The sequence below is a fragment of the Salvelinus sp. IW2-2015 genome, linkage group LG4q.1:29 (assembly GCF_002910315.2).
Source record: "Salvelinus sp. IW2-2015 linkage group LG4q.1:29, ASM291031v2, whole genome shotgun sequence".
Lineage (NCBI taxonomy): Eukaryota > Metazoa > Chordata > Actinopteri > Salmoniformes > Salmonidae > Salvelinus > Salvelinus sp. IW2-2015.
The window spans coordinates 25,374,476-25,438,796 of NC_036842.1; the positions used below are offsets into that span (position 1 = coordinate 25,374,476).

Sequence of the window (64,321 nt, forward strand, 5' to 3'; positions counted from 1 at the left end):
CTGGTCTGAACTAATAATTAAAGGTGAAATTGAGGAAAGGGGGCAATGCAATTAGCTGGCATTCAGGCATTGTATTTAGTAAATATTGTCATCCAGGGTCTGTATTCAAAATGCGCCTCAGAGTAGAAGTGCTGATGTTGGATCAGGTCCCCTCTGTTCATGTAATCTTATTCATTATGATCTAAAAGGCAACATGGATTCTATATCAGCACTCCTACCCTGAGACTCTTTGTGAATACTGGCACAGAGCTAGATTAGGTCTATAGTTTATTTCATGTATTGATCTCACTCGCTCTCTCTCCCCCCTTCTCTCTCTCCCCCCTTCTCTCTCTCCCCCCTTCTCTTTCTCTCCCTCTAGGAGTTCTCGTTCTCTCAGGTGTGGGCTAGTAACCAGCGGCCCTTGCAGTGTGCCTTCTCATTGGAGCGTTACAGCCCCGCCTCCTCCCAGCTGTCCTGTAAGATCAGTGTGCGTCAGGTCAAAGGTCAGGAGCAGATCCTCCAGGTCTACACCTCTGTGGTCGAGGTAAGGGGAGGAGTGTGTGTGGGAGGAAGAGTGTGTGTGTGGAATTGTGTGTATACAGTATATGGCAGGAAGTGTGTTTGTTGGGGGGGGGGTTGTTTGTGTGTGTGCAAGTGCGTCCATGTGCGTGTCCGTCTGCAAAATTGCGCGTGCATGTGGTGTGTGTACGTGTGTGTGCGTGTGTGTGTGTGTGTGTGTGTGTGTGGTGTGTGTGTGTGTGTGTGTGTTGTTGTTGTGTGTGGTGTGTGTGTGTGTGTGTGCTGTGTTGTGTGTGTTGGTTGTGTGTGGTGTGTGTGTGTTGGTGTGTGTGTGTGTGAATCCTGTATGGAGCTGATGCTTGTGATACTAATTAGGCTCTCTCATTAGAATGAATGTCTCCTGATTTTACTGAAGGGCTTTTCTTAATGAAGCTCGCAGGGCCTCTTGACATATAGATTGCATTGAGTTAATTCTTTGAAGCCATATAATCTTATGTTATCTGTAGAAAGAGAAATGGTCACTCTAACACCTCAAAATTTTATGTTGCCAATGGTTCTTCCTCCAGAGTGAAAAGGAGGTAGTCCCCTTCTTCACTCAGTCGAACTGTACCACCACGTCGCTGACGGGGTCCAGGGCCTCAGATCCCCCTGTCCATCCGCCAGAGGATTTGTGCCACCTTCGACACAGCCAACGCCAAGGGAAAGGACTGGCAGCTGCTTGCACAGAAACTCACCATAGACAGGTGAGATACCATACGCAACTTGCACGCACACACACACACACACACATACACCACATGCTGTACTATACACCCAGAAACCCTGGGTCCCCATCCTTGATTTGTAGTCCGAACTGTTGTATTGGCCCCTCCAATGTTCATCATGTTTGACTAGCAGCCACCATTTCAGTCCATTTAATTCAGGGATTCTAATAAGTTTTTATTGAGCTGATTTAATAATGATACTGCAAGGTCCAGCAATGTGTCTCAAGTCTATTTGTTGCTCTATTGCCTTGGTCAATGTATTTGTAAATGACTCATATTTTGAAAAAATACAAAATTAGAGAAAAGATCAACCTTTGACTGCATCAACTCTACCAGTCTCCCTATGGATATGCCTAGTCATTTGGCATAATGTTGGCTTTTTATCTGGGCCTTTCACCACTGTGCCAGTCTTTGTCTGCTAACACCAAGCAACCCTTACCAGTGACCAGATCAACAGACACACTCTGCTGCATCTCATTATTAGATCTGTACACACACACACACACACACACACACACACACACCACACACCACACACACACACACACACACACACACACACACACCACACACACACACACACACACACACACACAGGTCTTGTATAACTAACCTTGTAGGGACACAACCAATTCAGTTCCATTCAAATCCTATTTTCCCTAACCCCCAACCCTCCATCCTTCCCTCTGTTATTTGTCACGGATGTTGGAGATTTTATGCTTAATGGCGTGATCTCTATTCCCTCAGCAGAAGAAGAACAGTCAATAAGGAGTGTGGAAAAGGGGAACAAAGTTTTACTGATTAAAAATGTGACATAAGCCATGTGACCAGGAATGTCCATGTGCATCAAATCATTGTCCAGCAAACTGTCGGAAAACAACGTGAGGCGTTTTGGAATGGGAGAAGAATTTATGGTGCATTTTCAACCCATGGAAGCCACCAGCAGCATGTAATGAAAACGTCTGTACCTTGTTAAGTGGATTTTTGCAATTATTTTATCTTGGTATGTGGAGCATCATCACCACACCTGAGACAACAAAGGGAGGAGAGAGATCGAGCTCTACTGTCATGAAACAGTGCCCTCTGGTGGATGTGAGCTGTAACAACATCTGGTGGCGATATAGCAGGAAGTTTAAGCTGAATTTGAATTCAGCATAATGATTCTCAACCATATGCAATATGCATGTATTTTCTTTCCTTCTTCCTTTTCATCATCCTCTTATTTGGCCAGTGTCTCCCAAACCTCTTCCTGAATAACCCCAGCCAGGTGCCTTTTATTGGATCTATTCCAGAACAAGTACCTGAATCATATGGTTAACTACTCATTCAAGCTGCATTCTACATTAACACTCTCTCTCTTTCTCTCTCCTCTCTCTTTCTTTCTCTCGCTCTCTCTCTCTCTCACCTCGCTCCCCCCCTCCCTCCCTCCCCCCCTCCCTCCCCAGCGAACTGTGTTTACTTTGCACGTCAGGAGAGCCCATCAGCGGTGATCCTCAGCCTGTGGGAGGCCCAGCACCAGGACACAGGGGACCTGGACTCTCTGGCCAGCGCTCTGGAGGAGATCGGCAAAGTCCACTCCACCCACTCCACCTCCAGTAGGACCAGCACGCAGAACACCACAGGGACCACCACAAGGACCACCACTACCCTGGGCTGCAGCACTGAGGAGCTGGACACTGAGTTCACCTAACAAGGGGAGGAACGGACGAACTGGAGCCCCAGTAGAGGACCACAAGACTTGGGATGAATGGATGGACCCTAACAAGGAGGAGTACATACAGAGAACTCCAGTGGACTAATCCAGCCAGTGGAGGATTGGGCCTGAGATCAGAGAGGACTAAGGACTGAAGGGGAAATAACTAACTACTGTAACTAAAGTCAGACCACCAGGCTGAATGGAGGGGGAATAGGGACAAGATGACAGGGGAACAAGGGGTGCTACAGAAGAAGGGTACAAGGGAGAGAGGAAAGGGGCTGAGGGGGCCCAGGGACAAGGGACAGGGGTTTGAGAGGAGAGGAACACAGGCCAATGGCGAGGGGTGGAAAAGGAGACGGTGGTAAGGGAGTGTTCAAGAGATAGGGGTTCTAGAGGTCCTGGTCAAGAGGGAAGCTATTGTTGTTTAGGTAGACACAGAGGAACTAACTAACCAAGGGACTAAACCACAAACTAGTCAAAAAGTAAACCTCAACTGAACCACAAACCAACAAGAAACACTCTTCCTAACCTGGACTATTAGGTCCTGTCCCTCTAGCCATTCCCCTGGGAAGCCAGAATGCTTCGTGTTACGTGAAGTTGTTGTCGTTTATTTTATATTTATAATATATTTTCTTTCTTTTCTTGTTTTTTTCCCTGCACAGTGATGGTGTGTTCAGTGCATAGGCCTACTGTGGAACCAGAGAGAAACAAGGAACTCTTTCAAAGTATTCAGATGTTGACATCTGTCATATGATGTCACAAACATTTGGTTTACCCACACCTAGGCTCTGTTCCAATACCCACACGAGCATGCATTCTACTTTGAATGAAGCATTGTATTGGGGCATGCATTCAGTGTGGTATGCTGGTGTGGATATTGGAACGTAGCCAATATGTCATATTACTGAAAGTCACTGTAAAACTTCTGGTGACACACTAGAGCAGTGAGAGTAAATAAGAAATGCATATCTGCAGATGAATGAAAGAGAATGTGTTAGGGATGGGCTAAACTTTTCCCTCGCTGTCACATGGGTAAGATCAACACACAAGCAGAATGGCAATTTGGCATGTTTTTTTACCTACATGTATTGGTCCGAAAATTAATTAAAGTGATTAGAGTATTTATGTGTGCTGCTAACTCTTAAAGGGATAGTTCGGGATTTTGGCAATGAAGCCGTTAATCTACTTCCCCAGATTTAGATGAACTCGTGGATACCATTTTTACATATCTATGTCCAGTATGAAGGGAGGTAGTTTCGCGAGCTAATGCTAACTAGTGTTAGCGCAATGACTAGAAGTCTACAGGAACCGATAGCATGCTAGCTGTTCCCATAAACTTCTAGCCGTTGCGCTAACGCTTGTTAGCAATTGCACTAATGCTAGTTAGCAACTTTCTTCAAACTGAACGCAGATACATAAAAGTGGTATCCACGAGTTCATTTGACTCTGTGGAAGTAGATAAAGGGCATTGCCAAAATCCGACCTATCACTTTAAACTCTGTAGGCCAAATCAGATAAACTAACTAACTAACCCTTAGCCTACTAACAGAAAATGCAAACCCAATATTTTTCAATCCCTCAACCCCCCCCCCCCCCCCCCCCCCCACGTACGCACACACACACAGCAAATAATACAACAATTAATTGAGGAACAGTGTGCAAAACTGCCATACAGTTGTTTCATGGAATTGACAGTGTTTTTACATGCCAGTACCGATTAATAGTAAACTCTCCAGTCTCCACTACCTAAAGTGTGGTCACACCAGGCATGTGACAGAGGTGACCCGCACTTTGTTATAGCATTTAAACCCATCACACAATCGGAGGAGCTGCAGCTAGGAGATGATGAACTGACACACACTCTGGGCAAACATGCATACACAACAACACATACACTATGTGTGCACACACACACACACAACCACACACACACAGTTCCCCAATGTGCTGAGGTGTATGCCTAATTAAACATGCAGACGGATGTCACTACAGTGATCATCTTAAAGAGCTATCTATCACACAGGGCGAGTGGTGTGTGTGAGCGTATGTGTGGATGGATGTGTGCACACCTGCAGGTGAGAGTGGTGTGTGTGTGTGCGTGCGTGCGTGCGTGCGTGCGTGCGTGCGTGCCGTGCGTGCGTGTGTGTGTGTGTGTTGGTTGGTGGGTGTGTGTGTGTGTGTGTGTGTGTGTGTGTGTGTGTGTGTGTGTGACATGACTTTGAAGATCTGTCTTTGTCCCTTTGGAGAATCCAGCCTAGTGCTAGTATTTGAGTTTATCCTGGTGTGTAATGTATGTATCTCGCAAGCTACTGTCTTTAGAGCTGTATTCATTTGGAGAAAATAAAGAAACAGTACTGAGTAAAACCATATCCATTTGTCAGAGATATACTGAGATTTTCATCCGAAAATGTATCGCTTTTATTCTGAGCTGCTTTTACATAATCCGCCTTTCCTTACTAGGAAGAAACATACCTTTGAAATCTTAGAGATCCTACTTAGTTCTCATACTACAATTATTATATTTTTGTTTAGAGTAAAGAGTAACGACTGAAAGTAGTTGAATAATGATTTTATCCCTAAAATATTATTATGTATACAGTGAGGGGCATTTATCATTAATTTAATGAATTAAGCCATGAAAGTTCTGTATACATTGTCTATAATCACATCTTATTTACTTAGCTTTGTTTTACGACGCTCTACATTTGGAATGTTTATGTTAATCAGGTGAATAGTACGATGATTATTATTCTGCTTATCACTATTTGATGTATATTTTAGCAGATTTTTGTTCTATTTTTTCCTCAACATGATTTGCAAATGTATATACTCTATCATGTTTTGAAATAAATATGCAGTGAAATTCCCTTGTTTTCTTTGGTCTGAAAATGTGATTTTATTATAGGCTGGGATTTGATCAACAATCTAAACACATTTTTGGCTTGAGCCAACATTTGCAGTGTTTACCGTGAACGCCATCTCCACGAACATCTTTAAAGATATGCTACGGAACTTTGGCGACTAATATGTATTTTTTAAACCTCCCACTTTGGGCTGGATGTGTCAATGTGTAGTTCATACAGCGCATTCAGAAATTATTCAGACCCCTTGACTTTTTCCACATTTTGTTATGTTACAGCCTTCTTCTAAAATTGAATAAATAGTTTTTTCCCCTCATCAATCCAGACATAATACACCATAATAACAAAGCAAAAACAGGTTTTAGAAAAAACTGAAATATCACATTTACATAAGTATTCAGACCCTTTACTTAGTACTTTGTTGAAGCACCTTTGGCACCGATTACAGCCTCGAGTCTTCTTGGGTATTTTCAGGTCCGGGCTTTGGCTGGGCCACTCAAGGATATTCAGAGACTTGTCCCGAAGTCACTCCTGCGTTGTCTTGGCTGTGGGCTTAGGGACGTTGTCCTGTTGGAAGGTGAACCTTTGCCCCAGTTTGAGGTCCTGAGCGCTCTGGAGCAGGTTTTCATCAAGGATCTCTCTGTACTTTCCCTCGATCCTGACTAGGCTCCCAGTCCCTGCTGCTGAAATATATCCCGACAGTATGATGCTGCCATCACAACGCTTCACCATAGGAATGGTGCCAGGTTTCCTCCAGATGTGACGCTTGGCATTCAGGCCAAAGAGTTCAATATTGGTTTCATCAGACCAGAGAATCTTGTTTCTCATGGTCAGAGTCTTTTAGGTGCCTTTTGACAAACTCCAAGCGGGCTGTCATGTGCCTTTTACTGAGGAGTGGATTCCGTCTGGCCACTCTACCATAAAGGCCTGATTGGTGGAGTGCTGCAGAGATAGTTGTCCTTCTGGAAGGTTCTTCCATCACCTCAGAGGATCTCTGGAGCTCTGTCAGAGTGACCATCAGGTTCTTGGTCACCTCCCTGACCAAGGCCCTTGCCCCCGATTGTTTAGTTTGGCTGGGCGGCCAGCTCTCGGGGTCTTGGTGGTTCGAAACTTCTTCCATTTAAGAATGATTGAGTCCACTGTGTTCTTGGGGACCTTCAATGCTGCAGAAGTGTTTTGGTACCCTTCCCCAGATCTGTGCCTCGACACATCCCTGTCTCGGAGCTCTACGGACATTTCCTTCGACCTCATGGCTTGCTTTTTGCTCTAACATGCACTGTCAACTGTGGGATATTATATAGACAGGTATGTGCCTTTCCAAATCATGTCCAATTGAATCAATTTACCACAGGTGGACTCAAATTAAATTGTAAGAACATCTCAAGGAAATGATCAATGAAAACAGGATGCACCTGAGCTCAATTTCGAGTCTCATAGCAAAGGATCTGAATACTTATGTTTTTTATTTTTAATACATTTGCTAACATTTCGAAAAAACAGTTTTTGCTTTGTCATTATGAGGTATTGTGTGTAGATTGATGAGGATTTTTTTTACTTAATCCATTTTAAAATAAGGCTGTAACGTAACTAAATGTGGAAAAAGGGAAGGGGTCTGAAGACATTCCGAATGCACTGTACATGCATAATCAATGAGCAGAATTACTGTTTTACCTCAGTTAGCCACGAAATCCCTAGTTTAAAAGTGACTGTTTTCTGGGAGCTGTGCTGCGCCATTTTCCCTAAATTCTTCTCCATGTGGACCAGCCCCCTAGCAATTTGTGTTTCAGCCTATGACCTTCACCCTCTTGCCATTCGAGTGACAGCTAGCAAAATGCACACACAGCAAAACGAGAGAGAGCGCACTGACGTGGTGCACATATCTGCACATACAGTCTGTGATGTAGTATGCAATTTTCCGGGACCAATTTTTGGCACGTGAGTGCTACTTTCAGAATTACTGGCTAAAAGTATACAAGTACAAGTACCGGAGGTGCATCGTCGGCTGTCCTGTGCACTGTTCTATAACAGGCCTTGGATTCCTATATCAGGCCTTGGATTCAATCCATAATGCCAAAGTTCAGTACTTTAATTTCAAGCACGCTATAGCGCTGAACTTCGGCGATGCTGATTGAATCGAGTCCTAAATTGATGGCACAGGAGGTTGGTGGCATCTTAATTGGGGAGAATGGGCACGTGGTAATGGCTGGAGCGGAATAGGTGGAATGGTATCAAATACATCAAACACATGGTTTCCATTATTATGAGCCGTTGTCCCCTCAGAAGCCTCCTGTGGTTGATGGTAAGTCTGTGTATCATTATCAAACCAATATTGTTATCTCCTTATTCCTCAATATGTGCCATAGAGTGCAGTATGTATAATCGACCACTAGTTGGCGGTATATGCTTTTCCTATATTTTTGTCCGGCCATTTTTACTAATTCGAAACCACTGAATTGGCACATACAGACATCTTCATGTTGTTAATGTATGCATGCCAGCGGTAAGAAGTTTCATGACAAATTTCATGACAAATTCTGCAGCCTCACATGCTAGCATGTGTAGCCATTTAATTGTGTGTGTAGGGTCTCAGTCTACCATGGCACTGTGTGCACAGCCAGCTAGCTACACCCTGTCTGATCATGCCAGAAGCCTCAGCACTCGGACAGGGACAACCCACACAGCTCATAAAAGCGGAATTAGTAGAACAACAAACATCCCCAACAGTTCATAGAATAAGTAGAATGAACATTCCCATTCAAACTAATGTTCTATGCACAGAATTATATTTCATTTGAGAACTTTCCCAGGTTTATTAACTACAGATATATTTGATTTATCCTTTTTGCTAAAGATTTAGATTAAGATGAATTAGATTGAGATTAGAGAAGCCCTTTCCTGCAGTCAAATTACATTGTTGCCTCATGGGTGGAATGTTATTACTTTAATAACTTCACAATTAATACATTTTATTTAAACAAACAAAAAAATAACAGTATATAAAGTGTAATATTGGGATGCAAACTCAAATTGAATACATTTTAACTCTGACATGGTACAGTTGTCCTTTTTTTGTAAGCCCATAACCATGTGTGTGAGGTGTATACTTTTGTTTCAAAGAATATTTGTTTAAGACTACCAAGAAACACTCTATATTTATCATGGCATCTCTCAGAATTGAATGCCTTTCTCAGACAGATGCAGCAATGGCAAAGTCTACATGCCAGCCACCACAGTTCATGATGGAAAATGTGAAATATTCACTTGATTCTAACACCATATCTGTTCTACTCATTCTAAGACTTTGGTACAGCTAGCATTAGCTCAGTACCCTAGCCATGCAAAGTGTCTCTCTCTCTTCCAGAAGTCATGTGTCGCAGGGCTGGCTACAGCAAGGCCGGCAAGACCAGGCCTCCATCCCCACCAGACACTACACATCCCTGGCTAAACCCAGACCTTCACCCACTCCCTCCCCCTCCAACACACCCTAATACCCCCCCCCCCCCCCCCCCCCCCCCCCCCCCCCCCCCCCCCCCCCCCCCCCCCCCCCCCACCCCCCACCCACCCCCCCCCCCACCCCCCCCCCCCCCCCCCCCCCCCCCCCCCCCCCCCCCCCCCCCCCCCCCCCCCCGCCCCCCTGCCTGCCCCTGGACAACTGCGCTGCCATCGGATTAAAGATGATTCTCAACTCTCTCTTTCTCTTTTCTTCGTTCCCTCTCTTGACTTTTCTTTTCTTTCCAGGCCGGATGAAAGGCCTCCCAGACACCCACTCCCTATGCATACCATTCAGGCCGGGGCACACAGGAAGTCTGTGTGCTCGCTGCTGCACAAAGAGGAGGGGAGGGGAGGGGGCAGGAGGGGAGAGAAGGGAGAGAACAGAGTACAGAGGGAGAAAGGAGAAGAGCAAAGAGAGAGAGCGAGAATAAAGAGAGGGGTAAATGCAAGTCATGTGAAGCTCATGAGAGCGAATCTTTACAAAAGTCTTGTTTTCTCGCTCACCAACTGGCCATGTTTTAAAGTGCACTCTTTCATCTATGACCCTTCTTGTCTTACAGTCTTTTACTCTCTCCCTTTCCTGCTGTTAGAGAGGTAGGATCTTAATTTGATCACCCTGTTGTTGCAGGAAATGCAAGCTTGTAGGATTTACATTTTTAAAAAGGCAAGTTTGATTGTTTGTAATTTCCATATGAACATTTTAGACTTTATTTTCCTATTTAAAAATGTATCAACCCCTACAAAAAATGTCCATTAATTAAAGCCTGTTGCTGCAGGATTATTTTCCTGCTGTGAGAAACTGGTAAAATGAACATCTGTATTACTTGTTGTTTGGACATCACTCATTTGTGTTTGTTGAGTTGATCTATATTAATATGTTCCTACGTAAAATCAGATATGTACCTGTAATTGAGTTGGAATTTGGAACAAAACAGTTCGCTCTTTGCTGGGTGCATTGGAACAGAGGTATTGTTGTGTTGTTTTTCAAACACTAATTGAAACGTTAGATCTGATTTTACTGACCTCTGATTTTACTGGTTTTGTAATGCTATTTGGATGCAGCATATAAATACATTTCTCTATAAAAGGACAGGGAAGTCATTTGGGAAATGTTGTTTTTCTTGAAGGGACCATAGCGTCTGTAATGTGATTAGCTGAAGTATGCATTTGCTATAGAAATGTACATAATTGCAGTCACGTGGACTGTGTGTGTGTGTGTTTGTGTGTGTGTGCATGCATGTGTGACCGCACGGCTCCCACTCCCAAGGACCGGCGTCAAGTCGCATGCTTTGAATTACTGTACATTTGTGCCTGGTAGAGAGCCAGCTGCCAACTGCCTCTCGCTGGACCAGACAGTGGCTGATGCATGGTTCCTCCTCCAATGTCTCTGTCTCTCTCTCACACACTTTCTCTCTTTCTCTCCCCTCCCTTCCTTTCCCTTACTCTCTCCATTTCTCTTAATTTTTTTCCTCTTTCTCTTTCTCTCACACTTTCTTCTACTCTTCCCTATTTTTCCATCTCTCTTTCTTCTCTCTCTCTCTCCCTCTCTTTCTTTCTTTCTTTCTTAATTTTTCCCTTGTGTCATTGTCTTAAACTCTCTCAAATTACCCCCCCCCCCACACAACACACACATCTACACACATACACACACAGCCAGAGCAGAAGGCTATTCTCCCACCCTATTCATGGTGTTAATCCTGTGGTGAGTTGAGGCATCCTCCCTGTCCTCTACTAGGTTTGAGAAGGAAAAAGTGTCAGATGACCAACCAGGCCACATTACAATGCGAGCTTGATCATGCCTCCTGTGTGTGTGTGTGTGTGTGTGTGTGTGTGTGTGTGTGTGTGTGTGTGTGTGGTTGTGTGTGTGTGTGTGTGTGTGTGTGTTGTGTGTGGTGTGTGTGTGTGTGGTGTGTGTGTGTGTGTGTGTGTGTGTGTGTGGTGTGTGTGTGTGTGTGTGTGTGTGTGTGTGTCTAGCTGGCTGCCTGTCTCCTCTCGTGAATCTGCCGAAGTACCAGGAAAACGCCATGACGTCACCGGCTGCTCCAGGACCCTATAAAAGAGAGACGCATTCCTCTCTCAGTCAGATCTGAGCCTTCACCTTGTTAACACTGACTACACTGAAACGACTGACCGAAGCCAGTCAGGAGTCTCCCTCTTACTTTCCTTCTCTCTCTCCTCTCTCTCTGCCTCTCTCTCTGTCTCTCTCTTCTCTTGGCCTTTCTCTCTGTCTGTCTCTACCTTTACCAGGCCTTGACCCACCAAGGCACGCCTGCCTCACCCTGTTTCAGATCTACCGCGTGTGTGTGTGTGTGTGTGTGTGTGTGGTGTGTGTGTGTGTGTGTGTGTGGTGTGTGTGTGTGTGTGTGGTGTGTGTGTGTGTGTGTGTGTGTGTGTGTGGTGTGTGTGTGTGTGTGTGTGTGTGTGTGTGTGTGTGTGTGTGTGTGTGGTGTGTGGTGTGTGTGTGTGTGTGTGTGTGTGTGTGTGTGTGCGCGCGCGTGTGTGTGTGTGACTCATGCTCCATTCCCCTAACCAGAGCAGCAGAAACATCAGCAGTCATAATCCCCTGCCTGTCGCGGCCTTGACCTCCATCTCAACAGAACACTCACCCCCACGTCCCCTGACCTTTGACGGGTCAACAGACAGTGCAGCTCCCTCGGTTGTTGCCCTTGCGCTATCTCACTCCCTGTCACTCTTAAAGCACCCCTGTACTTAAAAAATTACTTCCTTGAATTCCCAATGTGTGTTGGTGAGATAGTCAAGAGAAGAGTTCCTTTAAAACAGTTTTATTGAATTCCTATATCTGTGTGACATATTCAAGAGAAAGGCTCCTTTAAACATTGAATTCCCAATGTGTGTTTGTGAGATACTGAAATTCTCCTTCTGTATGCTGAATATGATATTGTCAAGAATTGCTTCTTAGCAACACCACAAGAGGTTCCTGTAGGACTGCGTGTTCAATGTACTCTGTACTGCTGGGACGTACAGTTTCTATGGCTGTATTGTTCTGTCTGTGTCAGGGTGTTGACAGCCTACATGTTGTGAATGCATGGGTCATGTGGGTTGAGGCTGGCCTGCACAACTGCTGTGTACTAACTCATGATCCCACTGTCTGTTTTGTCACTTTTCTGTCATTTATTAGTGTTGTTGAACAACTCACTCACTCACTCTCACCCGGTGTCAACCCATAGTTACATAGTCTGACAAGATAAACTGGAGGTCAATTGGCAACCTTTCCTGGTGCCTATACGGTCATTGTAATGCTGCATTGGGAGACACCCCCATACACCGTTTCCTGTCTAATTCAAGTCGGTCAACTAATGCTTTGGGTACGGCATGAGTTGTTACACTTCTGATAAGGTTATCGTTAGTTTGTGTAGATTATCACAAACTAACATGTTTCGGTCACACGTGTATTACCACTTAGTGTCTTGTAAAGATAAATCCTAAATGTAATACAAAAGGGGGTTTAGAAACAGTGCCAGGTCTAATGTGTTGATCGAAGTACATGATGGAACTGATCAGATGTTTAGCATTCATAAGACAGTTGTGTCTAATACAGGGAACACTGTAATAGAGCAAATCAAAGTTTCTCAACTCAGCCTGTCGTTGATTATCCCTTGCATACTGTAGAGTACCACATCCTAGAAATTAACTTCAGGTTACTGCCACATTATAATTTTTTGTGCAACATGAGACAACTCTAACCGTATGTTCAATCTGTTTGTGCACAGTATGGTATTGCATGCAGTATTTCATGTAGAAGTTCATGCTCAGTAAAATAGTTTTTCTCACACTCAAACCATAAAAAGGAAGAAAACCAATGAGACTGAGATGCAAAAGTATACTTATTTAATCTATACTCAAATAATACAAAAGTGCTAAAAAGTGCCAAAAAAATAGCAAAGGTATTTCATGACATAGTTCATGCACAGTAAAACTAAGTATTTCCAAGCATCAGAGTGGAGAACCACATGAGGTCTCCCCTGAAAGTGAATTTCAAAGTGAGTCCTCCAGCCAGGTGAAATCACAACCCCTGTTCCCCCTGTTATCAACAGGCAAACTGGGAAAAATCAACATCCGAGCTCAGTTTCTCTCTCTCTTTTTCAGCCTTCCTGAAAAGCCTGGAGAAACAATACCCAACATCCGTCACAAGATAAGTCATTGACGGTCAGGATGGTTTTCCTTCCCTTTTTTTTGGTCCCCCATCCCTCCAAGTGGAGTCCTCCTCTATCTTGCTTCCCATCCGTCCACACAGGAAATGCAAGGTTATCTCCTGGTCACATGTCAACTAATTAATCGAATGTAATCCCTTCAAGAAAAGGGAATTTATTCACATTCACAAAATAGAGGAAGATAGGGGTTACAAACAATATATTACTGTTCAATACAAGACTGTGGCAAGACGGAAGGCACTCCTCAGTCAAAGGCACATAACAGCCAGCTTGGAGTTTGCCAAAAGGCACCTAAAGGACTCAGACCAGGAGAAACAAGATTCTCTGGTCTGATGAAACCAAGATTAAACTTTTTGGCCTGAATGCCAAGCGTCACGTCTGGAGAAACCATCCCTACGGTGAAGCACGGTGGTGGCAGAATTATGCTGTGGGGATGTTTTTCAGCAGCAGGGACTGGGACACAAGTCAGGATCAAGGAAAAGATGAACGGAGCAAATTACAGAGAGATCCTTGAGACCAGAAAATAGCTGTGCAGCGACGGTCCCCATCCAACCTGACAGAGCTTGAGAGGATCTGCAGAGAAGATTGGGAGAAACTCCCCAAATACAGGTGTGCCAAGCTTGTAGCGTCATACTCAAGAAGACTCAAGGCTGTATTACTGCTAAAGGTGCTTCAACAAAGTACTGAGTAAAGCGTCTGAATACTTATATAAATGTGATCTTTTTTTTTTTATTGCAAAAATGTCAAAAAATCAAAACATCTATTGATGAGGTTGATGGGGGAAAAAAACACTTTAATCTATTTTAGAAGAAGGCTGTAACGTAACAAAATGTGGAAAATTAAAGGGGTCTGAATAATTTCCGAAGGCACTGTATAGCGCTATATATAGATGTCCTAGCCTACCTCTTTCAGGTAATAAATTATATGCAGTATTAGTCAGATATGTAGCTAATTAATGATGGGTAATGCATAATAAGCTTCTAACTTATAGCCGCTGTCTCTTGCGCAATACACATGCACTTGTGCTCTTCTGGTCTCTCTCCTTAAAAAACAGTCCTTAGCTCTTGGAGTCCCATGCAGGAAAAGCTAGACTAGAATAGCTTGCTGGACATACATTTTTTGGGGGCATTTCTTATATCAAATAAAATAAAATGTTATTTGTCACATACACATGGTTAGCAGATGTTAATGCGAGTGTAACGAAGTGCTTGTGTGTAACGATCGTCCTGGGAAGAATGAGACCAAGGCGCAGCGTTCTTTGAGTTCCACATAATTTTAATCACGAAAGTGATCAACTACGACCACAAACAAAAGAATACGACGACCGAACAGCTACGTCGTGCAACCTAGCGGCACACAAAACAAAGAACAAGATCCCACACAAAAAGAGGGAAAAAGGGCAGCCTAAGTATGGGGTCCTCAATCAGAGACAACGATAGACAGTTGCCTCTGATTGAGAACCACACCGCGCCAAACACATAGAAAAAACCACATAGAACCAAGACATAGAAAGCCCACCCCAACTCACGCCCTGACCAAACAAAATAGAGACATAAAAGGATTCTAAGGTCAGGGCGTGACATTGTGCTTCTTGTTCCGACCATGCAGTAATATCTAACAAGTAATCTAACCTAACAATTTCACAACAACCCTTAATACACACGTTGTAAAGGAATGAATAAGAATATGTACATAAAATATTTGAATGAAGTGATGGCCGAACTGCATAGGCAAGATGCAGTAGATGGTATAGAGTACAGTATTTACATATGAGATGAGTAATGTAGGGTATGTAAACATTATATAAAGTGGCATGTTTAAAGTGGCTAGTGATACATTTATTACATCAAGATGGCAAGATGGAGTAGATGGTATAGAGTACAGTATATACATATGAGATGAGTAATGTAGGGTATGTAAACATTATATAAAGTGGCATTGTTTAAGTGGCTAGTGATACATTTATTACATACATTTTTCCATTATTAAAGTGGCTAGAGTTGAGTCAGTATGTGTTGTGATGGCTGTTTAACAGTCTGATGGCCTGTTGAGATAGAAGCTGTTTTTCAGTCTCTCGGTCCCTGCTTTGATGCACCTGTACTGATCTCGCCTTCTGGATGATAGCGGGGTGAACAGGCAGTGGCTCGGGTGGTTGTTGTCCTTGATGATCTTTATGGCCTTCCTGTGACATCGGGTGGTGTAGGTGTCCTGGAGGGCAGGTAGTTTGCCCCCGGTGATGTGTTGTGCAGACCTCACTACCCTCTGGAGATCCTTACGGTTATGGGCGGAGCAGTTGCCGTACCAGGAGGTGATACAGCCAGACAGGATGCTCTCGATTGTGCATCTGTAAAAGTTTGTGAGTGTTTTGGTGACAAGCCGAATTTCTTCAGAATCCTGAAGTTGAAGAGGCACTGCTGCACCTTCTTCACCCCGCTGTCTGTGTGGGTGGACCATGTCAGTTTGTCCGTGATGTGTACGCGGAGGAACTTAAAACTTTCCACCCTCTCCACTACTGTCCCGTCGATGTGGATAGGGGGCTGCTCCCTCTGCTGTTTCCTAAAGTCCACCAATAGACTATTCGAAGAGGGATGCAAGTTATTGTCTGCTGAATGTTAAATACAACAGCCAATAGAACTCACGGGTAGTTTGAATGAAGAGCGAACGTGCGATAGCGGTAGACTATAGCAGTTATTTTTTAGACCCATAACCATTCAATCTTCATGGTGAGAAGTGAAACCATTCTGCATCTAATTATAGTACTATATTATTCAAGGATCAAATCAAATCAAATGTTATTGGTCACATACATATATTTAGCAGATGTTATTGCGGGTGTCGCGAAATGCTTGTTTTCCTAGCTCCAACAGTGCTAGGAGAATGATGAAGTTAAGGACAACAAAACTTATTTCATTTATCAGTTGAAAACAAGGAAGGAGTGATGCAACAATAGAGAGAGAAAGAGGAGGTAGGCTAATAATATCAGGGAAAATATTATGAAAGGTAGGGTATATATGTGTCAGCCTACGAATTATACAAATATGCCCTGTTATATTTCAAAATTTAAATGAAATTCACTGGCCTATAACTGTAACATTGTAGGCCGCATGTGCTGCACCAGAATTGCATGTTCTCCCCCTGCTTTATAATGGTTTAAACGAAGTAATTCCAGTCCATATGATACAGTATAATACAATACAGTACAGTAATACAGTTCACACTCAAAAAGAGGACGTGTCTTAGGATGCCATCTGGGCCGGCTGCCTTGCAAGGGTTAACACGCTTAAATGTCTTACTCATGTCGGCCACAGAGAATGAGAGCTCATGATCCTCATGACCGGCAGTGGACTGTGTCAACCACTCTGTGTTTTTCTCGAAGCTGGCGAATAAGTTGTTTAACTTGTCTGGGACCAAGGCGTGCGTCAGTGTCCGCCAGTGTCTTTCTTCCTGTCCGCGTGATGGACAGAGAACCCCGCTGGCTAAATGGACGGGGACAGTATATCCGCAAAGAGCCATGATTCCGTAAAACAGAGTATGTTACATTCCCTGATGTCTCTCTGGAAGGAGATCCTCACCCTGAGCTTGTCTACTTTATTGTCCAGGGACTGAACGTTAGCGAGTAATATACTAAGAAGCGTAGGATGGTATGCACGCCTCCTGAGTCTGACTAGGAGCTCACTCCTTACTCCTCTTCTCCTGCGACAGGGTCTTGGAGCAGCCCCCGGGATGAATGGAATTGCCTTGGAGAGTTTAAACAAAGGATCCAATTCAGTAAGTCTAATTTCTCGTCAAAATGCTGGTAAGTGACCGCCGATCTAATATCCAAAAGTTATTTTTGGCTGTAGGTAATAATGCAGAGACATTCTGAGCAAATAATGTAAGAAATAAGACAAAAAAAATAATACTGCAAAGTTGACCATGAGCTAGAAACAGGGCGACCATGTATGTCGGCACCATCTTGTCCGAGGAGCAGATATAGGGAAACACTGCAAGTTTTGAGTGCTAAAATGCATTGATTACTTATAGATGGCCCATACAGTACTAGTTCCAGTGTCCAAACCAGTCAGTGTGTAATAGCAACTACTGGTTATTGTCACGACTCCGACCGAGGCAGGCTCTCCTTCCCGTTCGGGTGGCGCTCGGCGGTCGTCGTCACCGGCCTATTAGCTGCCACTGATCCTTTTCTCCCCCTTCCTTTATGTGTTTATTGGTTACACCTGTTTTGTATTTGTTGGTAATTAGTTGGGCTTATCAGTCAGCCGGCCCGCCCGTTTCTTTGTGCGGGATTGTTAGTTGGTAAGCGTGGTGTTTGTGTCAATCTACGTGTGTACGTTGGTACTGGACTGTTTTCGTTCCCCCCGTGTCTGGGGTAGTTTTATGTGAGCACCCAGTGTTTAGAAGGGTGGCCTAAGTTTCACAGTGTTCATTAAAAGAACATTTGTTATTGCACCCTCTGTTTCCTGCGCTTGACTTCGCACTCCGACACCCAGTCCTTACAGAATCCCGCACCAAGAAATGGAGTCAGCAGGAGCAGCGACCAACCCTCTCCCATCGATGGAGGAACGGGTGCTCCATCATACCACCGTTCTCCACCGTATCGGATCGGCGATGGATTCTATGATGGAGCGAATGGACCGATGGGAGAGGAGTGGTCTCCTCTCTCCACCTTCGGCTCTTCCAGCCCAGGACTCTCCATCCCCCGGCTCCAGCGCTCTCTCCATCTCCCGAGGGATTATGATGGAGTGGCGGCGGGGTGCCAGGGGTTCTTACTCCAACTGGAACTGTACCTTGCCACCGTAGACCCACTCCCTCGGGAGCGAGAGGGTGAGTGTCTCGCGTCTCTGCCTCACGGGTCGTGCTCTGGAATGGGCGAACGCAGTCTGGAATGGCCCAGACTCAGCGAAGGAGCACTACCCAGAGTTTACCCGCCGTTTTCGTGCCGTGTTTGACCACCCTCCAGAGGGCCGAGCGGCGGGAGAACGACTATTCCATCTCAGGCAGGAGAAGAGGAGCGCCCAGGATTACACGCTGGAGTTCCGGACCCTGGCTGCAGGATCTGGGTGGAACGACAGGGCCCTTATTGACCATTACCGGTGTAGTCTCCGGGAGGACGTCGCAGGGAGCTAGCATGTCGGGACACCGCTCTTTCCCTGGATGAGCTGATTGACATGTCCATCCGACTGGACAATCTGCTGGCTGCCCGCGGGCGTTCTGAGAGGGTCCTTACGTTCACCACCCAGCACCTCGCTCCCATTCCGATGGAGTTGGGAGGGGCCGTGCCGAGGGGTACCGGAGGAGGAGGCTCCCCCTGCACCAGCTGTGGTCGGAGAGGACACACGGCCGATCGGTGCTGGGGGGTCCGTCTGGGAGTCGAGATGGCAGGCGGAACGCTTCTCGATCACCCCAGGTGAGTCAGCACCAAACTCACCCAGACTGGGTGAGTGGGAGGGGTACGGTCCGGAGGAAAGGGTGCTGGGTACCGGTGGGGGACATTTTAGATCCGTCTATGCTGAGGGATTTCCATCGCCTCCTCCGGATCGCCCTGCACCCGTCCTCCGGGTCGACCTCGAGGCCGGTGTCGGCGCGCTGCGGGAGCGCGCGTCGAAGGGGGGTACTGTCACGACTCCGACCGAGGCAGGCTCTCCTTCCCGTTCGGGTGGCGCTCGGCGGTCGTCGTCACCGGCCTATTAGCTGCCACTGATCCTTTTCTCCCCTCCTTATGTGTTTATTGGTTACACCTGTTTTGTATTTGTTGGTAATTAGTTGGGCTTATCAGTCAGCCGGCCCGCCCCGTTTCTTTGTGCGGGATTGTTAGTTGATAAGCGTGGTTAATGTCCATCTACGTGTGTACGTTGGTACTGGACTGTTTTCGTTCCCCCCGTGTCTGGGGAGTTTTTATTGAGCACCCAGTGTTTAGAAGGTGGCCTAAGTTTCACAGTGTTCATTAAAAGAACATTTGTTATTGCACCCTCTGTTTCCTGCGCTTGACTTCGCACTCCGACACCCAGTCCTTACAGTTATGTCAGGAGAGGCCAGAGAGGCTTGTAAACAAGCCTATCACAACACTTTCTGTTTTTAAGTCGTGCAATGACCTCATGCACAAGAAGTAACACAGGATGTGAGCCGAGGGGAATAAATGGTCGCCGATTTCCTAGATAGTACAAAAACTGAAACACAAGTTTATTTTATGTGAAAACTTTTGAATGGGGATGATGCATCTGTTATTCAACTTGAACTATTTTGTTGTGCCAAAATTCAACAGGGTAAAGTGTTTAGTCATGTTCATATCTTCAAACTATAGCAGGGAGATGATTGATTTGGCTCAGAAAAATGTAACACTTCCTTTTGGCATTAGGCTATCAACAGATACACTGCACTATATTTGTTTCTCTCCTTCTAGGATTCAGTGAGGATTTCATTACTCAAGCCAAACATAAAGGCAGAGTGTGAGTAAACAGCATCTCTATGTGAAGACTGAGCTCACTGTTTATGCTCGCCAGGATTAGGGTTTCCAATGGCAAGCCACAAGTATGAGTCAAGCCCAGAGTCAAACCTTCTGTAGTTTGATGGTTACACACAAGTCTCACTACAGTGGCACTTTAATGTTTTTCTCTGGTGTTCTTTTTTACATCAGAGGTGTGTGATGGCCAGCCCAAAGATAATTGTTTTAGTCAGATACGTAGAAGTGGAGGAGTTCTATTTGTACAGTGGGCGAAGGAAAATCCTTTCGCTCTCCACCACGTATTTTGTCAATTGAGCATTTCCCTAGCATAGCTGGCATAACAGTTGTCAACATGTACCCAGACACTCTCATACAGATGCTGCTCAGCTCCGGCTATACTGCATCCTACATACAGTAAGAATATGGCCAATATAGTCTTGTTCACCATCTGTGTAAGTTATCATAGAGAGCCTAGCAAGCGAGGATGTCAATGTGACCAACAGTAGTACTATTGCATCAGTGAAGTTTCGAGCCTACATCATTCTAATCGTACCTACATATGTGGTATTACCTGTGGAACTACAGCTAACTTACGTCTTGGGTTGCTAGGCTTGACTAAGCCTTTATCTTAATTGACACCAAAAACACATGTCTAATGGAAGCCACATTTTATCCAATGGTATTGAATTACACCATTACACTGTTGAAACTAAAACATTCTAGAGATGGGTTGAAGATCTACACTAAAGATGTTAAATTACTGTAAATGAAATGTCACTTATTTTATTTCAGGGTCAAAAATCCTCTACAGACAAATAAAAAGGGAAGTTGGCCTAGCTTATCCCGTGAACTGACATAGTAATTCCTCGTCTTTAGTCTTTACTTGAGTAAAGTCACAGGTTTGTTGATTGCACAATATCTGTGTTGCATCATTGTCTGGCACTGGCAGAATGGATCCTGTAATTTAAAGAACACAATCAAGTGCTGGAATTCCCCTGGGTGCAATAACTGGTCCTAATGAATCAGTTCATCTGAGAGCCATACATGCAGCTTATTCAGGTACTTTACCGAAAGTTCAGATAGTCACTCTGTCATGTGGCAATTATGTCAACCCTACACATTTCTAAATGTTCTGAACAATTACAACACCTAAACATCCCCACTTATACAGAGTGTGCTAGTCTGTCTTAAAATAAATAAGAAATCTTGTTCAGCCTACTTACAGCATTGAGGTTATTGTAGAATGAATTATTAATAATGAACATATTGTATATGAATTAATTTACATTTATCATAACAGATTCATGATATATATAATATTATATTTAAAATTATAGCCTAAAATTCTAGTCCAAAATATATTTAGCAAAACTTGTTGGATTGAATGAAAAAAGAACGTCCAACGTGTATCAAACATTGTTTCATTTTTCACAGTCACGTCGGCCTACTTCTAAATGTTGGGAGTGACATTGTTTTTGACATTGTTTTTTCCACTCCAAATGAAGTTGTGTGATTGGTCTATGGGCAGGGATGACGTCAATGAGTGTAGAGGATTTTCTTCTAAAGAATTATGCCATCGGCGGGACAGTCTCTCAAGTGTGAGTGCGTAAAACAGACGCGTCTTCAGAACGTATCGCTTTTATAACTAAATACATGGAAACAACTGGATGTTTTACTTAAAATGCTTTATTTAAAAAAATAGTTGTGTTTGAAAGGAAGTTTTAGATTTCTACACGAGGTTGAAGTTTGAATGATAGTCGCTGGAGTTTGGAGTTCCATGATGATCTTCGATTTGACGTTCATGAAATGTTCGGTAAGAAAATAAATCATGTATTATATAGTATTCTATGTTGTTGTAACATAGCCTATATGTCCTATCAAGGCCACTTTGGTAATGGGATTCCTTGTAGTTTGAACGATACAAAGTAACTTTTACTCCGGCTGGAATAGTACCGATGGCCCAATGCTATGCAGATTGAGTACCTAAGCTACTTTATTTAACCGTTTACAAACGAAGACTGACGTTTACCTGAAGTTTACAACTTGCTCTCGGGCGAGGGGCCACGCTCGAGCAGCCGCTCGCCGCAGACTCGAGATACAATAGGCTAGGTTACAGCAATCTCAGCCGTCCGTTCTCTACTCCTTATTCAACTATAACTTTCGGTAGTCTCTCAAGTTGTAGCCCACTGCGAATGAACATCATTGCGTGATTAATGCTGCGTATTATCAGTGGTGTTTGTTTGTTTACTGGGAAACATTGTAACTATTCATGTACAGTATTGAACGTTTATACTGTAGGCTACTTAACTGTACATGTGTTGTATAATTTTGGCCCCTTCCCCCATGACAACAGTCACCATCTGGTGCGGGACATGATCCCACCCTATTAATTCAGCCCCCAGGCATCAGCACTGACTGTCTGGGACATTGGATCAAACCATTGCCTGGTTGGTTGGTCTCTACTCAAACAATTTGAAACACTGGCTAAATGCTTGTCATGATTTCATGATATGATTGTGTGGCATTTTTCTATTGAATGTATAGGCTAGTTATTACCTTGATGTGAATGGGGGTACATATACTTGTTAGTTTGTACCTACATTTTAATAACACCTCACTACAGTTTAGTGTCGATCAATACATGGTTTAGCACCTCTTTACTTGTAGTTGAAGTACAAAGTATGTAGAACTCATGGTATGCAGAGAAATGTGGTCTGCAAAATATTCCAGCGTCAATATTACTGAATACAGTACTGTTGAAAAGGAATTTCAACTGTCCTAGATCCCTAGGTCACAGACAGACAGACACACACACACACACACACACACACACACCCACACACACACACACACACACATGCCTATATATTTAATAGAGTCGTAGCTAGTCCTGCCAATGTAAAGTTTATTCCACACAGAAAGGGCCATTCAGTGCTGTGCTGTTGTTTTTTCCAGCCGTGCAGTGCCAAAACCTGACACTATAAATATGGCATCAGTAAAACCTGAAACACTTAACCTCGGATAAAAGACCCTTTGGGTTTTCCACGAAATATACTGTTGGAGAAATTCATAGAAATAAATATGTTGGGATTGTTTTTAAATGAGTGACAAACTGAAATAACAACCAATTTGTGAGTCATTTTCATGGAAATACAATTCATTCAGTTATTTATTCATTTATTCATTTATTTCCACATTGGTGGTATTTTCTTTATTGTTGTCAATTGGTTAAATTGATTGATTGGGTAGGGTTAGGCTACATAGAAGGCTTTTCCACCACTAAACAGCAAATACCCCAGTGTTAAATCAACACTGACAGTGTTACATTTTAACATTGGTCCAGTGTCTATATGGGTCCACACTTTTCAGTGTTAAATTAAGACATTTGCATATTTCCAAAGAGTGCCTTTGGAAATACCAACCATTACTGTATTGGTTAGTGACCAGAGTTTGTGAGTGGAGCGTGCCCAATTTGACTGCAGCGTGGAGCAAGATTCCCAAAGGCTGGGGCTTCTACCTTCTCGCCCACTCCAAGCTCACTTCACGAGCTCACGCCATACCCGCCCCAGCATGCATTTGCAGTCTACTTGTGTGCTGCTATAGTCCCTTGTTTTAGCTACTGTCACAGAGTTTGCTAAATATTTTCATAAAGAAACTGATAAAACGCACAGGTGCTAAATCAAGGTGACTTACAAAGATGAGGACCAAGAGCAAGAGAGGAAATGTGGTGATGTAGTGTCCACAACTAAAGAATCATTGTGTAATCTGAAAAGATACGTATCCCAAAAGCATGCTACATGCACATGCTAAAATAAAGGAACGAGGTGGGTAGATAACTAAGTGTGTCATTGTAGCAAAGTATTTATAGACTAAAAATCAGATCGCTTAAACATTTAGTTCATTTTCGTTCTATTATCTATACAATAGGCCATAATTTTCTCACGTTCAAGGGGCTTTCTGTTTTAAATGAGTTATTATGCCTAAAAATCTTTAGGCCTACCTATAGAAAAATAAAAGAACAACTCTGCATCTCTGCCCAGAGTGGCCAAAATGGTGTTTAGCATCCCCAGTGGCTCTGCAAGTGTGGAGAGGATATTCTCCGCTGCTGGCCGGCTATCCAGGCACCATTGCATGAGCCTGAAGCCACAGACTGGCCAAACTCGTGTTTCTAAACATTAATTTTAAAAATGAATTTAAAGGCACAAAAGTTATTTTTAATCTAATTCTAATTAAGCCACAACCCACCACTGGGTAATAATAACCACTGTATGCTCTCATTGGCTGGCCCTCGCTTCAAATTTGTCACCAAACCCACTGGCTCCAGGTCATCTATAAGTCTTTGCTCGGTAAAGCCCAGCCTTATCTCAGCTCACTGGTCACCATAGCAGCACCCACCCATAGCACGCGCTCCAGCAGGTATATTTCACTGGTCACCCCCAAAGCCAATTCCTAGTTTGGCTGCCTTTCCTTCCAGTTCTCTGCTGCCAATGACTGTAACAAATTGCAAAAATCACTGAAGCTGGAGAGTCATATCTCATTCTCTAACTTTAAGCATCAGCTATCAGAGCAGCTTACAGATCATTGCACCTGTACATAGCCAATCTGTAAATACCCCATCCAACTACATCATCCCCATATTGTTATATCTTTTTTTGTGCTCCTTTGCACCCCAGTATCTCTACTTGCACATTCATCTTCTGCACATCTATCATTCCAGTGTTAATTTGCTAAATTGTAATTATTTTGCCACTACGGCCTATTTATTACCTTACCTCCCTAATCTTACTTCATTTGCACACACTGTATATAGACTTTTCTATTGTGTTGTTGACTGTACGTTTGTTTATTCCATGTGTAACTCTGTGTTTGTCAGAGTCCTTAAGGAAAGGTGGGTTGGAGTCAGGCGCAGAGAGCAGAGGGTTCGAATAAATTTATTATTATCCTGGGAAAACGGTCACGCCAAAACACACGGCGCATCAACTGACCGGCCCATACACAGAACCCAAAACGTCCGGGAAAGCAACATAAAAAATGTACATCCACACACTAACAGAAAATTATCCCGCACAAACCTAGGCGGGCCTAACAGGCTTAAATAGACAAAAATCAGGAAACACAATAAGAAACAGGTGCAACTAATAAGACCAAACAGAAAAGGAAAAAGGTATCGGTGGCGGCTAGTAGACCGGCGACGACGACCGCCGAGCACCGCCCGAACAGACAGGGGAGCCACCTTCGGTAGGAGTCGTGACAGTGTTGTTGTTTGTGTCACACTGCTTTGCTTTATCTTGGCCAGGTCGCAGTTGTAAATGATAACTTGTTCTCAACTGGCCTACCTGGTTAAATAAAAGTGAAATATAAAATAAAATAAAAATATGTGTAATTTATAGATTAGAATGATTTAATACAACAAAATGTTGTTTAAATGCTGAGGGCTTTATGTCCCTACCAGCCTATTTTGTCGCACTCGCAAATGCTTCACAATTTATTTCTTTGTAGGCTATAGCCTTGAAATAATTGAAATAATAGAGCCTAAATAATTAATTTTCATTCCTTCTTAGGCTCCATGTCTGGCTCCTGACCTATTTAGAGTGTTTATATGCTGTTTAATATGACATATAGCCTATTTGAAATTATGTCTGCTTCTTACATTCCAATGTTTATTCAAATACTTCTCATTCAAATCCATATGGTTTGGTTAATTGGTAGGTCCAGTTATTCATAAAAATAGATGGGTGTTGGTTAAATTGATTTTAATGAATGGAGTGAATTTGGAGTGGCAGATGTTAGACGCTTGTAAGTGTTAGCTAACGTTAGCCACCTAGCTAGAATTCGTAACATGCTGTAACGTAGACGCAGGGAGTCAGGAAACAAGTGCTGTGTGAGTTTAATGACAACGAATATAGGATGAATACAAAACAAGAGAAGCGTCTAATAAGGAAACATAAACAATACTACCTGATGAATGACAGAACAGAGTGGTAGATAAATGGTAAGTAGTCAAGGTAGTAATGAAGTCCAGGTGTGACTGATGATGGGGTGCAGGTGTGCGTACTGATGGTTGCCAGGTGTGTGTAATGATGGGTTGCCAGGACCGGTGGTTAGCAAACCGGTGATGTCGAACGCCGGAGCAGGGGAGTGGGAGTAGACGACGCCGGCCAGGACGACGGCCCTGAAGGCGAGGAGCGGGCCGGTCGGCGAAATCTCAGATGATGTTGGGATCTAGAATGTCGTCCAACGTAACCCAACAACGCTCCTCTGGACCGTACCCAACAGGTACTGGAGCCAACACTCACGACGTCGGGAGTGGGGAGCTGTAATCTATACGTCACCTTACTTGGCTCATCGTGCTCTAGCGACCCCTTGTGGTGGGCTGGGCGTTTGCAGACTAACTTCGGTCGTCAGTTGAACAGTGTTTTCTTTGACACATTGGTGTAGCTGGCTTCCGGTTTAAGTGGGCAGGTGTTAAGAAGCGCGGTTTGGCGGATCATGTTTTGGAAGACGCATGACTCGACCTTCGCCTCTCCCAAGCCCGTTGGGGAGTTGCAGCGATGAGGCAAGATCGCAATTGGATATCACGAAATTGGGGAGAAAAAGGGGGTAAAAAATAAAATAAATAAAAAGAAAGAAATGTTACACTGAAAATCAACACTAGGTAACACTGGACAATTTGCTGTGTACAATCTAGCATCCGAGGTTGTTTTGGACAGAGTAACCTAATCATCACATCCAAGTTTGAAGTCATGCATTTTTCCGCTACTTAGACCAAATTGCTTCTCTCTCTGGAGTGGCGATGTCATTGTTTATCTCTTCTGTAAACGACAGAAACTTCTGAAGTCTTCTCGCCAGTCAATGCTTGTTGCTAAGGGACCGCGAGCAGACTTTCAACCCCCCTGATCAAGCGGACGCTCAACCCCCCCAATGGTCCTCCCTCGACTCCATTGCAAATGACTGCAGTGTACTTGCCTGTCTCTTCAGTAAACTTCCCGTGTAGAAAATACACAGATTTACAGATTATTAGGGGCATCAATCTAGTCATGCCCAGCCCGCACTCATTTACACTAAATGTTATCTGTGGTTTGGTTTACTTTACTACTGGGTGTGGGTTCACACAGGAAATCACTCTCTATCTCTATGGGCAATGAAGGAAAAGACAACCATCAGGGAGGCCTATTTATAGGCCTACTGCTTCTATATTAGTAGAAGTACAAGTTCAACAGTGTGACTAAGGATAGGATCCACTATTTGTCACCAAAGCTACTTCATGCTATGTATGGTTCACAATTATAAGTCACATAGCAAACATATAGGCCTAGTCTAAAATTATACAACTTTAGAATATGTCTCTTATATGATATTGTCTTTTATAATACTGTCTCAAAGATACAAACCATGGAACAGTGAAAGGAAAGAGTACCAGGCTGGCACCTCTTACATTCCATTGCAAGCACTGGCGTTGATAGAGTAGAGAAGTCACATGCAGACTACAGCCTACAGTATGATGCAACCCCAGTGCAAGACTTTTAATCAGAGGGCAGGTTGTCAGTGTGGTGGTTACACTCACTCACAGGTCTGACTGATCGGTTCTCAGAGTTCATATCAAACCTCAAAACGTAAAAGGAAGGATGTGGTGGGAAGGTGTGATCGTGTTAACATTTTTCACTCTATCATTTTTATCACCAAGGACCAGAACAAACAGAGTGGCGGTTTTTAAAATGTAGGTCATTGAATAGACATTCAATGTACATCTTTGAATCACACCTGTTACTGTAATGTCCTCAGTGAAAAGGGTTGATAAGGACTAGTGAAGGTGACGTGTTCCTCTATTAACTACTCATTCATTCCAGACATACAGTCAAATATCTTAACCACTTACAGCGCATGACCAAAACTCGTTTACCTGTTTAAAATGTAATATGACGTCATGTGTTGACCAAGTTCATCTGGAAATACACCTGTTGCCAACACCTTATGCATAACTCAGTTTTCTGTTTACTGTAGCCACTGTAGACAGACAGACAGAGAGACAGACTGCAAGAGTGTCACCTGACATAGCTGGCATTTATGACTTAACCTGAGGAACATGCCAAGACATGTTTGATATAGTTGAAGTTGCTCTAACATTCTCAAATTGGTGCCTTCACTATTATTAACTGTTATTGATGTTAGATTGATGTGTAGCTCTGTCACATTAGTGTTCATTATGAGACCTAGACCTATCTGTTTGATGCAGTTGTTATCCAGCAATTCTGTCAGGATTACCTCTTACTCATGGAACACAGATAGTGAACCTTGTACTTTATTTCATGGTACATCAGTTACTAGGTATTTACTAAGAAATTACTTAGGAAAATGGTAACTAGATAATAATAACATTAACTACATGGTTGTTTCTTTGAGATTCATTAACCTCCTATAGCTCAGTGATTTACTGTGAAAATAATGCATTTCATTGACTACTAGTTCAACTAAAGTGCATTCAAGAAAAGTCAGACAGTTTGATGTCTGAATTATCACCAGTCTGAACACAGACATCCAGAAACACTACCTAGGATGGCATGTCCTATCATTGACAGTTGCCACACTTCTGTTTGAAATTTGAGTTCGAACTGCCTCAAAGGTGTCTCACAACCCTGCCAAGTCCTCTATGTATTTTTCCCTCTCAGATCTTATACCAAATAACGCAAAAATGTTCAGAGGATGTTAAACGCGCCCCAACCTTTGTCCATAGGGTGGGATAGTGTTTACAAAGACATAAATCACACGTTGAGATGGTCACTTAGGCCCTATTGGACCAGACACACAGTCTGAATTTTTATGGATAAGACTATAAACTATCCAGTGGCTTCAAAGAGCTTTTTATTTGGAGACACCCTGTTATGGCACTAATGTGATTGTCTTTGGAACAAGGTAATGGACTCTCTAAAGAGATCTGTTTCTCTCCGTCTTCCCTTCTCTCTATCTCGCTCCACACTCCAACAGCCTACCAATAGCTGTGTCATTCCTTTCTAACTTGGTCAAATTCAATACATGGGTTGAAATGAACTTAACTCTGCTCGAAAAATAACAAAATGTTACACTCAAGCTATTAGGTGGCATTAAGTTGGGTATCTACAGTGTTACCGTGAAGCTAGTTTCACAGAAGGTAAAACTAAGGCTGGGCAATACGGACAAAAATTTATATCTCTATTTTTTTGTTCACAATATATACAGTATCAGTCAAAAGTTTGGACACACCTACTCATTCAAAGGTTTTTCTTAATTTTTTCCTATTATCTACATTGGAGAATAATTGTGAAGACATCCACTATTAAATAACACACATGGAATCATGTAGTAACCAAACAAGTGTTAAAAAAAATCGAACTATATTTTCTATTTTAGATTCTTCAAAGTAGCCAACCTTGCCTTGATGTTGAAATCAAGTGGCCTACCTTATTTCTCAGAATGAGAAGGAGTTGCCAATTCCTTTTTAGAATTGTGTTTTATGCGTATTGCACATTTATTAAACACAGACTAGACAGCTAGTATAACAGTATTTGGCAAAAATGCTGCTAGTGGTACATGATACCCCAATGCCGTGCAAACTGAGCATTCATTTTCCAGAATCAATGTTCATTGATACTCTCATTTTAGTAGTGTATGCTCTGCACTAAATTTGAGTAGTTGAGATGTAAAAGGGTCTCGTTAGAAAAGTGAACATCCTCTTACAGTAAAATCATTTCTCAGTGTGTTTCGGTGTCCATAGGACCGATTTCTGTTGGACCAAACCTCAAATGCAAATAGCGAGTTGAAACCGCTTGTCAGAGAGGAAGATGTGATCTTTCAACTTTGTTGACGTAAGAGGCAGGGGGGGGGGGCTTGGTGTGTGTGTGTAAACCATAGAGGAAGAGGCGAAGGAAGGTTTCACTCTCGCTAAAATCTATCCAAAATAAGTCCATTGCGTTTCTATGGGCTTATTTAGGACCTATGGGCTTATTTTTTCCCGCCTTTGGTACAACGACTTCCATTGTTAGGCCAGAGATGGGCATCTCGTCATTATACAGTTGAAGTCGGAAGTTTACATACATCTTAGCCAAATATATTTAAACTCAGTTTTTCACAATTCCTGACATTTAATCCTAGTAAAAAGTCCCTGTGTTAGGTCAGTTAGGATCACCACTTTATTGTAAGAATGTGAAATGTCAGAATAATAGTTTATTTATATTTCTAATATATATAAATATTTATATATTTATATGATTTATTTCAGCTTTGATTTCTTTCATCACATTCCCAGTGGGTCAGAAGTTTACATACACTCAATTAGTATTTGGTAGCATTCCCTTGTTTAACTTGGGTCAAATGTTTTGGGTAGCCTTCCACAAGCTTCCCACAATAAGTTGGGTGAATTTTGGCCCATTCCTCCTGACAGAGCTGGTGTAACTGGGTCAGGTTTGTAGGCCTCGTTGCTCGCACACGCTTTTTCAGTTCTCCCCACAAATGTTCAATGGGATTGAGGTCGGGCTTTGTGATGGCCACTCCAATACCTTGACTTTGTTGTCCTTAAGCCATTTTGCCACAACTTTGGAAGTATGCTTGGGGTCATTGTTCATTTGGAAGACCCATTTGCGACCAAGCTTTAACTTCCTGACGGATGTCTTGAGATGTTGCTTCAATATATCCACATCATTTTCCTACCTCATGATGCCATCTATTTTGTGAAGTGCACCAGTCCCTCCTGCAGCAAAGCACCCCCACAACATGATGCTGCCACCCCCGTGCTTCCCGGTTGGGATGGTGTTCTTCGGCTTGCAAGCCTCCCCCTTTTTCCTCCAAACATAACGATGGTCATTATGACCAAACAGTTCTATTTTTGTTTCATCAGACCAGAGGACATTTCTCCAAAAAGTATGATCTTTGTCCCCATGTGCAGTTGCAAACCGTAGTCTGTCTTTTTTATGGCGGTTTTGGAGCAGTGGCTTCTTCCTTGCTGAGCGGCCTTTCAGGTTATGTCAATATAGGACTCGTTTTACTGTGGCTATAGATACTTTTGTACCTGTTTCCTCCAGCGTCTTCACAAGGTCCTTTGCTGTTGTTCTGGGATTGATTTGCACTTTTCGCACCAAAGTACGTTCATCTCTAGGAGACAGAACGCGTCTCCTTCCTGAGCGGTATGACGGCTGCGTGGTCCCATGGTGTTTATACTTGGGTACTATTGTTTGTATAGATGAACATGGTACCTTCAGGCGTTTGGAAATTTCTCCCAAGGATGAACCAGCCTTGTGGAGTTCCACAAAAAAAATTCAGTCTTGGCTGATTTCTTTAGATTTTCCCATGATGTCAAGCAAAGAGGCACTGAGTTTGAAGGTAGGCCTTGAAATACATCCACAGGTACACCTCCAATTAACTCAAATTATGTCAATTAGCCTATCAGAAGCTTCTAAAGCCATTACATCATTTTCTGGAATTTGCCAAGCTGTTTAAAGGCACAGTCAACTTAGTGTATGTAAACTTCTGACCTTTCTTGAATTGTGATACAGTGAAATAATCTGTCTGTAAACAATTGTTGGAAAAATGACTTGTGTCATGCACAAAGTAGATGTCCTAACCGACTTGCCAAAACTATAGTTTGTTAACAAGAAATTTGTGGAGTGGTTGAAAAACGAGTTTTAATGACTCCAACCTAAGTGTATGTAAACTTCGGACTTCAACTGTATACAGATATCTGGTGTGAATGTGGAGGTGCACACAGCACAGAGGATCGAAGGAGACTAGACCAAAAATACAATATGAGCACAAACGGACATAAACGCTCATAAAAAGTACAAATTACAAAACCTAGATTCTTGCGACACAGGCATTTGGAAAATCGTGCAAATACATTCAACATATCACCCAGCCCTAGGTCAAACTCCTACTCAACAAGAGGGTGATTTTGAAAGGACCTTTTCAGGTCAATGTTTTTGTGTAAAGCTACGCAACAATAAACCTCACAGAATTCCCCCTTGCCCCCAACTCCCACCACACACATGCATGCACATACTGGTACGCACACTGGATGTGTTGAAACATAAAGAGTCGTTAACTAAAGGACACTGGTTTGACTCTTTACCACAGCTCTTAGATATTTCAGCCCACTTCTTTCTCACACTTCATCAAGGCACTAAGTCAGATGTATTGTGGTCACTCAGGGCATCATTGTCAGTTGTGTTAGCAACCACAACTGTTTGACTTTGAGCAGGAAATTCACAAAGGTTGTTGTCTACCTTTTGTACGAAGGTAAAAGTCAACTAACCTAACCTGTCACACACTGTAACCCAGTGTCACAGACACACACACACGTACAGTACACACGCTGTGCTATGGCACAGTAATCAGTGAACCCTACTCCGATGAGGAAACTGAGTGTGTGTGTCTTGGAGCTGTGGCTTCCTTGAGTTAAAAATAACTGCCAGAGCGGATACGACCTAGTGGCTCTCGGCCCGGGCCAGGCTTGGACTAGGAGGACTAGGACTAGCCATTGAGAGAGAGAGAGAGAGAGAGTGCAGTGTGGAGCTGAACCCGGCATGAAGCCTCGGCATTGTCTGGGCCTTCCTGTACACCCTGGGAGGAGGGGGACGCACCGTTTCACATGCTCCCTACTGATACGCTGTGTCTGTGTGTCTGCATGCGCGTCTGATGGTTGATACTGTATGTGTGGCATTGAATTTTGGTGGCATCGTGTCGTGTATGTGTTTACATCATGTGTGTGTTTGTGCGACTGTGCATGCTTATGTGTTTTGTGGTTATTGGTGTTTTTGAGGGGCTTTATGTACTGCACTGTATTTGTCTGTGCAGTATATAACATAAAGCCACACACTCTTACCCCCAACAAATATCGTAATGGTATGCGATAGTGTCTGATAAAGAATGCAGCTGTGGTGGGTGAGTGACTTGTTGGTAATGGTACAAGCTGTGATGTACCATACCCCAGACCCCTACCACAGAAGAAGTACGTATACAGTATGTCACTCTGGTTTATTACTGAAAGACATATAACTAGAGCATGTCTTCTCCTCCCAGCTTCAAAAGATATTCTGGATTTATCTCTCAAGTAGAAGAAGAGTTCTTCAGCATCTTGTCAGGGTTATCTATGTGGGTTTGAATGGTCAAGTATCTAATTTGGGCTTACTCAAGAGTAATGTGAGTCAATTTAACACACTTTCATTTAGAAATTTCCAGATGTAAAGAGGGAGAGAAAGTAAACTAAAAGAGTGGTGTGTCATCAAAACATCAAAGGATGCATTTCAAAATGATACACTGCCATGAGGAATGTTGCTAGTATATGGGTGCACACTATCAGTTAGACATGTAATGATATACAGTATTGTACATTTGGCTACAGGGCAGTGTTTTTACTAATGGTATTGAAGGTTACCTATTATTTACATGGTTATACCGGTAGGAAAGAAAAGAGTGCAAGAGTCTGAACAGACTAAAAACTAGATAAGTTGTGGTTTGTATCTTGAATAACAGTCAAACTGAAAACCTAAAACAAAAAACAAGTACAAGTTGCCTTTCAGTTTTGGGCTTTCAGTAAATCAAGATGCAAACCACAATGTGTCTTGTTCTGAGTCAGGTACTTTGGAATCTCTTAGTGAGTGAGTGAGATGAGTAATACTTGAATGTTGCCTCGAGTGACGACTTCGACCTGTAATATACAGTGCCTTCAGAATGTATTCACATCCCGTGACTTAATCTGCATTTTGTTGTGTTACAGCCTGAATTTAAAATGGATTAAATTGAGATTTTGTGTCAATGATCTACACACAGCAATACCCCATTATGTCAAAGTGGAATTATGTTTTTTTTATGTGTACAAATGAATTAAAAATGAAAAGCTGAAATGTCTTGAGTCAATAAGTATTCAACCCCTTTGTTATGGCAAGCGTAAATACACTGAACAAAAATATAAACGCAACATGCAACAATTTTAATGATTTGACTGAGTTACAGTTCATATAAGGAAATCAGTCAATTGAAATAAATAATTACGCCCTAATCTGTGGATTTCACCTGACTGGGAATAAAGATATGAATCTGTTGGTCACAGATACATAAAAAAATAAGTAGGGGTGTGGATCAGAAAACCAGTCATTATCTGGTGTGACCACCATTTGCCTCATGCAGCGCAACTCCTTTACATAGAGTTGATCAGGCTGTTGATTGTGGCCTTTGTAATGTCCCACTCCCCTTCAATGGCTGTGTGAAGTTGCTGGATAGTGGCGGGAACTGAAACACGTCGATCCAGAGCATCCCAAACATGCTCAATGGGTGACATGTCTGGTGAGTATGCAGGCCATTGAAGAACTGGGACATTTTCACCTCCCAGAATTTTCTAATCAAATCTAATTCTATTGGTCGCATACACATATTTAGCAGATGTTGTTGCTGGTGTAGCGAAATGCTTGTGTTCCTGTGCTGGCATGGTTACACATGGTCTGCAGTTTTAAGGCCGATTGGACATACTGCCAAATTCTCTAAAACGACGTTGGAGGCGGCCTATAATAGAGAAATTAACATAAAATTCTCTGGTAACTTCTCTGGTGGACATTCATGCAGTCGGCATGCCAATTGCACGCTCCCTCAACTTGAGACATCTGTGGCATTGTGTTGTGTGACAAAACTGCACATTTTATAGTGGCCTTTTTATTGCCCCCAGCACAAGGTGCACTTGTGTAATGATCATGTTGTTCAATCAGCTTCTTGATATGCCACACCTGTCAGGTGGATGGATTATCTTGGGAAAGTATAAATGCTCACTAACAGGGATGTAAACAAATTTGTTCACAGCATTTGAGAGAAATAAGCTTTTTGTGCATATGGACAATTTCTGGGATCTTTTATTTCAGCTCATGAAACATGGGACTAACACTTTACATGTGTAAATTCAGGAGTAAAAATTTGCTTAATAAGTCACATAATAAGTTGAATGGACTCACTCTGTGTGCAATAATAGTGTTTAACATAGTTTAACATGGTTTTATTTAACCTTTATTTAACTAGGCAAGTCAGATAAGAACACGTTTTTATTTACAGTGACGGCCTACCAAAAGGCAAAAGGCCTCCTGCGGGGACGGGGGCTGGGATTAAAATTCCATAATAAATAAATATTGTCAAGCCTTGATCAGTTTCTCCTATCCTTGTGCTTGTCTCTACCCCACTCCAGGTGTTGCCCCTCTTCCCAATTATCCCCTGTGTATTTATACATGTGTTCTCTGTCTGTTTGTTGCCAGTTCGTCTTTTTCGTTCAAGCTAACCAGCGTTTTTCTGTCAGCTCCTATTGTTTCCCAGCCTCTCTTTCCTCATCCCCCTGGTTTTTGACCTCATCCCCCTGGTTTTTGACCTCTGCTTGTCCTGACCCTGTACCCGCCCGCCTGAACTCTGCCTGTCCCTGGCCCTGAGTCTGCCTGCCGTCTTATACCGTTGCTCCACCTCTGGATTACTGAACTCTGCCTGTCCYTGACCCTGAGTCCGCCTGCCGTCCTRTACCTTTGCCTTACCCTGGATCTTCGACCCCTGCCTGCCTTGACCTGTCTTTGCCTGACCCTGTTGCGACAATARACATTGTTACCTCGACAGTCTGCACCAGGGTCTTACCTTGATTCCTGATAAATATAGGACAAAACACACATCACGACAAGAKAGACAACACTACATAAAGAGAGACCTAAGACAACAACATAGCAAGGCAGCAACACATGASAACACAGCATGGTAGCAACATAACATGGYAGCAGCACAAAACATGGTACAAACATTATTGGGCACAGACAACAGCACAAAGGTCAAGAAGGTAGAGACAACAATACATCACGCAAAGCAGCCACAACTGTCTGTAAAAGTGTCCATGATTGAGTCTTTGAATGAAGAGATTGAGAGAACTGAATGACTACCTCATCTCTGTACCCCACACATCTGTAAGGTCCCTCAGTCGAGCAGTGAATGTCAGACACAGACTGAACCACAAAGACCAGGGAGATTTTCCAATGCCTTGCAAAGAAGGGCACCTATTGGTAGATAGGTAAAAATAAATAATAAAGCAGAGCATGGTGAAGTTATTAATTACACTTTGGAGGGTGTGTCCACCCAATCGCTACAAAGAAACAGGCGTTGTTCCTAACTCAGTTGCCGGAGAGGAAGGAAACTGCTCAGGGATTTCACCATGAGGCCAGTGGTGACATTAAAACAGTTACAGAGTTTAATGGCTGTGATAGGAGAAAACTGAGGATGGATCAACAACATTGTAGTTACTCAACAATACTAACCTAAATGACAGAGTGAAAAGAAGGAAGCCTGTACAGAATAAAGATATTCCACAACATGGATCCTGTTTGCAATAATGCACTAAAGTAAAAGTGCTAAAAATGTGGCAAAGAAATTAACTTTATGGCAAAGAAATTAACTTTATGTCCTGAGGGGCAAATCCAACACAACAAATCACTGAGTACCACTCTTCATATTTTCAAGCATGGTGGTGGCTGCATCGTGTTATGGGTATGCTTGTCATCAGCAAGGACTAGGGAGTTTTTCAGGATAAAAATAAATGGAATAGGACTAACACAGACAAAATCCTAGAGGAAAACAAAAGGCCAAATATACACTGGATTTGCTTACCAAGACAACATTGAATGTTCTTGAGTGGCCTACTTACAGTTTTGACTTAAATCAGCTTGAAAATCTATGCCAAGACTTGAAAATAGCTGTGTCTCAATGATCGACAACCAACATGACAGAGTTTGAAGAATTTTCAAAATAATAATGTGCAAATATTTTACAGTTCAGGTATGCAAAGCTCTTAGAGACTTACCCAGAAAGACTCACAGCTGTAATTGCTTACAAACTGTGATTCTAACATGTATTGACTCAGGGGATTGAATACTATGTAATCAATATATATTAGTTTTATTTTACATATATATTTTTACAAATGTTAGAATTCTTCGTCAACTTTGACATTACAGAGTATTTTGTGCAGATCGTTGACAAAAATGAGAATTAAATCCATTTTAATCCCACCTTGTAACACAACAAAATGTGGAAGAAGTCAAGGGGTGTGAACACATTCTAAAGGCACTGTAGTTCCTCAGGAAGTTGTAAAACTGACCTAATATAGTTAGTATAAGCAATTGACCCACAATAAACTACTTAACATCAACTTTTTCAATTTCAAAACATCTGTCAAACTGTGATTTTGGCGTGAACTAACCCCTTAAGTGTCTCTGCACTCAGTGTTTCTATCTCAGCCTACCTTCTTCTTAGCAGTACTTTCCTTCACTAATCTGAACCTCCATATCAGGGCCTGTTTTCTTCATCCGCCTGTCCAGTTAATCTGAACGGATGGGTGTACAGTATCCCCACTAACACGTATTTCCCTCCCAGATAATGGATGAGTGGCTAATGGGAAAGGCATGATCGGGATACAGACGAGGGTCAGGGTCCCACTCCCCAGGGGTGTAATGAGGTACAGCCTGCTGCTCCTTATCAGATATGGCTCTGATTGAAATCATCTGTTTTATATCAAATAAAGTACATTCTGACTTGACCCCTCTGCTGTGTGTGTGTGTGTGTGTTTCCCACCCCCCACTCTCCTGAGATAATGAGGCTCACTGTACGACCCACAGGAGCGGAATAAAACCCTCTAAATGCCACATTGATAACCTGCTCAGCTGAAAGGGGGTCCTGTCATTCAGTAATAAATACAACTTCAGTGTACACAGTGGCATATGTCGAGTGTTCCAGGGCAATTTGGAAGTACCCCTGGCAATGACAGGAACTGGATGAGAGTAACTGCCACCGGACTGGGGGACAGTGAGGCTCACAAAGGCTGCAGTCCATTCATTCTCTCTCTCTCGCTCTCTCTTTCTTTCGCTCTCTCTCTTTTTCTCTTTCTCTCGCTCTCTTTCTTTCTCTCTCTCTATCTTTCTCTGTTTCTCTCTTTGCCTCTCTCTCTCTGCCATGTCCAGGCCAGGATGTCTGCTGTACTGTACTACACTTGAGTATTTAGTATTGGTGGGCTGCCAGAGACAAGGGATTGTGGCTTTAGGACTTGGAGGGCTCTTTTTCAGCACTGAGGTTAAGGTGGCCACTCCGGTCCTCTTCCTTATGAAACTCTACCACATTGTGGCTGGTCTAAGAGTGTGTGTGTTTGTCTCAGTGTGTGTGCGCGCATGTGTGTGCGCACGCAAGCGTGTGTTTGGTTTTACTATCCTTGTGGGGACCAGAAGCGCTCTCAAGGATAGTAAAACAAGGAAAATTCGGACAAGTGGGGACATTTCAGTGGTCCCCACAAAGAAAAAGGTTATTTTAAGCTTAGGGTATAGGGTTAGAGTTAGGGATCTGGGGTTATGGAAAATAGAATTTTGAATGGGAATTAATTGTTTGGTCCCCACAAGAATAGTTAACCAATCGTGTGTGTGTCTGTGTGTCTGTGTGTCTGTGTGTCTGTGTGTCTGTGCATGCATGTACTGCCCAGTGTTTACATAATCAGGCCAATACCATTTAAAATGATTTCTTGAAATATTTTCAATACATTTTCATATTTGTAGCTACTTTTTAAGTAAATACCTGCAGTCAACTTGTGCAATACGTTAGGAGATAAAGCTGATTGCGTTCTTCAATTTACCTGTCACATTATTGTACATTATGAAGCTTACCATCGTTCCCCAGAACAGTTGAGCCAGTCACGTGTTTGTTTGTAGATAGCGGAACGGAGAAAGCAGGAGCAGTGGAGTCCAGCTGTGTATTAACAGGGGTCGTGTTTTATATTGAAAGTCAACAGTGTTTTTTGCTTCAATAGAGTGATTAGGGTCATGCAACTATAGTTTTCCTTCACAGAAAATACATTAGTGCACATTTGGCAGAAAATAGCTTCATTTTCATCAGATGACAACAGAAGTGCAACGCTATTTTTTGTAAAAAAACGATGCATGGCCATTATATGTCTAATATTCATCATAGAAAGCCAGCTACATTTCCTAATGTTTTGCTTAAAGTTAATATTGCATTTTACCTGAGAAAAGTAGGCTACACCGAAAGGTACTGGAGAAAAGTAGGCTACACCGAAAGGTACTGGAGAAAAGTAGGCTACACCGAAAGGTACTGGAGAAAAGTAGGCTACACCGAAAGGTACTGGAGAAAAGTAGGCTACACCGAAAGGTACTGGAGAAAAGTAGGCTACACCGAAAGGTACTGGAGAAAAGTAGCGCTGTCTGCTGATAGAATGCCCCGTTTGTTAATTCTCCTCCGTGTGGAAAAGTGCAACTGAAGCACAGAATTAGCATTTTGGTAATATTTATTTTACCTTTATTTAATAGATGCCCAATGGGCTTTTTTGTGGGATTTTTTGGGCACCCCTTGTGTACTAAACCGGTAATACCGTAAATCCCGGAATGAGAGAAGGGCGGTATGATGATATGAAAATCTGGTTAACGCCCAGCCCTAGTAACTACAAGGAAATAACCAGTGTGACATGAAAGTGCAGGCAGGTACACAAAAGGTGTGTGAAAAGTGGTAAGGCCTGTAGTCAAGTGTACAGGTAGCTGTAATGTTGGTCGATCAGGTTCTGAGGCATAATTTAAATTGTCTGCATTTAGAACTCAATACTGAATAATATGTATGTCTACTACTCCGTTTCATACCAAGAACTTACTGTACAATATGGAAGTCATTTAGCAGAATAGACAGAGTTTTTCCCCAATTCAAACACTTGAGCAAACCTCAGTCACACAAGAAACTCTCTCTTTTTAATGGCCATGGCTCAATGGGAAACTTTTTAATGGCCATGGCTCAATGGGAAAATTCCATTGTTAGATATTCCTCCTCCCCATAAAGTGACCTTTTTCCTCTTTGGGGCGCCTGTAAACTGCTGAGACAAGAACAGGTTTGTCTGTGAGGTTGGGATGGCTGCTGCATGGAGGAATCTAGTGATCCACAGGCCCAGGAATGCACTCAGACAGGATGTTATGTCACTGCTCAGCAGCCCTTCGTGTGTGTGTGTGTGTGTGTGTGTGTGTGTGTGTGTGTGTGTGTGTGTGTGTGTGTGTGTGTGTGTGTGTGTGTGTGTGTGTGTGTGTGTGTGTGTGTGTGTGTGTGTGTGTGTGTGTGTGTGTGTGTGTATTTTCCAGTAGCCACCTGAGGGGTATACTACTAAAGTTGGATCAAGGAGTTGGCTATCTAACTTGCCTAAAAATTCTGAAATAACATTTCTGGGGGGATAAGCTTGAAATGGGCGTGGTCTAAATGACTCAACAACCAAAAAGTTTAGCTTTCTTAATTAACCAAAAAATCGAGTTATTTCTGCTTGTTTATCAAAGTTAGAGGGCTAACTCATTGATCCGGCTTTGTAGTATACCCTTCAGGCTTTTGATTGGGAACATAACCATGGTTACATGGCTAAGCAAGCCTGATTACTGTTTGTGGTATTCGTCATGGTTTCACTACTTCTCTTGTCTATAGTGTGCTTCCAATGCACGGCTCAATCTCTCCTCCCTCTTCCCTGGTTGTGCTTTTCTCCTTTTTCTATCTTTCCCTCTTTCACAAATGCAAAATGCACACATGCATGCTGTCGTTTTCCCCTTCTCCTTCTTTTTCACACGGCCTCAGTCCTTTGCTTTCCCCCCTCTCCCCTCCCTCACAGTCACACATTCAACTCTTTAACTCCCTCTGTACAATCTCACAAGCTGTTAACCCCTCTATCTTTTCCTCTCGCCCCCTTCTCTGTCATTCTCTCTTTCTGCCCCCTCTTTCTCTCACTCCCCCCTCTCTTTGCCTCTTCTCTCTCACTATGTTTGGATAAAGCTAAATGGTGTGATTGTGAGTGCTCTCCTGGTCGTCGGCCCCTTCGCTCTGCCTCCCCGTGTCTGTGGAAAGTCTGACTTGAGCAGAGAGAGCGGGGAGAGGGGGTGGGAGGGGGGAGAAGGAGAGAGCCAGCAAAAGGCTCGGCGGGTGCACAGCAGCGCTGCACCGGCCAGGAAACTCCTTGTGAACAACAAGGCATGGCCGCCTTCCACAGATCCAAGTGAGGAACGACAGGAGCTTAGACTCAGGAGTCAAGTCTGTTTGTCAGGAGTCAACTTCAGTCTGTAAGGAGTCAACTCTACTGTAGTCTTACACAAGTCAACTGCAGTCTGTCAGGAGTCAACTCCACTGGTTTCCCAGGAATTCCATGTAACCCACCATTTGAGTAGTCGCTATGTTCATCCACTGTCTTTGTACCAGAAATCTGTGATTTCAATACGTTATGTTATTTGACCATGGGAAAAATAAAAGAGCTATTGTGTAAATATTGTGGGTTAGATTGAACTGAGCGGTGGGTTAGATTGAACTGAGCGCTGTGTGCCAGTTATGGGGGTGGTGGGGCACGGTGGGGTCTACGAGAGAGAGACAAAACCTACCAAAACTAGGCCGCTCATTTACACGAGGAGGTGTCGCATTGCTTCCAAGGGGCTTCGTGGTGGTGTCGCATGTCGGCCCAGTCAAAGCGCTGGGGTTTTAAGAATGTGGGTCATTTGATGTAGAGGTACTAAAGTGTGTTGTTTGCCGGTGAATAGGACCTTCTCACAGTGACAAGGTGAAAAGGCGTGTGAACAAACACCGGTGCCTTTGGGCCACACTAAAGTGCTCCGCTGTATTCTATTCTTGAAGTGTCTGTCTGTGTATGTGTAATTTTAAAAAATCTATGCACAGTATACATATTTATATTTTTGCTGGTTTAAAATCCGATATTATTGAATAGAATGGTATTGCACTCCACCACATAAAAAAAAAAAAAAAAATCTGTTTTGAACTTTTATGTTTTTATCTCTGGGATCTTCTCTGAACCCCAGAACAGTGATGCCACGTGACCTGGCCATTCAACATGCCTAGAATCCTACTTCAACAACTGTATTGAATGGCCTTAATTCAACATTTAACATCAGTATATGGTGTAAACTCTGCATACATACACATGTTAGGTTGTTTTCTAACTCCAGCCTGCTCTCCTAATTGGCTTTCCTCTGCAGATGTTCAGATCAGGTGGTTCATATTAGGACCCAGATTGCTCACACACGGTTTCTTATGAGAATATAAACTCTCTTCTCTCCCCGCTCCCATGCGGGTGGGCGAGTGAGTGTTTATATAGACTGGTAATGTGAACCTCTCCCTCCTGTATGATATGAATGGGAGCAATCTCTCTCTCTTTCCCACTCTTTCTCTCACTCTCTCTCTTGCTGCACTGCCCTTTCCAGGTCGTCATTGTAAATAAGAATGTGTTCTTAATGGACTTGCCTGGTTAACTAAAGGTTAAATAAGTAAATTAAACTTTATCCATCCCTGCCTCCTCTAGGTGGTGGTGTTCCTGCTGTGCTCAGGGCTGGCGTGCTGTGGGGCGGAGCACAGTGGCGTGTTGGCGGCCCAGTGGTCCGGCGATGACAGGAACCGAACGCAGCAACACAAAACCTGTCTGGAGAACCAGCAGTACCTCCATCAGGACCTCTGCTGCCTCAACTGCCAGGCCGGTAAGGAGAACCCTGGCCCAAAACCTGATCTAGAACCCAAGCGAGAACTTTGGTTATATACACTGCCAGGCTATCAGTACAGGCCAGCAGAATCAGAGCTACTAGAACCTGATCCCGGAACCAGAACTAGAATCACACTTTATAAACAAAACATAGAACCCAAGCTAGAACCAGTCCTTATGATACATTATCAACAGGCCTTCCAGAGAGGAGGGAACTCATTACTCTGACTCTAACATTATTTGAGTCATGCCAACTATGTGAGGATAGCAGAGCAGAACAGAACCTATGCCCAAGCTAGCGGCAGGGAACCCAACCCAGGCTCTGTAACAACACCCAGTAGTAAACATTAAGGGAGGGAGTAGGGTTTCTTTTAAAAGTTGTGTTACTAGTTGAAATAGTCCCATTAAAACCTAACCACTGCGTTACTGATGCCAGCGCTGTGGAATGAGCCATGGATATTATAGCAACACTAGCACCATTGCTAGCAGGCTACTGCTAACAAGCTATTGCTATTTCCAATTAGATGACCCGTTTGGACCTTTTTAGGTCAGTCAGATAGGAAAAGGCAGAGACCCGTTTGGACCTTTTTAGGTTAGTCAGATAGAAAAAGGCAGAGACCCATTTGGACCTTTTTAGGTCAGTCAGATAGGAAAAGGCAGAGAGACAGACTGCGCTGCCTCTATCTAGCTAGTTAGTCAGGAATGCCAATGAACTTTTCAAGCTTTTACTCTGTACATTTCTCACGTTCTCTCCTTCCCTCTATCGCTCTCTCTCTTTTGGGTGTGATAGTATCGGTCTTTTCTCTAAACACATGATAATCAGGTGCCTAAAGCATGTCATGCGTGAACGGGGCGGGAAATGTTACATCACAACCAAGAAAGTAGACGCAAAACCACTGCAGTAGTATATAGTTTGCATATGCCATGGCTACGTGTCTCTGTTCCAGTATTAGACATAGGAAAAGCACACACACATGCATATACTCTACCACCATCACAACACACACAAGCACACCACCCCTTTGTCTTACTCGAAGAAATGCTTCAGGCTAAATATGTATTTTGACCTCAATAAGGTTATTGTTAAGTATTAATCAAACAAATAAACAGGCTATAACAGACTATTTCTGTTTGTAAAACTTGTATTGATTGATGGGTTTATTGATGGACAGGTACGTTCGTGGGCAGGGCGTGTGACCGGGACATGGAGCAGGGGAGATGCTTGCTCTGTCATCACGGCCACACCTACACAGAACACTCCAACGGGATGAACCACTGCCTGCCCTGCACGCACTGCCGCAAGGGTAATGAAGTCCTCTGCTGTTTATTTGTAGTCCTGTAAAAGGACAAACAGTTACCTGTTACCTGGCCTCTTTTAGCTGTCCTTAAAGAACTGTCTTACAACAAGTTTGTCGTTAGAAGAAGAGACTCTCCATTTCACATGAAGTTAGCTATTAGCTAACCACAATGTCTCTCTCTTGTATCTGTTGCCAATTCATAAACTATTAACCAAGGTAGACACCAATTCCGGGAGTCTACTCATGGAGTATTGGGCATTCACAGTTTAGCTTGATAGACTTTTGTTCCAGAGAGTGCAGAAGAATACATGGTCGCTTTCTCCCTGTCCTCAAAGCTCCATGATAATTTGATACAGTGGTATTACATGGCGTACGAGGGTGTGCCTGTCTTCGTTTTTTTCACACAAACTCAATGCAGAGTGTGTGTTACCTGTCTCAGGAGAGTCGTGTGTGTGCGTAAGTTACCTTGCAAAGGAGTTCGGTGTGTCTTTGTGCCATGTGAAAGGCCTGACCCACTGAAAGGAGATAACTGTTACAGGGAAGGGACATGTTTTGTGCTGTGAAAGAGCTTTAATATGTACATCAGTATACATACATATCTCACAGTAAACATTAGAAAGATTAGTAATAATAACTTAGTAATATATACCATCTGAAACAGAACTGAAAATAAACTGTTACCTAAATTATTGAATGTATGATACAATATATATATATATATATACAAATATATGTGGACACCCCTTCAAATTAGTGGATTCGGCTATTTCAGCCACACCCATTGCTAACAGGTGTATAAAATCAAGCACACAGCCATGCAATCTCCATAGACAAATACTGGCAGTAGAATGGCCTTACCGAAGAGCTCAGTGACTTTCAACGTGGCACCGTCATAGGATGCCACCTTTCCAACAAGTCAGTTTGTCAAATTTCTGCCCTGCTAGAGCTCCCCCAGTCAACTGTAAGTGCTGTTATTGTGAAGTGGAAACGTCTAGGAGCAACAACAGCTCAGCCACAAAGTGGTAGGCCTCACAAGCTCACAGATCAGGACCACCAAGTGCTGAAGTGCGTAGCGTATAAAAATCATCTGTCCTCGGTTGCAACACTCACTACCGAGTTCCAAACTGCCTCTGGAAGCAACGTGATCACAATAACTGTTTGTCGGGAGCTTCATGAAATGGATTTCCATGGCCGAGCAGCCGCACACAAGCCAAAGATCAACATGCGCAATGCCAATTGTCGGCTGGAGTGGTGTAAAGCTCGCCGCCATTGGACTCTGGAGCAGTGGAAACGTGTTCTCTGGAGTGATGAAACACGCTTCACCATCTGGCAGTCCGACGGACAAATCTGGGTTTGGCAGATGCCAGGAGAATGCTCCCTGCCCCAATTCATAGTGCCAACTGTAAAGTTTGGTGGAAGAGGAATAATGGTTTGGGGCTGTTTTTCGTGGTTCGGGGTAGTTCCAGCGAAGGGAAATCTTAACACTACAGTATACAGTGACATTCAAGACAATTCTGTGCTTCCAACTTTGTGGAAACAGTTTGGGGAAGGCCCTTTCCTATTTCAGCATGACAATGCCCCCGTGCACAAAGCGAGGTCCATACAGAAATGGTATTACGAGATCGGTGTAGAAGAACCTGACTGGCCTGCATGGAGCCCTGACAGCAACTCCATCGAACACCTTTGGGATGATTTGGAACTTCAACTGCGAGCAATGTTCCAACATCTAGTGGAAAACCTTCCCAGAAGAGTGGAGGCTGTTATAGCAGCAAAGGGAGGACCAACTCCATATTAATGTCCATCATTTTGGAATGAGATGTTTGACGACCAAGTGTCCACATACTTTTGGTCATGTAGTGTATATTTAAGCAATAAGGCCCGTGGGGGTGGGCTGTTCTTAGGCCCGACGCAACGCGGAGTGCCTGGATACAGCACTTAGTCGTGCTATATTGGCCATATACCACAAACCCCTGAGGTGCCTTATTGCTATTATAAACTGGTTACCAATGTAATTAGAGCTGTAAAAATAAATGTTTTGTCATACCCAATCAGCATTCAGGGCTTGAACCACAGTTTATAATAGTACTTGTGGGTGGGTCTAATCGGGTGGGTCTAATCCTGAATGCTGATTGGTTAAAACCACATTCCAGCCGGTGTCTATTCCACAAATTGCCAATGGCTAAATCTATGACGTTAAAATGCTTATTTACTCTGTTCCATCTGACTGCGCAATCCATTGTCTCATCAGCCCAGCCAAGCAATTTCTAATTTTGATCTCCTCTATATAAAGCATTTCTTTTAGACTAACATTTCGTTTTTATCAGTAGACATTTGCTAAATGTTGTGTTGTTGGCTAGCTCCTCTGAACGACAGTGTTCTGACGAGTGAGCACATTTTCTATGCCAGGCGAAATCGCGCCTCATCAGCTTATTGTTATGGATGTATCCAAATAAATGTCACTTAAACAAATGCAAATACAGCTACTTTGCTGTTATTCTGGCTGCACTTTCTGAGATGACTGTAAGTTAGCCGTAGTTGGCTAGCTAGCAGGCAAGGCATAAGAACGTTGCCAGCCAGTATGGCAATGGAACATTTAGAACGAACGACTGGGTCGCGTCCATAGATAGAGGTTGTGAGGTCTGGGGTCCGCTCACCAACCAAGATTTCACAAAATGGGACAAACACCAAATTGAGACTCTGCATGCAGAATTCTGCAAAAATATCCTCCGTGTACAACGTAGAACACCAAATAATGCATGCAGAGCAGAATTAGGCCGATACCCACTAATTATCAAAATCCAGAAAAGAGCCGTTAAATTCTACAACCACCTAAAAGGAAGCGATTCCCAAACCTTCCATAACAAAGCCATCACCTACAGACATACTGTCTCTTATACACATCTAGATGTGTATAAGAGACAGCAACAGCACAATTAGACCCAACCAAATCATGAGAAAACAAAAAGATAATTACTTGACACATTGGAAAGAATTAACAAAAAAACAGAGCAAACTAGAATGCTATTTGGCCCTAAACAGAGAGTACACAGTGGCAGAATACCTGACCACTGTGACTGACCCAAACTTAAGGAAAGCTTTGACTATGTACAGACTTAGTGAGCATAGCCTTGCTATTGAGAAAGGCCGCCGTAGGCAGACATGGCTCTCAAGAGAAGACAGGCTATGTGCACACTGCCCACAAAATGAGGTGGAAACTGAGCTGCACTTCCTAACCTCCTGCCCAATGTATGACCATATTAGAGAGACATATTTCCCTCAGATTACACAGATCCACAAAGAATTTGAAAACAAATCCAATTTTGATAAACTCCCATATCTACTGGGAGAAATTCCACAGTGTGCCATCACAGCAGCAAGATTTGTGACCTGTTGCCACAAGAAAAGGGCAACCAGTGAAGAACAAACACCATTGTAAATACAACCCATATTTATGCTTATTTATTTTAACTTGTGTGCCTTAACTATTTGTACATTGTTACAACACTGTATATATATAATATAACATTTGTAATGTCTTTATTGTTTTGAAACTTCTGTATGTGTAATGTTTACTGTTAATTTGTATTGTTTATTTCACTTTTGTATAATATCTACCTCACTTGCTTTGGCAATGTTAACACATGTTTCCCATGCCAATAAAGCCCCTTGAATTGAATTGAATTGAATTGAACAAAAAGACTGAACGACTGGGTCGCGTCTCCAGCAACCCTAGATTTGTGTAGGGACTATATCTTGTGGAATTATGAAATAGTACAAATAAATTCATCAAAATAACGTTAATGAAAATATGTCAAACATTATTTGAATATGTTGTATAAACCTGTTGTGTAAAAGTGATAATGCCCTCGAAGCCGGTGTTTGCCCTAACAACACCCATGCCAATATATCCTCCAAACACCAGCTTCTCGGGCATTATCACTTAGGGTGCGTTCGTAAATTCACTTTGGAGTACCAGAGAGTGTAAATTCAGAGCGCTTCGCTCTTGGAGCGTTTAGAGCACACACTGGACACTCTGGCCGAGGAGTAGGGTTGATCCGAGCGTTCTGGTTAAGCTGTTTTCATGTTATCCAGAGCGTTGGTGACTGTAACTGTGCTGCTGGCAACAATTTAATTAAGCTGTTTTGCTGATGTTTACTGACACCGGCCATATTCAGCAGGTGTTGAGCGTTCGTAAATTCATCAGTTATTCTGCGCTCTGACACTCAGATGAGTGCTCTGAAATTGGAGTAGATAGCCAGAGTGAATGTACGAATGTGCCCTTAATTACGCTCGCTCTCTCTCTCTTTTTTCTCTCCCTCTTCAGATCAGAGCAAGACGGTACCCTGTACCAGAACCACAGACACCCAGTGCCAGTGTCGAGCAGGCACCTTCTGTGTGCCAGAGCAGGCCTGTGAGGTCTGCAAGAGATGTACCAAGTGAGTGCCACCCTAAACATTTAGAACACTAAAACCACCAGCATTTAGTCCAGAAATCACCCCTGTAGGCCTACTAAACAGCAGCCTGGTCTCAGATCAGTTTTTACTCTATAGCCAACTTCTCTTGTCATTGCCATGAGTTGTCAAGGAGTTGGCAAGACCGCACAAATTGATCTGTTTAGCATTATGTCATTTTTAACCAAGTGTCTACTGCACTAGCCCCTTCAAAAATAAAATACTAATTCCTTTTTCTTGTCTTCCTAGGTGTAAAGTGGGGGAGGAGGAGGTGAAGAAATGCACCCCCATTTCCAACACTTTGTGTAGGAAACTGGACGTCTCACCTACCCTCCACCTTCCTACCCTCCCCACCCCCACCCCCAGCCCCAGCTCACCAAAGACCATAGGTAGGCCTACATATGCCTATAGCTATCTGTTTTATAGGCTCTAAATCTATTTTTATTGATGACAGATTAAATAAACAGAATGAACTGTATATAGTTGATACACTGATATTTTTTCCGCTTAAATAACATGACGCTTGTTAGTGGAGCGCAAATTCCTACTTTAGTGAAGTCATAGGTTATGGGGTGTTTTATTGTGAAAAATAAGCATAGTTTCTATCAAGTCTAAGGTGTGATTCTGATTGGTTGTGTTTCCTCATTTCTCCTCCCCAAAAGCTACGCCATTGGTCATTCTGCTCCTGCTCTTCCTCTCCATTGGGATTGGTGTGTGGCTTTGGATCAAGAAGCCATGTACATTTCAGCCAGGTGAGTAACAAAAACAAATGTCCCTTGCCACTCGCTGTGTATTGAAATACATATTGACACAACACTGCAGATTGGTTGTCTGATATGGTTGTTGTCTAATTCTCCATGTGTTTTAGTTTGTCTCTCAGGTTCAGACAGTCGCTGTGACTCCAATGAGATCGTGAAGATTCCCATCGTAAGTTTTCTCCTCTCTATTCCTTTAGTTACAGTATGTCATTGGGGTTATGTTATCTATCAGTGTAGATATAAATCTGAATTCATCATGAGGGGACAGTGGCTCGCGGGTCTGCGTACCCACATACATGTAGTCAGATCCGGCCCTATGTGACATTTTGTTGTGTGTCCCCCACCGCTACCTTGTGAGCACAACATTTTAGTGACCCCCCTCTTGACAGCAGAGAGTTAATATCATGCGTTGAGAAAATGTTGCAGTTTTAAAGCAAGTTTGCTGCAATTCTACACATTTTGCCATGGAGGCGTAGAGAAGATTTCGCAACTCATTTCATACAATTCTACAAATTTTCCCATGGGGCGGAGAGAAATGTTTGCATATCTAAGTGACTAACAAAATCAATGGGGGCCCCTGGTCATTAATTCGACCATGATTACTACAAGTTTAGATACCTGGCTAGACTAAACTTTTTAGCTGACATGGGCTGATTGAGTGACTGCCAATTACTGACATAACAAGAGAAAAACTGCTGATGCACAACCAAATTTTGAAATTGCACCTTGTGTATTCTACCATTATAACTCTCAACAGTAAGTTGAGATCCTGACTGAGTTCCTAAAAATGTATCCGCGGGCCTATAAAAGGGGGGCTGGGCCGCCAGTTGACCATCCCTGGTGTATATCAGTATATGTCTGTTGGCTGTATATGAATCTTCGGTGGGGAATTGTTTTCATGCATCTTCTCAGAATATCTCAGTGTACTTTGATCTGCTAAGTGACACAGTCGAAGGTCATAGTGATGCGTCACTCACTATTTCTGGTCTTGGCAGAAGATTAGTCACACCGGCCTGAACCATATCAACTAATTATGATTACATGTATGATATGAATGTGATCTCTCTCTCTCTTTCTCACTCTATGTAAATCTCTCTCTTTTAGGATGAGAGTGGACCCACAGCAGAGGAGAGACAAAACAGCCAGAACGCCGGCCTGGAGGAGGAAGAAGCAGAGGAGGTCCGTCCCGAGTCACGTCCCTTGCTGCAGGAGACCCAGGGTAGGCTGATCAAGGCCTCCCCTCCCCTGAGCCTGGGGGAGGACGAGGACCGTGGCCTAGGTGACAGCCTGCCCAACACCACCAGCTCCTCCCAGACAAGTCTGTCGGCCTTGCCCACCGCCGGGGCAGCCTCGTCGAGCAGCTCTCCCCGACACAGCCCCTCCACCCAGAGACTGCAGCCCACAGCCGGGGTGAGAGAAGGAGGGAGAGGTGGTTGGGGGGCGGTGGAGGGAGGGAGATGTTGAGGAATATGGGGGCAGAGAAGGTTAGAAGAGAACAGGTACCTTGTGAGAGAGGTGAGCTGGGGGAGGGTGATATCAGGGGGGATTGGGGGACAGGGACCCTGAGGATAGGTATGGCCTAGGACACAAAACCAAACATACCCTGCTAGCAGCAGATCATGTGAGCACGGAGACGAGTTGTGCATTCCTGCAGCAGACACATATCCTGAGAAGTGCAATAACAATAGCACATTGCACGTTTGAGAATTTTCACCAAGGCAGACTTTCATAACACTAATAATATTTTACTTACAGTATTTCTGAACAGATAAGGGATTTTGTCCCCGGTAGTCTGTAGAAGGACTGTGGTTAACTCTTGTTTTTTCTCCTGTCGTGTTTCAGGATGATCCTCTACAGAAGAGATTGGTGCCCCTGCTAGGTAAGAGACCCCGCACAGAGCTGGAGTGTGGGCCGGGTTCTAGTAGGGAGGCAGTGGTGTAGTGGACTGATTTTTCAGTGGGCATTGCGTATACTCTCTTCTTAATCCCAACTGATACGTATTTAAGTAGTGTGGTGGAAGTATACGCTGTATCAATTAATAAGGCTGATGGAACAGAATGTTTAGCTTAAAATGTTGATAAACTAGTATTTATTTGTTCCAAATTGCAATTGCTGGAAAACACCATTCTAAAATGCGCACTGCACATGCAAGCAGTCTCATAGAAATAGATGGAAATATCTGTTAGAAATGTATCATGTGTTGCTAATATGACTAGCATAATGCCTTTGGCTGCTAGACAATGAAAGAAAGTTTAAAAAAAACAAAAAAACAATAGAACAGGAGAACGCATGAGTAAGTCTTTATACAAATAATTGCCTCCATGTTTCTATGGTGGGATTTTTACAATACGCTACTTTAAAGCAAGGTAAGACATGCCTCATAATATGAAATAAAACTTCCAGGTGTCAAACAATTAAAGAACAGGAAACATATATAGCAGTGCTAATGATAGGCCTAACCGTCTTCTGATAGATGGAAAGGCTTTCCTAAAAACCTTCTTTATTAAATGTTAACTAGCTACAAAGTAGCCTATGCCTACCTGTCAGAATGACATCATCATTATTTGCATCCATCCAGTGGACATTTATTTTGCCTACTCCATCTTATGTGCAACAGAACCACAGCTAACCAAACAACAGTGCTAGGTGCCTGCACACTTGAATTAAAGGGTAACTACACTCAAAACTCAACATTTCTTAGATTTTTTCCAGACCTCAAAAGTGGTCTCCTGGTGTGGTTCAATCATTGTTATGGACTTAAAACATACAATTTTGTTGTTTTTCTGTTAAAGAAGTGTGACCTTGAGAGTGAAAACCTTATAAAATAGGGAAAGATCTGAAAACTATGAATTTCTGACTCCGTTGACAGCCTCATTTATTTGTTTTAACAGTATCTAAGCCTACTTGCACAGTACAGCTTGGTTTGGCCTGACTGTGAAAGACCAATATGGGATTTATCGTTTTAGGTCATTCAGAGTGTATGTGACTGTTTCTCATAGATTTTTTCACACAGGATGTCTCGGAAAAATGAGAGTATACCCACTGCTCCAGGCACCACTACACCACTGTAGGGAGGGGTTCCACAAACACCATAAACAACACATTCATCATATCCTGACTGCGGTCTGTTCAGAAGACTGAATTGTTACAGAACAGTCTGATAGAAATATATTGTCTATCAGTTACATTTTTATATGCCTGGTTTGAGCATTTCGACTTATTGAATATACTCCATAGAGATGGAATAATGTCGAGTTCATGTCAGCCCTCAGCAAGTCAAAACAATCATGAATTTGATGGATTTTATATATGGATTTTATGTCCTTTGTCACTCATTCATCCTATGATGAATAGGGATATGAATTTAATGAATAGGGACTACAGGAATACGTGATTTAGCTAAAGCGTAGTTTTTGCTACTGAACTATAGTCAGTATAGCTTGGCTTTGTTTTTATCTCTGCCTGAAGTTAATTGCGTGTGTGTAGCACTTATTTGCTATTGGCTACACGGTTTAACCTTGTTAGCTCTGTATTCAGTGGTTAATTGCTTTACGAGTTAATTCCCCGGCATTAAGAGGTTAGAAACAATTTACAATTTAGATGCTAAAAAGGAGCTGTATTGTAAAGCCTAGAAAATGAACAAAATGTGACGGGGAAAGCACACCGCTACAGATTCAGGAACAGATCATAGTTGATGCAGAGCTACTTTATCTATTGTTTAAGAAAAGCTATATTATTGTTTTCTGCTTAAGAATTGTAATTCATTTAAGTGAAATCATCAGGAAAAGGAAAAATTACGATAAAGAGTTATGCTTTCTAAAATAAAGGGCAGGAGTTTTTTTCCTGACCATGTGACCAGTTCAGGAAAAAAGTCTGGCCCTTACTTATTGTCTATAACTAAAGCACATATTTTCTTGGTGGTCAGGAAAACAGGAAAAACTCCCCTATTTTTGATATCAGTAACAATGAATTAGCAAAGATGTAACCAAGATAACACTTCTTCTCCTTTCTCTCCCCAGGAGAGGAGACATCCCTGAAGAAGAGCTTCGACCTCTTCGACGAGTGCCTGGATGTGCGGATCCACAACAAGTTCTTCCGCTACATCGGTGTCAATGACAACCACATCAAGATGGCAGAGAGAGCCCCTCCTGGCGACAAGGTGTACGACCTGTTGAAGAACTGGATGCAGAAGGAGGGTCTGAAGGCAGACATCAACGCCCTGCTCCAGGCCCTTCTCAGCCTGGACCAGAGGCGCTCCGCTGAGAGCATCGCCTTAGCTGCCATCAAGAGGGGCTACTACAAACACGCAGACACGCCCTGACACCCCCAGCCCACTGGTGGCGCTGCCTTGGAGACGTGTGTGGATTGCGATTAAATTAAAAACATTGTTGAAAGACAACGTCAACTCTTATTGGCCTAAATGGTCTGATGTATTTGGCCCTCAGGCCAGTGCTTTCTTATAAAATGGAGGAGTTGGAGATGGACATTGTTGTCTTCCGAAGATCAGACAAAATGGTTTGGTGTATTCGGCTTATAGACCAGTACTCTCTAATGCAGGGTTTAGAGATGGACGTTGTTGTCTTGCAAGAAGACATCAACTGTAATCGGCCTATATGGCCTGGTGTATTCGGTCTTGATAGGCCAACACTTTCTAAAACTAAATGGAGGAGTTGGAGATGGATGTTGAGGTTATTTTAAGAGATGGCCTCAACACAATTTAGCGGCCGTTGTGGTCAGATGTAAGCTGAGGTGATTGGGTGGGTCTGAAGCTCACCTTTGATTTCAATAATTTTACACCCAGCCCCTTCTCTCTGAGACTGACATGGCTTATAGGCCAATACTGACCCCTGGGACAGGGACATACACTGGTTTGTAGGAGTGGCATTAGCTAGCTTTTTGTCACTGATACTGCGTCTTCTTGATGCACTGGCCTCTGGCACATGAAGGGTTTAGAGCAACAGGTAACAAATGCCCATATTAGGAGGAAGTTTAAACTACAGGTAAAGATAGACCATTTAAGCACAACGCTGTAAAGAAATTACAGTAAAATATGGAACATACTGTATATCATGGTTGAAAATGCAGATTGATATGAGTCATAACCGTATTAGAAGTTTTAACGACAGTTAGAAATGGTCCATTTGAATATTTACATGTGTGTGTAAATATGTCTCATACGGTAGCTTGTTACTGTTTACAAATTCCAGAATTTGTTTATGAATTGAAATGTGCCATAGGCTCATTTAAAGTGTATAAGTGCAGGTAAGAGCAAGGAAGTTGTAAATGCAGAAGTGACTAAACTGAATGTTTTATAGACTGCATTGTTAGTTCTTTTATTTTTCAGTGTTAATGCATTCTCACCCCACTGGGCACAGACGTCAATTCAACGTCTATTCCATTTTTGTTCCAAGTGATTTCATTGAAATGACGTGGAAACAACGTTGATTCAACCAGTGTGTCCAGTGAGACACTTGTTGGAAGTTATTTCCATAGCTATTTCTTTTGTTAGTGAAATGTTTCTAAACAGTTCCTAAAAATACTCAGAGCCCTCAAGGTTCCATCATTTTTTATTTATTGACATTCATTGACATATTTATTTTAAACGGATGATGATTATGTGTCATTATTTATGCCATTCTGAACAAAGCAGCCCTGGAAAACTAAAGAGCACAGTAATGTGTTACTACATTATCAAGACTACATTTAGCTACAGGGCATCATGACTGAGATCAAATAGACAGGAGTGGCTGAACTGCATTTGGGGTTAACCCTTTCCTGCTTGATGCCGGAGCACTGATCAAAGACTATGTTCAGTGCACATACGGTCAAAGAAGTTCATAGTTACATATGCCATTTCTGCACATAGAGTTTCTTATTCAACCAAGGTGGTCATGATAATGTCCATTTTGTGTTAGGGCTCTTGTAGTGATTGTTAACATAGATTAAAAACATTATTTGTGGGCTATTGTGAGCCTTTCTCTCTGTGGTAGAGGGCAGACTTTTCAAGCCTGAACTAATATGCCTGATTCACACTATAGGGGCGACCCAAACTGTACTTTTCACATTGTCCAGTACAGCTCTGCTCGGTTTGGCTCGGTAGTGTGAAAAGGCTACTAATGTATTGATACAAAGTTGGACCCCTTTATACATGTCAACAAACATGTATATACAGGTACGCAAATCACATTGCTTCCCATTGTTTGGCTCTGACAAGAAGATGAATGAAAGCTTTTCAGGATAGTTAATCCACGTTTATTTCCTGTAGCGTCCTTTGTACAAACATTTGTAAGAGTGTATTTATGTGCTTCACCAAATATATATGTACATATATACAGTTATTAACAAAAAATAAAAACCTAAAAGCAGAAGGAACTGAATGAAGTGTGAAGTAAATTGTGTAGAATAGACTTAGTGAGGCCATAAGTGGTGAATCGACCTAAGTACTAGCATATGATGTTAGACACATTAAACTTGGTTTAGCCCCTTTTTCCCTGTAGTCTAGTGGTTACACTTATGTAAAGAGGAAATCATTATATTTTATAGCTGAGATATGAAGCTACAGTGCTGGCACTGCCATCTATTGACAGACAATGAAAAACCAGCCTGCATCAATTTCTAGGGACCTTATTTTTTCTTTATAATGCTTTTCTACAACCTTTTTTAACACATCCCTTCTGTTACAATATTACCTTTGAGACTGCTTTTGGCTTTTTTTTATGAAGTCTTAGGAGTTAGGGTTATGAATTGGTGTTCATATCATGTTTGCGCTCTGGCAATTGATTTGAGAATAGTTTTTTTTTTCTCTTTGTACTTTTTCATGTTTTACTACAAGCCTCACACTTTTCTGTTTATTCGTTGCATAGCTTAAAAACATGTTTATACTGCCTATGTTAATGTTTTATGAACCAAAATGTTTTCTTTAAGTACTTTTCTCCCTTAGACAATTGTTTGCTTGTGTCTGGATTTCAGATACGAATGTAGCAAAGCCATTGTATGTTTAATGTCAATTTTAAATAAATGGTTTGTACAAATATCCTGTATTTGCTTTTTGTATTTTTGTATTTTTATTTTATTTAACTAGGCAAGTCAGTTAAGTAAAAAAGGACGCTGGGCCAATTGTGCGCAGCCCTATGGGACTCCCAATCACTGCCAGATGTGATACAGCCTGGATTGAGTCTTGTATTAAATACATACACTGCTCAAAAAAATAAAGGGAACACTAAAACAACACAATGTAACTCCAAGTCAATCACACTTCTGTGAAATCAAACTGTCCACTTAGGAAGCAACACTGATTGACAATACATTCACATGCTGTTGTGCAAATGGAATAGACAAMAGGTGGAAATTATAGGCAATTAGCAAGACACCCCCAATAAAGGAGTGGTTCTGCAGGTGGTGACCACAGACCACTTCTCAGTTCCTATGCTTTCTGGCTGATGTTTTGGTCACTTTTGAATGCTGGCGGTGCTTTCACTCTAGTGGTAGCATGAGACGGAGTCTACAACCCACACAAGTGGCTCAGGTAGTGCAGCTCATCCAGGATGGCACATCAATGCGAGCTGTGGCAAGAAGGTTTGCTGTGTCTGTCAGCGTAGTGTCCAGAGCATGGAGGCGCTAGCAGGAGACAGGCCAGTACATCAGGAGACGTGGAGGAGGCCRTAGGAGGGCAACAACCCAGCAGCAGGACCGCTACCTCCGCCTTTGTGCAAGGAGGAGCACTGCCAGAGCCCTGCAAAATGACCTCCAGCAGGCCACAAATGTGCATGTGTCTGCTCAAACGGTCAGAAACAGACTCCATGAGGGTGGTATGAGGGCCCGATGTCCACAGGTGGGGGTTGTGCTTACAGCCCAACACCGTGCAGGACGTTTGGCATTTGCCAGAGAACACCAAGATTGGCAAATTCGCCACTGGCGCCCTGTGCTCTTCACAGATGAAAGCAGGTTCACACCGAGCACATGTGACAGACGTGGCAGTCTGGAGACGCCATGGAGAACGTTCTGCTGCCTGCAACATCCTCCAGCATGACCGGTTTGGCGGTGGGTCAGTCATGGTGTGGGGTGGCATTTCTTTGGGGGGCCGCACAGCCCTCCATGGGCTCGCCAGAGGTAGCCTGACTGCCATTAGRTACCGAGATGAGATCCTCAGACCCCTTGTGAGACCATATGCTGGTGCGGTTGGCCCTGGGTTCCTCCTAATGCAAGACAATKCTAGACCTCATGTGGCTGGAGTGTGTCAGCAGTTCTTGCAAGAGGAAGGCATTGATGCTATGGACTGGCCCGCCCGTTCCCCAGACCTGAATCCAATTGAGCACATCTGGGACATCATGTCTCGCTCCATCCACCAACGCCACGTTGTACCACAGACTGTCCAGGAGTTGGCGGATGCTTTCGTCCAGGTCTGGGAGGAGATCCCTCAGGAGACCATCCGCCACCTCATCAGGAGCATGCCCAGGTGTTGTAGGGAGGTCATACAGGCACGTGGAGGTCACACACACTACTGAGCCTCATTTTGACTTGTTTTAAGGACATTACATCAAAGTTGGATCAGCCTGTAGTGTGGTTTTCCACTTTAATTTTGAGTGTGACTCCAAATCCAGACCTCCATGGGTTGATACATTTGATTTCCATTGATCATTTTTGTGTGATTTTGTTGTCAGCACATTCAACTATGTAAAGAAAAAAGTATTTAATAAGAATAGTTCATTCATTCAGATCTAGGATGTGTTATTTTAGTGTTCCCTTTACTTTTTTGAGCAGTGTATTTTTTTATTCCAAAATGGAATAACTTGAATAATTAATTAACCACTGAGTGCATGCAGTATTAATGTATATTATACAACAATGTGTGAAACAATTGCATATTATTAAAGTAACTGTCCAGGGAAAATCGTACTTATAAAAATCCAAAGTGCACAGTTCCTATGCAATTTTAATGCACTTTTATGACACAAAGAAAAGGCTTAAACTATAAGGTACTTGTTTAGCTCTGCTAGCTGTGGCTAACACTGCCCTGCATCCCCGCCAGCACACAATTACTATTGTTGTTTATGCAATCCAAAAACGGTCCATTATAAATCGCAATCTGGGTCAGATGGGCGTCAGTGCTTAATTTGAGCCGGATCCCGAAACCTCTCCGTTTTTAACTTTTTTCGTTCCGGAACCAATTCCGGTACGTCTCCTATTGCATTTCAAATTATTTTCACTGGTAGCTATGTAATATGTGTAATAAAAGCAATCACTTAATTGATGTTGACTTCTCTATAATTCTACTGCTCCCTAAAAAACATAATGTGCAAACGTGCTTGATATTCTAATAATTGATTAATGTTGGAGCGGCCGGGTTTATGTTTTCCGCAACATTCTAGCCTATATTGCACAAGACTAGTGAGAGAGAAGCGCGCCTGTATCTCTCACCGAACTGAAGAGATTAACTTTCTATTATCTCTTTCCCCCTCTCTGCTCTGATAGACATGAGCCTGCAACACTCATCTTTCCAGCGTTGCACTTCATCATTTATTTCCTTATAGAATCATAGCCGCAGGGGGTTCCACAGCACCCCTGATAGATTTTAATACATTTGCCAAAGGTTTGCTTCGTCGCCAAACCCACTGGATCCAAGTAATCTACACGTCTCTGCTAGGTAAAGCCCTGCCTTATCTCAGCTCACTGGTCACCATAGCAACACCCACCCGTAGCAGCGCTCCAGCAGGTATATTGCACTGGTGATCCCCAAAGCCAACACTTCCTATGGCCGCCTTTCCTTCCAGTTCTCTGCTGCCAATGACTGGAACGATTTGCAAAAATCACTGAAGCTGGAGTCTTACATCTCCCCTCTAACTTTAAGCATTCAGCTGTCAGAGCAGCTTTCTGATCACTGTACCTGTACACAGCCAATCTGTAAATAGCAACTACCTCATCCCCATATTATTACCTACACTCTGGCTCTTTTGCACCCCAGTCTCTATTTGCACATCATCATCTGCACATCTCTCACTCCAGTATTAATGCTAAATTGTAATTATTTCTCCTCTATGGCCTATTTATTTCCTTACCTCCCTACTCTTCTACATTTGCACACACTGTTCATAGATTTTTCTATTTTTCTTCTGTATTGTGTTGTTGACTGTTCGTTTGTTTATGTGTAACCCGGTGTTGTTGTTTTTGTTGAAGCTGCTTTGCTTTATCTTGGCCAGGTCGCAGTTGTAAATGAGAGCTTGTTCTCAACTGGCCTACCTGGTTAAATAAAGGTGAAATAAAATAAAATTTAAAAAAATCAACATTCCATATAAGAATTGGGGTAAATTCAAAGTGTCAGTCAATTCAGGAAGTGTACAGAAAAATTATAATTCAATAAAGAGTTAGCTACTTTCAATTACTTCTCAATAAACTGAAAAGGAGAAACTATTTCAAAAAAAATTCAACTTTGTAATTTTAAATTCGATTCCCTTTCTGAATTAGAATTGACCCTTACCCTGTTCCACATTATGTCATAATGCTGTTCCACTGTGTAGTTAGCTCATTAGTGATGTCATAATGTAATTCTACTGTGCAGTCTGTGATGTCATAATACCATGACATTTCAATCAGCAGTTCTCATTACTTCTTTGTTGTTACTTTTCAACCTGGCTGTGTGTAACACTGAGAGAAACAGACACAGTGCAGAGAGGGACCTTTCCCCCACTGGCTTTGGTGGTGTTGTGGGTGTGAAGATGGTGAGGAAGAGTGGGGCGTTCGACCTGAACCGCTGCACTGTGCGGCAGCTGGTACAGCTGTCTGGCATCCCTCTAGACAACGCCAGGAAGCTGGTACGCTTCAGGGGTCGCCAGCAGAGGAGGGCCCGCCGCATGGAGGAGGAGAGGAGGGCCCGGCTGGTGAGGAGACATAATCTCCTGGCTGAACTCCAGGAGGAGGAGGGGGAAGTCGTAAGGTCACACAGGCACCGAGCTGGAGCAGTGTTGGGACCTGTACCGGGACCAGGTAACAGGAAACGTACAGAGGATGGTGTGTCCATGTTGTCAGCACCAGCAGTTCATCCTCCAAGGCGAATGTCTGGCCAGAGGCATATTTCCCTGCTTGAGAACCAGCAGCAGCAGGACCAGGAGGAGGTCCACCAGCCCAGCCCAGGGCCCTCTCACCGGGCTGGGCTAGAACTAGAGCCAGAGACCCTCCCTCTCCGGAGATTCAGTGGGAATGAGAGAAGAATAAGCAGGGGAAGCCAGCAGCACAGCAGACACAGCAGTAGGATGAAGTCTGGGCAGCGGGACAGTCGTAAAGTTATTGTCGTCGAGATCAGGACACCCAGGGACAGAGTGTACAAGGACCACAGTAATGATCCTATGAGTGAAGATGAGACAGAGTTCCAATATGACTTTCCAGTGAAACGAGAGGACAAGGCGACCCACTACTCTGGCCCCATCTACTCTCCGCTCCTACACCCACAGGATCTGCTGCCACAACAACAGCCCTACAGCTTCACTCCAGCACAACTAATTCAGCAGGAGACCTCCATGGATTCCTCCAGGACTCCTGCCCAAGCTCCTCCAGCCCAGGTGCCTCTTGCTGGCCTACCTCAGGTCGAGCCACCGGGTCCTTCTGGAGCTTTCCTTCAGGAGCCATCTCCACTCCAGCTCCAACCTCAGCCCCAGGCATATCCAGAGCCCACCCTGCCTGCACCAGGCCCTTGCGAGGCAGCCCAGGAGGCTGGACAAGGCCATTGGTTCCAGGGAGCTCATTGTAAGATATGTGGGGCTCTGGAGTGGTGCTGGGCTAAGATACGACCCCCACGGTCACGACCGCATCTGCAACACACCGCCTCTTTAGAGACAAGAGGAACCACGATCCTCCAGAGGAACCAAAGAATCCTGGAGGAGAGGAGGAGGTGCAGGAGGAGGAGGAGGAGAAGGGAGGAGCAGGAGAGGGAGCGGAGGAGGGATGCGCAGAGGAGGGAGAGAAGGGAGAGGGAGGGAGCAGTGCAAGATGGCAGGAGCAAGGCAGAAGATCCCAGACAGCGACAATGCATAATTTCTTGATCTTTATGCATAGTGGCATCGGGCTTACCCATGTCATGAGTAACTGAGAACAAAAATACTCCCAAAATACAGCTAAGTTCATCCTACAGTTTGTGTTCTCCTCTTTGCAAGTGTTATTGAAGACATAGTTCTATTGATGGTATTTACGTTGACATTACACCGTTCTTCTTGAATAACTCACAAGTCATGATACTATGTAGGAATCATGGTTATTGTAGAAATCTCATATGCCTATGTCTTTTACACAAGAATAAATCAACTGATCAATCAATTAGTTACAGTTGGGGATCCATTTCACATTTACAGATGAAACAACCACATATCGCAGTCATTGCTAGTAAGAACTTTCCTCAATTAAGCAGCTATCAGCTAAATCAGTGCTATTAAGAAAAGACAAGTGCGAGTGTTAGTGCAAGAAAGACAAGGACAATAGTAAGGTATTTCTTTTTTTGTTGGGGAGGGGGGTTGGACACACCCACACCCACACATTAATCTAGGGAGTAGGTTATCTATCCACCATCTCCATGCACGCTGCTGTATTTCCCTCCTACCGCCACTAGATGCCGCTGTCATATACTTAATTAACATACTTAACTTAACATAATTCAAACATTTATAAAGTAAATACCAATACTTCTTTTTTACTTTCACCTATGAAAAAACATTAATTCCCCTCACCTCAATGTTTTGTCATGCTGACATGAATTGACCAGATGGATGAGTTCTTTCAAAGAAATAACATTTTAATCTTTAAATTATTACCCAGCACTCTCTAGATTGGGAGTAATAAGCACTGCGACAACCAACCCCCTACAATATGTATATGTCAGCTCAATCGGAAATTACCTTTAAATATCAATCTCTCTATAGTGCTGAACTTCAAAGCGGTTTTGACTCGAGCCCTGAATCTAGCCCTAGCCTACATAACACACAGTGAGAGGGGTTTGCATTGTCTGTGTCTGAGATCAGTTTTGGTTATTGTTCTCCTCTGCCTAATTCAGGTATAATTTGTCTATATCTATCACCACAGTGAGTGACCTACGGCCTTATTCCTTTTGTAAGCACCCAAAGGTCCTACTTTCAGTTCTGACAACAGTTGTGAGTGGGCTAGCTCAGAAGCTGGGTGGTTTTGACTGAGAGGAGGAGTCCGTGGTACCAGACGTACTTCCTCCCCTGTTTGTTGGTGCGGATCTGTCAAACTGAGCAACAGTGTACTGCTAGTCTACTTGGGCCGCACACTGAACAGATGCGTGGGGGGCGGGGATTTATATGTGACACCTTCCAGCTCTGGCGCCACTAGGGCCATAGGATGCCGCACCCAAGCCACTCTGCTCCACTGGCGCAGCAGCCCCATCTGGTTGAGCCCCCCCCCCCACCCCCCTCTCACCTCCACTACAGGGGTGGGAGCCCCCCTCCAAGAACAACATGCCCACCCTGCCCTGCAGGCAGTCCACGTTTGACCACCAGCTGGCTCTGGCCCTCTGGCCCCAAGTCAGCAGGGTGAACCAATCAATCACATTTATTTATAAAGCCCTTCTTACAACAGCTGATGTCACAAAGTTCTGTACAGAAACCCAGCCTAAAACCCCAAACAGCAAGCAATTCAGGTGTAGAAGCACGGTGGCTAGGAAAAACTCCCTAGAAAGGCCAGAACCTAGGAATAAACCTAGAGAGTAACCAGGCTATCAGGGGTGGCCAGTCCTCTTCTGGCTGTGCCGGGTGGTGATTATAACAGAACATGGCCAAGATGTTCAAATGTTCATAGATGACCAGCAGGGTCAAATAATAGTAATCACAGTGGTTGTCGAGGGTGCAACAGGTCAGCACCTCAGGGAGTAAATGTCAGTTGGCTTTTCATAGCCGAAATTAATTGTAGACCTCCACAAGTCTGGTTCATCCTTGGGGGAAATTTCCAAACGCCTGAAGGTACCACGTTCATCTGTACAAACAATAATACGCAAGTATAAACACCATGAGACCACGCAGTTGTCATATCGCTCAGGAAGGAGACGCGTTCTGTCTCCTAGAGATGAACGTACTTTGGTGCAAAAAAGTGCAAATCAATCCCAGAACAACAGCAAAGGACCATGTGAAGATGCTGGAGGAAACAGGTACAAAATAATCTATATCCACAGTAAAAACAAGTCCTATATCGACATAACCTGAAAGGCCACTCAGCAAGGAAGAAGCCACTGCTCCAGAACCGCCATAAAAAAGCCAGACTACGGTTTGCAACTGCACATGGGGACAAGATCGTACTTTTTGGAGAAATGTCCTCTGGTCTGATGAAACAAAAATATAACTGTTTGTCCATAATGACCATCGTTATGTTTGGAGATAAAAGGGGGAGGCTTGCAAGCCGAAGAACACCATCCCAACCGGGAAGCACGGGGGTGACATTATCATGTTGTGGGGGTGTTTTGCTACAGGAGGGACTGGTGCACTTCACAAAATAGATGGCATCATGAGGTAGGAAATTATGTGGATATATTGAAGCAACATCTCAAGACATCAGTCAGGAAGTTAAAGCTTGGTCGCAAATGGGTCTTCCAAATGGACAATGACCCCAAGCATACTTTCAAAGTTGTGGCAAAATGTCTTAAGGACAACAAAGTCAAGGTATTGGAGTGGCCATCACAAAGCCCTGATACAAATCCCATAGAAAATTTGTGGGCAGAACTGAAAAAGCGTGTGAGAGCAAGGAGGCCTACAAACCTGACTCACTTACACCAGCTCTGTCAGAAGGAATAGGCCAAAATTCACCCAACTTATTGTGGTATTGTGGGAAGCTTGTGGAAAGCTACCCAAAACGTTTGACCCAAGTTAAACAATTTAAAGGCAATACTATCAAATATTAATTGAGTGTATTCTGAAAGTGAAATAGTGCTTTACAGTTGGAGACAGGGAGGAACCACATTGAATGAAAAGTTACTCCCTCAGTTTGCTTTTTCAAAAAAAATATACTCAAATAAAAAATATATATTTTAAAATAAAAAATATATATTTTAAAATTCAGAACAAATAGCCTCAAAGTATGATTCATTGCAACAGGGACATTTGAATTAGAAAACATAACCGCAGGCTTACAAGTCAGACAATTTGATTCCAAATCTGTTTCGTCAATTATGTTTTGGCCTAATTCGATGTTCCCAAACGGCGGACCATGGCTGCTGGATGACTAGATGTGATCATAAACAATTGTATTTATTTAGTTGATGCTGAGTCACAGCATAAAGAAGCATAAACAGCATAAACAAGTTTGGTAACCACTGACCTAGTTGAATGTCAATGAGTCATCACTGTCTTTTCAATGTGGGCCAACTAACAACATTAATCTT

The 64,321-nt window shown here is 43.1% G+C and overlaps 2 protein-coding genes across 2 annotated transcripts in view; both read left to right on the forward strand.

Annotated features, from left to right (window-relative positions):
- The window catches only part of unc5da (unc-5 netrin receptor Da), a 323,811-nt gene extending 319,255 nt beyond the window's left edge, over nucleotides 1-4,556 (forward strand). Inside the window, 4 exon segments of the mRNA XM_070442482.1 lie at nucleotides 359-523; nucleotides 1,065-1,135; nucleotides 1,137-1,241; nucleotides 2,709-4,556. Coding sequence (XP_070298583.1) covers nucleotides 359-523; nucleotides 1,065-1,135; nucleotides 1,137-1,241; nucleotides 2,709-2,952 — 585 coding nt within the window. The 3' untranslated portion in view covers nucleotides 2,953-4,556.
- A 16,949-nt stretch (nucleotides 4,557-21,505) lies between these two features.
- On the forward strand, nucleotides 21,506-55,984 carry LOC111961715 (tumor necrosis factor receptor superfamily member 10B). The gene is made up of 10 exons (XM_023984185.1): nucleotides 21,506-21,735; nucleotides 42,271-42,442; nucleotides 43,617-43,748; nucleotides 48,067-48,178; nucleotides 48,443-48,582; nucleotides 48,856-48,945; nucleotides 49,062-49,120; nucleotides 50,056-50,361; nucleotides 50,794-50,830; nucleotides 52,971-55,984. The coding sequence occupies exons 1-10, from the start codon at nucleotides 21,673-21,675 to the stop codon at nucleotides 53,270-53,272; spliced, it is 1,413 nt and encodes a 470-aa protein (XP_023839953.1). The 5' UTR covers nucleotides 21,506-21,672; the 3' UTR covers nucleotides 53,273-55,984.
- Nucleotides 55,985-64,321: the final 8,337 nt, after the last annotated feature.

Excerpts from the sequence above, each read along its gene's own strand:
- LOC111961715 (XM_023984185.1), top strand. The coding sequence starts at position 21,673 with ATGATAGTCGCTGGAGTTTGGAGTTCCATGATGATCTTCGATTTGACG. Across the intron at positions 49,121-50,055 it reads AGATCGTGAAGATTCCCATC|GATGAGAGTGGACCCACAGC; the intron begins GTAAGTTTTCTC and ends TCTCTCTTTTAG. Across the intron at positions 50,831-52,970 it reads GAGATTGGTGCCCCTGCTAG|GAGAGGAGACATCCCTGAAG; the intron begins GTAAGAGACCCC and ends TTCTCTCCCCAG.